The sequence below is a fragment of the Tursiops truncatus genome, chromosome X (assembly GCF_011762595.2).
Source record: "Tursiops truncatus isolate mTurTru1 chromosome X, mTurTru1.mat.Y, whole genome shotgun sequence".
Lineage (NCBI taxonomy): Eukaryota > Metazoa > Chordata > Mammalia > Artiodactyla > Delphinidae > Tursiops > Tursiops truncatus.
The window spans coordinates 64,562,821-64,634,909 of record NC_047055.1 but is presented as its reverse complement, the minus strand read 5'-3'; the positions used below and the strand labels follow the sequence as shown (position 1 = coordinate 64,634,909).

The 72,089-nt window shown below is 37.0% G+C and overlaps 1 protein-coding gene across 7 annotated transcripts; it reads left to right on the top strand.

The window, feature by feature from the left end:
* Positions 1-19,325: 19,325 nt before the first annotated feature.
* Positions 19,326-47,195, top strand: LOC101335889 (putative P2Y purinoceptor 10). Of its 7 annotated transcripts, XM_019932189.3 has the most exons (4): positions 19,375-19,401; positions 20,726-20,895; positions 29,720-29,754; positions 45,838-47,195. In XM_019932189.3, exons 2-4 carry the CDS (start codon positions 20,857-20,859, stop codon positions 46,871-46,873), a joined length of 1,110 nt encoding a protein of 369 aa, XP_019787748.2. In that variant the 5' UTR covers positions 19,375-19,401; positions 20,726-20,856; the 3' UTR covers positions 46,874-47,195. The 7 variants fall into 7 exon arrangements, with proteins under 7 accessions (XP_019787749.2, XP_004325744.3, XP_019787748.2 ...); XM_019932190.3 differs by lacking the exon at positions 20,726-20,895 and having other exon boundaries at positions 19,326-19,401; XM_073798817.1 differs by lacking the exon at positions 29,720-29,754 and having other exon boundaries at positions 19,379-19,401; positions 20,726-20,840.
* Positions 47,196-72,089: the final 24,894 nt, after the last annotated feature.

Below are 72,089 nucleotides of genomic sequence, written 5' to 3'. Positions count from 1 at the left end.
CTCTAACGATTAATGATGTTGAGCATTCTTTCATGTGTTTGTTGGCAATCTATATATCTTCTTTGGAGAAATGTCTATTTAGGGCTTCTGCCCATTTTTGGATTGGGTTGTTTGTTCTTCTGTTATTGAGCTGCATGAGCTGCTTGTAAATTTTGGAGATTAATCCTTTGTCAGTTGCTTCATTTGCAAATATTTTCTCCCATTCTGAGGGCTGTCTTTTGGTCTTGTTTATGGTTTCCTTTGCTGTGCAAAAGTTTTTAAGTTTCATTAGGTCCCATTTGTTTATTTTTGTTTTTATAGCCATTACTCTAGGAGGTGGGTCAGAAAGGATTTTGCTGTGATTTATGTCATAGAGTGTTCTCCCTATGTTTTCCTCTAAGAGTTTGATAGTTCCTGGCCTTACATTTTGTTCTTTAATCCATTTTTAACTTATTTTTGTGTATGGTGTTAGGGAGTGATCTAATCTCATACTTTTACATGTAGCTGTCCAGTTTTCCCAGCACCACTTATTGAAGAGGTTTTCCTTTCTCCACTATACGTTCCTGCCACCTTTATCGAAGATAAGGTGTCCATATGTGTGTGGGTTTATCTCTGGGCTTTCTATCCTGTTCTATTGATCTATCTTTCTGTTTTTGTGCCAGTACCATACTGTCTTGATTACTGTAGCTTTGTTGTATAGTCTGAAGTCAGGGAGCCTGAATACTCCAGGTTCTTTTTTCGTTCTCGTGATTGCTTTGGCTATTCAGGGCCTTTTGTGTTTCCATACAAATTGTGAAATTTTTTGTTCTAGTTCTGTGAAAAATGCCAGTGGTAGTTTGATAGGGATTGCATTGAATCTGTAGATTGCTTTGGGTAGTAGAATCATTTTCACAATGTTGATTCTTCCAATCCAAGAACATGGTATATCTCTCCATCTTTTTGTATCATCTTTAATTTCTTTCATCAGTGTCTTATAATTTTCTGCATACAGGTCTTTTGTCTCCTTAGGTAGGTTTATTCCTAGATATTTTGTTCCTTTTGTTGCAATGGTAAATGGGAGTGTTTTCTTGATTTCACTTTCAGATTTGTCATCATTAGTATATAGGAATGTGGCAGGTGGATTCTTAAGCACTGTGCAACAAGGGAAGTCCCTAATTCTGTACATTTTTAAGTCAAATTCTCTACAATCTTTGCTGTGTCTGGCTACTGAAATCTCTATCATGTTAGCCTCATGATCATTGAATGATAGAACAAAAATTGCCTGGAACCAAAAAGGTCTCACAATTTTTGTTGAGAGCATCTGGATGCATGTTGTGGCAACAGTAGCCTGACAGTTTCAAATCTGCCTTAGACTTCACTTCTTTCCTATCAGCGTTTTTTTTTTTTTAACATCTTTATTGTAGTATAATTGCTTTACAATGGTGTGTTAGTTTCTGCTTTATAACAAAGTGAATCAGTTATACATATACATATGTTCCCATATCTCTTCCCTCTTGCATCTCCTTCCCTCCCATCCTCCCTATCTCAGCCCTCTAGGTGGTCACAAAGCACCAAGCTGATCTCCCACTGCATTGCGGCTGCTTCCCACTAGCTATCTATTTTACATTTGGTAGGGTACATATGTCCATGCCACTCTCTCACTGTGTCAAAGCTTACACTTCCCTCTCCCCATATCCTTGAGTCCATTCTCTAGTAAGTCTGTGTCTTTATTCCCATCTTACCCCTAGGTTCTTCATGAACTTTTTTTTTAAATTTTCTTAGATTCCATATATATGTGTTAGCATACGGTATTTGTTATTCTCTTTCTGACTTACTTCACTCTGTATGACAGACTCTAGGTCCATCCACCTCACTACAAATAACTCAATTTCGCTTCTTTTTACGGCTGAGTAATATTCCATTGTATATATGAGCCACATCTTCTTTATCCATTCATCCGATGATGGACACTTAGGGTGCTTCCATGTCCTGGCTATTGTAAATAGAGCTGCAATGAACATTTTGGTACATGACACTTTTTGAATTATGGTTTTCTCAGGGTATATGCCCAGTAGTGGGATTACTGGGTCATATGGTAGTTCTATTTGTAGTTTTTTAAGGAACCTCCATACTGTTCCCCATAGTGGCTGTATCAATTTACATTCCCAACAACAGTGCAAGAGTGTTCCCTTTTCTCCACACCCTCTCCAGAATTTATTGTTTCTAGTTTTTTTGATGGCCATGATGACCGGTGTGAGATGATATCTCATTGTATTTTTGATTTGCATTTCTCTAATGATTAATGATGCTGAGCATTATTTCATGTGTTTGTTAGCACTCTGTACATATTCTTTGGAGAAATGTCTATTTAGGTCTTGTGCCCATTTCTGGGTTGGGTTGTTTGATTTTTGTTATTGAGCTGCATGAGCTGCTTGTAAATTTTGGAGATTAATGTTTCATCACTTCCTTCATTTACAAATATTTTCTCCCATTCTGAGGGTTGTCTTTTGGTCTTGTTTATGGTTTCCTTTGCTGTGAAAAATATTTGAAGTTTCATTAGGTCCCATTTGTTTATCTTTGTTTTTATTTCCATTACTCTAGGAGGTGGGTCAGAAAGGATCTTGCTGTGATTTATGTCATAGAGTGTTCGGCCTATGTTTTCCTCTAAGAGTTTGATAGTTTCTGGCCTTACATTTCAGTCTTTAATCCATTTTTAGCTTATTTTTGTGTATGGTGTTAGGGAATGTTTTAATCTCATACTTTTACATGTACCTGTCCAGTTTTCCCAGCACCACTTATTGAAGAGGCTCTCTTTTCTCAACTATATATTGTTGCCTCCTTTATCAAAGATAAGGTGACCATGTGCAAGTGGGTTTATCTCTGGGCTTTCTATCCTATTTCATCGAACTATATTTCTGTTTTTGTGCCAGTACAATACAGTCTTGATTACTGTAGCTTTGTAGTATAGCCTGAAGTCAGGGAGTCTGATTCCTCCAGCTTCGTTTTTCGTTCTCAAGTTTGCTATGGCTATTCGGGGTCTTTTGTGTTTCCATACAAATTGTGAAATTTTTTGTTCTAGTTCTGTGAAAAATGTTAATGGTAGTTTGATAGGGATTGCATTGAATCTGTAGATTGTTTTGGGTTGTCGAGTCTTTTTCACAATGTTCACTCTTCCAATCCAAGAACATGGTATATCTCTCCATTTATTTGTATCATCTTTAATTTCTTTCATCAGTGTCTTATAATTTTCTGCATACAGGTCTTTTGTATCCTTAGGTAGGTTTATTCCTAGATATTTTATTCTTTTTGTTGCAATGGTAAATGGGACTGTTTTCTTAATTTCACTTTCAGTTTTTTCATCATTAGTGTATAGGAGTGCCAGAGATTTCTGTGCATTAATTTCGTATCCAGCTACTTTACCAAATTCACTGATTAGCTCTAGTAGTCTTGTGGTAGCATCTTTAGGATTCTCTATGTATACTACCTTTTCATCTGCAAACAGTGACAGGTTTACTTCTTCTTTTCCAATTTGAATTCTGTTTATTTCTTTTTCTTCCCTGATTACTGTGGCTAAAACTTCCAAAACTATGTTGAATAATAGTGGTGAGCGTGGGCAACCTTGTCTTGTTCCTGATCTTAGTGGAAATTGTTTCATTTTGTCACCATTGAGCATGATGTTGGCTGTGGGTTTCTCATATTTGGCCTTTATTATGTTGAGGAAAGTTCCCTCTATGCCTACTTTCTGGAGGGTTATTATCATAAATCAGTGTTGAATTTTGTCAAAACCTTCCTCTGCATCTATTAAGATGGTCATCTTGTTTTTCTCCTTCAATTGGTTAATATCGTGTATCAGGTTGATTGATTTGCGTATATTGAAGAATTCTTGCATTACTGGAATAAAGCCCACTCGATCATGTTGTATGATCCTTTTAATGTGCTGTTGGATTCTGTTTCCTAGTATTTTGTTGAGGATTTTTGCATGTACGTTCATCAATGATATTGGCCTGTAATTTTATTTCTTTGTGATATCTTTGTCTGGTTTTGGTATCAGGGTGTTGCTGGCCTCGCAGAATGAGTTTGGGAGTGTTCCTCCCTCTGGTATATTTTGGAAGAGTTTGAGAAGGATAGGTGTTAGCTCTTCTCTAAATGTTTGGTAGAATTCGCCTGTGAATCCGTCTGGTCCTTGGCTTTTGTTTGTTGGGGTATTTTTAATCACAGTTTCAATTTCAGTGCTTGTGATTGTTGTGTTCACATTTTCTACCTCTTCCTGGTTCAGTCTCGGCAGGTTGTGCAAGTCTAATAATTTGTCCATTTCTTCCAGGTTGTCCATTTTACTGGCATAGTTTTGCTTGTAGTAATCTCTCATGATCTTTTGTATTTCTGCAGTGTCAGTTGTTACTTCTCCTTTTTCATTTCTAATTCTATTGATTTGAGGCTTCTCCCTTTGTTTCTTGATGAGTCTGGCTAATGGTTTATCAATTTTGTTTATCTTCTCAAAAAACCAGATTTTAGTTTTATTCATCTTTGTATCGTTTCCTTCATTTCTTTTTCATTTATTTCTGATCTGATCTTTATGATTTCTTTCGTTCTGCTAACTTTGGTTTTGTTTTTTGTTCTTCTTTCTCTAATTGCTTTAGGTGCAACCTTAGGTTGTATTTGAGATGTTTCCTGTTTCTTAAGGTAGGATGGTATTGCTATAAACTTCTCTCTTAAAGCTGGTTTTGGTGCATCCCAGATATTTTGTGTCGTTGTGTCTCCATTGTCATCTGTTTCTAGGTATTTTTTTAATTTCCTCTTTGATTTCTTCAGTGATATCTTCGTTATTAGTAATATGTTGTTTAGCCTGCATGTTTTTGTATTTTTTACAGATCTTTTCCTGTAATTGATATCTAGTCTCATAGCATTGTGGTCAGAAAAGATATTTGATATGATTTCAATTTTCTTAAATTTACCAAGGCTTGATTTTTGACCCAAGATATGGTCTATCCTGGAGAATGTTCCATGACCACTTGAGAAAATTGTGTATTCTGTTGTTTTTGGATGGAATGTCCTGTAAATATCAGTTAAGTCCATCTCGCTTAATGTATCATTTAAAGCTTGTGTTTCCTTATTTATTTTCACTTTTGATGATCAGTCCATTGATGAAGGTGGGTGTTAAAGTCCCCTACTATGATTGTGTTCCTGTCGATTTCCCCTTTTATGGCTGTTAGTATTTGCCTTATGTATTGAATTCTTCCTATGTTGGGTGCATAAATATTCACAATTGTTATATCTTCTTCTTGGATTGATCCCTTGGTCATTATGTAGTGTCCTTCTTTGTCTTTTGTAATAGTCTTTATTTTGAAGTCTATTTTGTCTGTTATGAGAACTGCTACTCCTGCTTTTCTTTGATTTCTGTTTGCGTGGAATATATTTTTCCATCCCTTCACTTTCAATGTTTTTGTCCCTAGGTCTGAAGTGGGTCTCTTGTAGACAGCATATATATGGGTCTTTTTTCTTTATCCATTCAGCCAGTCTGTGTCTTTTGGTGGAGCATTTAATCCATTTACATTTAAGGTAAGTATCAATATGTATGTTCCTATTCCTATTTTCTTAATTGCTTTGGGATTGTTATTGTAGATCTTTCCCTTCTCTTGTGTTTCTTGCATAGAGAAGTTCCTTTAGCATTTTTTGTAAAGCTGGTTCGGTGGTGCTGAACTCTGATGTTTTGCTTCTCTGTAAAGTTTTTAATTTCTCCATCAAATTTGAATGAGATCCTTGCTGGGTAGAATAATCTTAGTTGTAGGTTTTTCTGCTTCATCACTTTAAATATGTCCTTCCAGTCCCTTCTGGCTTACAGAGTTTCTGCTGAAAGATCAGCTATTAACCTTATGGGGATTCCCTTGTGTGTTATTTGTTGTTTTTCCCTTGCTGCTTTTAATATGCTTTCTTTGTATTTAATTTTTGATAGTTTCATTAATATGTGTCTTGGCATGATTCTCCGTGGATATATCCTGTATGGGACTCTTTGTGCTTCCTGGACTTGATTAGCTATTTCCTTTCCCATATTAGGGAAGTTTTCAACTATAATCTCTTCAAATATTTTCTCAGGTCCTTTCTTTTCCTCTTCTTCTTCTTTGACCCCTATAATTCGAATGTTGGTGAGTTTAATGTTGTCCCAGAAGTCTCTGAGTCTGTCCTCAGTTCTTTTCATTCTTTTTTCTTTATTCTTATCTGCATTAGTTATTTCCACTATTTTATCTTCCAGTTCACTTATCCATTCTTCTGACTCAGTTATTCTGCTATTGATCCCTTCTAGAGTATTTTTAATTTCATTTATTGTGTTCTTCATCATTGCTTGTTTCCTCTTTAGTTCTCATGTTCCTTTTAAATGTTTATTGCATTTTATCTATTCTATTTCCAAGATTTTGGATCATCTTTACTATCATTATTATGAATTATTTTTTGGTATACTGCCTATTTCCTCTTCATTTGTTAGGTCCGGTGGGTTTTTACCTTGCTCCTTCATCTTCTATGTGTTTTCATGTCTTCTCATTTTACTTATCTTACTGTTTCTGGGGTCTCCTTTTTGCAGGCTGCAGGTTCATAGTTCCTGTTGTTTTTGGTGTCTGTCCCCAGTGGCTAAAGTTGGTTCAGTGGGTTTTGTAGGCTTCCTGGTGGAGGAGACTACTGCCTGTGTTCTGGTGGATGAGGCTGGATCTTTGCTTTCTGTTGGGCTGGTCCATGTCTGGTGGTGTGTTTTGGGGTGTCTGTGTCCTTATTATGCTTTTATGCAGTTTCTCTGCTAATGGGTGGTGTTGTGTTCCTGTCTTGCTAGTTGTTTGCCATAGGGTGTCTAGCACTATAGCTTGCTGCTCGTTGAGTGAGGATGGGTGTTGGTGTTGAGTTGGAGATCTCTGGGAGATTTTCGCCATTTGATATTACGTGGAGCTGGGAGGTCTCTGGTGGCCCAATGTCCTGAATTTGGCTCTCCCATCTCAGAGGCACAGCACTGACTCCTGGCTGGATCTCCAAGAGCCATTCATCCACACAACTCAGAATAAAAGGGAGAAAATATAGAAAGAAAGAAAGAGGATAAAATAAAATAAAGTAAAATAAAATAAAGTTATTACAATAAAAAATAATTATTAAGAAAAAAATTTTAAATGTAAAAAATATCGAAAATGGACAAACAGAACCCTAGGTCAAATGGTGAAAGCAAAGCTATACAGACAACATCTCACACAGAAGCATACAGATACACCATCACTAAAAGAGGAAAAGGGAAAAAAATAATATATCCCACTCCCAAAGTCCATCTCCTCAATTGGTGATTATTCATTGTCTATTCAGGTATTCCACAGATGCAGGGTACATCAAGTTGTTTGTGGAGCTTTAATCCGCTGCTTCTGAGGCTGTTGGGAGAAATTTCCCTTTCTCTTCTGTGTTTACACAGCTCCTGGGGTTCAGCTTTGGATTTGGCCCAGCGTCTGCATGTAGATGGACTGAGGGCGTCTGTTCTTCACTCAGACAGGATGGGGTTAAAGGAGCAGCTGATTTGGTGGCTCTGGCTCACTCATGCCTGGGGGAGGAAGGGGTATGGATGTGGCATGAGCCTGCAGCGGCAGAGGCTGGCGTGACATTGCACCAGCCTGATGCATGCCATGTGTTCTCTCGGGGAAGTTGTCCCTCGATCATGAGACCCTGGCAATGGTGGGCTGTACAGGCTTCTGGGAGAGGAGGTGTGGGTAGTGACCTCTGCTTGCACACAGGCTTCTTGGTGGCTGCAGCAGCAGCCTTAGCATCTCATGCCCATCCCTGGTGTCCAGGCTGATTCCTGAGACTTGCGCCCATGTCTGGAGCTCCTTTCAGTGGCACTGTTAATCCCCTCTCATTGCACACCAGGAAACAAAAAGGGAAGAATAAGTGTCTTGCCTCTTCGGAAGCTCCAGACTTTTTCCCGGACTCCCTCCCGGCTAGCCATGGCACACTAGCCCCCTTCAGGCTGTGTTCACGCCTCCAATCCCTGTGATCCGACCTAAGTCTGAGCCTCAGCTCCCAGCCCACTCCCATCCTGGCGGGTGAGCAGACAAGCCTCTGGGTTTGGTGAGTGCTGGTCGGCCCCGATCCTCTGTGCGGGAATCTCTCCATTTTGCCCTCTGCACGCCTGTTGCTGCACTCTCCTCCGTGGCTCCAAAGCTTCCCCTCTCTGCCACCCGCAGTCTCCGCCCACAAAGGGGCTTCCTAGTATGTGGAAACCTTTCTTCCTTCACAGCTCCCTCCTACTGGTGCAGTTCCCGTCCCTATTCTTTTGTCTCTGTTTATTCTTTTTCTTTTTCCCAGGTACGTGGGGAGTTTCTTGCCTTTTGGGAGTTCTGAGGCCTTCTGCCAGCTTTCAGTGGGTGTTCTATAGGAGCAGTTTGACGTGTAGATGTATTTCTGATGTATCTGTGGGGAGGAAGATGATCTCCGCATCTTACTCTTCTGCCATCTTCCTCCCAATCCCCCAGAGTTTTAAGTTTGATCAGAGATGAGAGCTCATTGTCTTCTCAGGTCTTTCTTGAGCTTGTGCACAGCTCTGGGCATGCATATAGACCTACACATGTGTATACTTCTAGATTTTGAGAAATATAGTGCTAGATTTCTAGAACTTTTCAAAGTCCCTTTTGGACTTACCATTCCATAACTTTTCCTTCTAAACATTTTGATTAGGTTATTGTCTCTCCCAGTTGATGTTTCCCCCTTGAGGCACATGTGTTCTTAAATAATTACTGCTAATATTTCTAAAAAACTGTTCCAGGGAAAATGATGTTCACACTGGGAGATCTCTGGGTCAGTTTAAACAAGCCCTGCTGGTGGCATTTTCCAGGGAATGTCCAGACAGATCCAATAATAATAATTCTCTGGGAATGTGGCTTTGGAAGGACCCAAACCTTAACTTGGCCTTTCTAGTAGTGGCCAGGCTGCTGGTTTCCACTGTGGTTCCAGGTTATTTGTTGTCAAGGGTGCTGCAGGTCTCGGGAAAGAGTTACAGAAATAGAGCAAATTAAAACATCAGAAAGCACACTATTCTTCACAAGAGTTAGCCATTTTTCTCTAAGAAATATTCCATGGATTGTGGCAAGTGTTTAGTCAATTTCCAGAGTACTGAAAAAGTTGGTTTTGACACTCTTTCCAATGTTTTTATTGCTTTTATCCAGGAGAGCACTTTAAGAGGTCCTTATTCTGCCATTTTGAATCTATTGTACTTAGAATGAATCAATCTTCTTAAATGTGTAGATTGATATTTTTCATCAAGTTTAGGACATTTTCATTCATTGTTTCTTTGAATAAGCCTTTGCCCCTTTATCTTTCATCTTTGTTTCTTGTATTTAATTATGTGTCATGCACTTAATAATATCCCATATTTCTCTGAGGCTCCATTCATTTATCCTCCTTTTTTCTCTCTGTTCTTCAGATTGCATAATCTCTATCAATCTATCTTCAGTTTTACTTATTCCTTTCTCTGCCAGTTCAGATATATTTTTGAGCTCCTGTAGTGATTTTTTTTCTTTTTGTTATTGCAGTTTTTATCTCCAGAATTTTCATTTTTAATATAATTTCAACAGTTTACTGATATTCTCTATCTTATGATAGAAGGAAAGTCGTAACACTTTCCTTCAATTCTCTCAAAATGTTTTCCTTTAGTTGTTTGAATATATTTATAATAGCTGTTTTGAAATATTTATCTGCTGAGTGCAACATCTTGCTTTCCTCAAAGGAAATTTCCATTGCTTGTTCTTTTTACTATTTATAGGACTCATTTTCTTGTTTCTTTGCATGTATCATAATTTTTTTTAAACTGAACAATTTTAAATAATATGTTGCAGCAATTCCAGATGCTGAAATGGCCTCCTCCTTGGACCTTGTTGTTTGTTTGTTTGATTGCTTAATTTTTTTAGTGACTTGGCTAAGTTAGTTCAGTGAAGTCTATTTCTATTGCAGTGTGAAGCAAAAATTTTTCTTCAGAAGGCACAGCTTTAGGCATACATATTGTCTTCCTTACCAGTAGGACCACTTTAGATTTTTAGCCTAGAAAATTTGGAGGATATCACATTAATCAAGGAGTAGACTCACAGAGGGCATCATATTCACTGCCATTTGGGATGCATTGACTCTCAGAGGGAACTATATTGTAGACAATTTTGATAAATCTATTTTGGAGTTATGTGTTTATCATAAGAGTACAGATTTTAATTTTGATGATATTACCAAGGAGCAGTAAAGAGAAAAGAAGAGAGGTTTAATGATGGTATGTTTTTCGACACTGAGATTTAAGGCTTGAAGGAGGAAAAGGAACAAGCAATAGATTTTTTTTAAGAGCAATGAGAGAGGTAGGGCAGCTTCGATAATGCAGTTATCAAACCACAGAGAGCATTTCATGAAATGTGGAGAATGGTAACTAACATTTACTGCAAGTTTATTGTGTTAAGGCACTTTAAATGAGCAATTGAGCCATTATATTAAATTCTCAGAATCGGCCTAAGGAGTAAATGAATTATCTCTGATTTTATAGATGAAGTCACTGAAGCTCAGATGAGTAATATAAATTATCTATGATAACCCAGCTAATATGTGGCAACAAAGGATTTGAACGTAGATCTATCTGAACCTAGACCTAATTTCTTGTCCATGGTGTCTTCATACTGGTTAACCATGTCAAATGTCAGAGAGTTCAATAAGATATTGAAGAATGATCCATCAGAATGGGTGATTATGATGCATTTGACAACTTTTATTAGACAAATTTTAGAACAGGAGAGGGAGTAGAAGCCAGATTTCGGGGATTTGATTTGTAGAATGAGCACAGAGAATGCTGTTGGCATAAAGAAAGTGGGATTATTCAAGCAAGGAAGAAAAAAGGTTAGCAGTATATAATTGAAATAACTTTGGAGCCAGGCTATACTGAGTTCAAATACTGTCTTTGCCAGTCATTTAATCTTGGGCTCATTAACTAACTTCTTTGAATGTCAGTTTCCTCATGTGTAAAATAGAAATTCCTATCTTGCAATATTGTTGTGAGGATTACAGATAATGGATGTAAAATACTTTATATATTAGGCATTTATTCATTGAAGGAATTGAGATAGAATTTATGATGCAAAAGGGGCTAGTGTTGTAAGAGGAGGTAGTCTAAAGTATTTTACCCAGTAGCTATTATTATATTATTATTCCCAGTAGTGGGCCTTACATTTTTGGGGAGATCCCATACTTCTTTCAGAATTTGATGGAAGCTCTGAATTCTCTTCTAGAAAATTTCATATACACACAAATGTTAAAGATAACTTCCATGGCTTCACTGGTCCAATGAAGGTTAAAAAAATAATAATTTACATGTATTGAATGTTTACTATATGTCAGATACTACTATAAGTTTTTCATATACATTAACTTATGTTCATTTTAAGATGAAGAAATAGGCTCAGAGAGGTTAAGAAACTTGCCTAAGGTCACACAGCTAGTAAGTAGGAGGGCTAGGATTCAAACCCAAACCACTCTACTATGTTGCTTTATAAATTCATATGTTGAAAATGCCACATATAAAATGACATTATTTACAGAAAAAATTTCAAAAGCAAAAAATTATAAACCACCTAAACCACCAGTAGAGAAGAATTAAATTAATTATTAGACAGTCAAAATTGTCAAAAATTATTGGTACCTCCTTATTTTTACAGATAGGCAATTATGTCTAAGATAATTTACTAAGTGGAAAATCAAGGTGCAGATGAATATATATAGTTTACTGCTTTCTTGTATTAAAAGTGAGAGAAAACATATATATGTATGTGCTTGTATGTGCATAGAGTATCTGTGAAAGCATAAATAAGAACCTAAATATGGTAGTTGCCTCTGAAGGAGGGAAGCTGAGTAAATCTGATCTCAGCCTGCATTGTATTCTAGCACTAAGTATATACATCCCTAACTTTCTAAATTAGATTTTAAATTCCTGAAGAGCAAGGACTTGTCTTATTCATCACTGAATCTACCCAAACATAGCCTAGCACAGGGTCTTGCAATTAGTGAATGCTCAATTAACATAGCTACTCTGAATTCAAATGAATAAAGGAAAGTACTCTGAATTCAAATGAATAAAGGATAGTAAAGACAGAGGAGATAGCAAAGAGAATACCGAAGGTACATTTGAAGACAGCCAAAAAGGCTCTACAGAGACCATGTAACTTTCATGTTAATGCTAGAATAATATGATATAGATGGTATCAGTTGATTCCCAGTATGAATGTTTAACTATGTCTATAGTTATTTAGTCATAACATTTTGACTGAATTTTTTAACAATCCCTTATGAATCCCTATGAAATATGATTTGAGACAAAGATTCTTAAGGTGTGGTCTACAGATCCCTGGAGGTGCTGAGATTCTTTCAGTGGGCCCTCAAGGTCAAAACTATTTTTATAACAATACTAAGACATTTTTACTTTTTCACTGTATTGACATTTGCACTGATGGTACAAAACATATGGAGGGTAAGAATGCTGATGGCTTAATATAAATCAAAGCAGTTGTGTCAAAGTATTCTAGTATTCTTCATTGCCATACATTTATGTGTAGAAAAAGCAGTTTCACTTAAGAATGTCCTTGATGTAGCAACAAAAAAATATTAATTTTATTAAATCTTGACCCTTGAGTACAAGTCTTTTAATGTTTTGTGTAAAAAATAGGAAGTATATATAAAGTATTTCTGCTGCACATCGAAGTATAATGGTTTTCTCAAAGAAAAGCACTTGTAAATTTTTTAAGGTTTATGCTGAACTAGACACTTTTTCATGGGACACAATTTTTACTTGAAAGAAATTATAGTTGTTCAGATTTGGGTATTTGGCAGACGTTTCTTAGAAATGATCAAAGTAAACCTGTGGCTTCAAGGAAAAACAACTGACAAGTATTTGTTGCCAATATTAAAACTTGAGTTTTCAAGTAAATTAGAAATTGGACAACTTGCACCCATCATCATGTACTTGACAGCTTCCTATTACTTACAGACTTTTCTGATGAAACCGGTGGTGATTGTAGCAGATGTGGTGCATTTTTGATTCTGTATAGTGAACTGTATCAAGAGTAGCATAACTCCATGAACCAATATGTTCCAAGAGACCAATGCAAGTAGTTACAAGTAATGCATGACTAAAAGACCATTCAAAATACAAGATATATCAATGAATTTTAATAAAATAGAGTAGGAAAAGTTCCTTGATGTGCTTTCAGAATCCACATTGCAATTATCCTGTAAAAGGCTACTTCTAGTTTAGTTTTCGTATTGTAACAAAGAATATGTACACTCAAATGAAAGGATTATTAAAATGCTCACCTTTTTTCATCTCATCCACATGAGACCATATTTTTTTCTCCTAAACTACAACTGAAACAATATATCATAACAGATTGAATGAAAAAATAAATATATGAGAATCCAGCTTTGTTCTGTTAAAGAGGTTTGCAAAAATGTAAAACAATGTCACTATTTTTTAGTAAGTTAGTTATATCTCATAAAATATATGCTATTTATGTTAACATACAATGTATTTATTATTTCAAGTGGATTAATAAATTATAACTTTTATCGAAGTATAGTTGATTTACAATATTGTGTTAGTTTCAAGTGTACAGCAAAGTGATTCAGTTATCATTTTCAGATTATATTCCATTATAGGTTATTAAAATACATTGAATATAGTTTCCTGGGTTATACAGAAAATCCTTGTTGTTTCTTTATTTTATGTATAACTTTATATCTGTTAGTCCAATACTCCTGATTTGTGCCTTCCCCACACTCTCTTCCCTTTGGTAACCATAAGTTTGTTTTCTATGCCATCAATTTTAAATGTCTAATATGGGGAATATTGATAGCGTTGACTTGAAACAAATAGACTGCCAGATATTTCTCCAGCAAAATGAGTTTATCAGGATCAACAGAGAATTGCAATTTGGGGTCTGTAAGCATGATAAGCTAAGTGCAAGTCCCCACACAGAAAGGGAAGGAGAGTGTTTTATAGAGAAGAAAAGAAAGTTTGGAGGGTCATAGTAAACAGCAAGTCCATGGCTTTTCATTCACTGAGTACTTGCCAGGAAAGAAGAGGAGTCTTTCTTCTTCCTGCTGGGCTCAGTTGCAGTTGCAGAGCATGAGAGCTCCACCTTCTGGACTACGAACTCTATTTAATTGAAGTTTTCGTTTATTAGTTATTTACAATAGATACAACCCATATAAGCAAAAGCTTTTTGGGATCCTAAATAAGTTTTAAGAGTGTAAAGCGGTCTGAGACAAAAAGCTTGAGAATTGCTTATTTGAGGATTTTGATTTAATTGCTGATTTGAGGAAGCTTTGTTTCTTTTCAATGCCTGAAATTCCAGACACTTGGAATCCATTCTCATGTGTTTGCAGTGCCCAAATCCTAAAAACCCTTCCTGTTTTAGTATTAAATATATAATCACATCAAATTCTTTTGTGACAACAGGAACCCAGAGGGTCTGGAAAAGCACCCTATCCTAGGAGAGAAAGCTGAACAAAAAGGCCAGAAAAGGAAGGTAGGGCACAAATATAGCCTTCACTTATTCCATCATGTTCTCAATGGTCAGTCCTAGTGATATTTATAAAGTTAGTAAACCTCATAGCAAGGAACCCAAAATAAGAAACCTAGAGAAGAAATACCTTTTCTCATCCCTTGTCCTCTTGCCCATTGTTCATGGCTTTGACTATATAGAAACCAAATAGATGACCAAGAATTTTGGGAAAGTTTATCATTCACGTTAATTCACAATATGTATATACAACCAGCCAGTTAGCTGAAGGAACTCTCTTCTTATGGAAATTTTCTGAAATACATTTCTTTAGAAATTCACATCCTGTGAGACTAACCATTTCCCTTTTCAGGACTGTGGGTGCCTCACAGGGGGGTCTCAAGAAGTTGCTCTGTGCTAATATCTGTCTCCAAAACAAGCCTCTAGGGTTCAGGAAAATTAACTCCTCTTCCAGTTACAAAGTAAGGTTTTCTCATTGAAGAAAGATACTTTAGTGTGTGACTCAAAAACGTTTTAGTGAAAAATATGAAAAAATTAAACCCCTTCAAAGACTAATTTGTTCCTACTTGTGAAGATTTCGTTTCCCCTTTCATTTTACTGATTACAGTTTTAAGTGCTCTTTTAAGAAAACTAATTCTTTTGAAATTACTCTTTATCTTCATTCTTACTGTCACTGCCCTAATCCATGCTCTTATTACCTTAAATTTAAATTATTGGCATTTCCTTCAATAGGTCTCTCCACCTCCTGTTTCATCTCTTCTCCAATGCATTCTGTGCACCTTTGTCTCAGCAATCCTTCATGGAGTGGAAGAAAAGAGGTTGGGCTCTGGAGCCAGACATACTTGGGTCTGAATCTTGCCTCTCTCACTTATTTGTTGTATGATATTAGGGAATTTAATTACCCTCTCTGTGTTTTAATTTGCTTGTAGGTAGGATAGGACATAATATTAGTCCCTACTCCTTAGGATTTTTCTGAGGATTAAGTGAGAGGATGTGTGTAAATTGCCTAGAATGGTGACTAGTACATAGAAAGTACACAATAAATAAGAGTTTTTAATCTCCCTCTCTCAGCTCTGTTTAAAACCCGTCAATGATTTCCTATATCCTATGGCTTCTATACTCTTAAGTTCTTCTTTATATGGTTTCACTCTCTGAGTTTCTTTCCTGCTGTTCCCTAGCATGCCCTATGCTTTAGTCAAGATTTTGTCCTCCCTATCACACAAATAGTATGTTTACTCTTCATTTACATGCTTGGCAATATTTCTTCTCTCTCCTGGAGTCCCTTGACTTCCCCTTTCTCTTTAAGCTGGTATTTGCCAAATTTCAGATATGCATATGTCTCTCCATTGTTTTTGCTATGTCTATTTACCCTCTATACTATTATTTGTATGTGTGTTGTTTAATCACACTTTTAAAAACTTAGCTACCTACTTTAGCCTCATCCTAAGTAGTATTATGAATGAAATCATAGATGTGAAGTGCTAATTTTATTACATTTAAAGCCTAATAACAAATGTGTAACTTGAAAATGTTTAAACAGCAATTCCTTGTACCACCACAAATAACCTTGCATGCCTCCAGTGGGACATGTTTCACCCATTGGGAATACTACCGAAACCAAATTTGTCTGTTGAGCAAAGACCAGCCAACCTTCCCCAACAGGTTTTACCCATACTGAACTCATTTTAACTTCCACACAATTTAATAGCAAATCATACTGTTTGTGCTTTCTATGTTATGTTTTCTAATTATTTTATGGAGTGATTAACCTGTCACTTAAACTGTATACTCTTGGAAGATAGAAGACATATTTTATGCTTCTGAATTCCACTCTTCCCACTCAGCATCCCCAAATTGATTGTTGTTATAGCTTCTTAAGTACTTATTGAAAGATTAGTTTTTAAAAGTGCAAGAATAATCTGTGTTTACAGAATCAGATATGGGAAACTCTTGAAGACAGTTTATCTAAAGCAATTAATACTCACTAATTCTAATGCAAAAGGAATTGAGATCACAACTCACTCTTTCCTCTTTTTTTTCCACTTTTTGTTATACTATTGTTCCAGAAAGAATTGAAGATGGTTTAAAAGGATGCATACTATAGCAAGATAATATAAATACAAAATAGGTGGAAAATAATAAAGAAAAATGGACAAGGATGTAAAATTAGAGCCATGAAAGAAAAGCACACCATAAAAATATCTCCAAACTTGCAGCCAGCCGACTATAAACTAGTTCTAGGGTTTTCAGCAGATTATACTAAAAAAGACACATGACACAATTATCAGTATCTGTTAAGAATCAAATCAAACCAATTGCTTAGGAAAAATCTAGCTCTTCCCAATACTAAGATCAGGTAGTATTATTGGGTCCTCCTAGAAAACACAGTATATTGTAATAAATAATGTCCTCAACAACACCTATCACACCTAATTTACTGTTACTGTTAGAGAAGACCTAAAAGCCTTTGAAGCACAGACTCGTAAACTTTCCTAGGCCTAGGGAAGATATGATGTACCAGTTAAACTTTGAAAGGATACATAAGAGAGAAGGGAAGAGTTCAGAAGTATAGGCAAAGTGGGGCAGCTGTACTGTTTTTTAGACTTTTATGACTGGATATTTATTACTTGGTTTGAGATGATAATGATTCCTAGACTATCAGTCATACTCAATAACTAAAGTCTCTCTTCTAAAAGTTAATTGGAGACGATTGTGAAATTATCTGCTTTTTTGGTTTGTCCACAGATTTACTCCTTTAACTAACACTAAAAACTTTACCTAAGTTGAAATGTTCTTTGCCTAAACTGGGTCACTGTCTTCTGAGCTACTTTTGCTTCCCTTTTTAGAACCAATGAAAGGAGAAGACACTTGCATGCAAGAGAGCAATGAGGTAAGCTGGCAAGCTATTTTCTTAGCAATGTTAAGATGCTGTCTGGGAAATGAAAGTGGGCAGCCGTGACAGTAGCTAATTGTCAAGAAAGGGGTCATTTTATCCTTTTGTCCCAGGGTTTGGCTTTAAAGATCAACAGGTCTGGAACTTTCTTTGGTCAGAGAAGGATCATAGCCTAGGAAAACTGGCTTATACTGCCCAAACTCAGAAGGGATGGATTTGTAACAGAAAGCCAATTTAATAATTTATATTGAAGACCAGAACTGCCAAATGGACTGAAATGTGTGTTGGCCTATCAGTGTATTCTTTCAGTAAGGGTGCCAAGTCAGAAAACTAAATTAACAACAGATTGGAGCTGGATAAATATATGTAATCAGAATTAAGAAGGGGATTGCAAGGTCAGGCACGTTTCATTTGATATACCTCAGCCAGGATGGGTACCCTCTTCCTTTACCAGTTCTCACAAGCCATGGCCTTTTCATCAATCAGTTCAAGTTCTCAGTTCCTAGTGCTGAAAGTATCTCTTTTCCATCTCTTGATGTCCTTGAAATTTATATTAGTGATCTCTGAGTGTTGGGTGTGGCTCTTTCTAGTTCTTGAATGATTCTAGTTTTACAAGAAGAGCATGTTGCAGATCCAGGTTGCCCTTCTACAAAAATGTCATCCACTTTAATCAGTCTTATCCATAAATCCAGATGCTACTGTTTGATCTAACCCACAGTACTTTCTTTTCTCCTTTGTTATGGTTATTACCCAGAAGGCTCTTTGCAGCTCTAGGCCCTGGGTTCTGAATGTAGCTTCCTCACATGCACACAGAGGTTTGTGCTGGTTTGCAAGCCTTGTTTCTCAGAACTACTCTCAGACTTGGCTGATACTATAGTCCCCAAGTGTATGATCTTTCTTTACTTGCAACCTTATAAAGGCTCCACAGACAAAGACTAAACCTTAGTATACTGAAGGGAGACTGAAATATATATGGTTCATTTATTTATTCATTCATTATTTGAATATTTACTTTTTTCATTCATTCCTTCACATTCATTCAACAAACATTCATGAAAGTACCTCATGCTGGACTAGTTGGAAATGCAGGGATAAGTCAGACATGATCTTTGCCCTGAAACAGCTTGCAATACACTAAGAGGATAAGAAATGTATAAAAATAAACAAACTACACATTAAATTATAAGCCTTGAGATAAGAGGTTGTGGAAATGTACTCCAAATGCAGGGAATAGCTTAAGCAAAGGTAGTCTTACTGCTGTTAGTTCTGACATGTACTTTTTATTTTTGGCACTACTTCATAAGTTTATTGAAGGGAAAGGTTATTTTTCTATAGTTTTATAATTAAACTTTCTTAGACCCTCACAATTTAAACATAAGTCAAAATTATAAATAGTACCTTCCTAAATCTACATCATAATTAAAACTCCCAAAGTTCAATAAAATAATAAATCACAAGTTGAACAAACTCAATTTAAGAAAATGTAATAGGAGTTGGAGAATATTCTCTGACAGGTATTCTTGAGGTTTTCTCACTCTTTCTCTCTCAGGATTGAAGGAGTTGCAGTTCTTGTTCTTAGGTAAACTCTCTTCAGATTTTGCCTCAGAATCCCATCCTGCCATAGAGCCTACTGGAATCTAGTGAGATGGATAGGCATGTGAGTTGTAGTTGAAAGAGATAGGGTAAGAAACCGTGAAACCATGAGGAAGGCTGGTATACAGTCATTATTTGGTTTTGAACACCCTGTAGCTCTCTGCTCTTTGAATTTCTTTGCACGAATGAAGTAAAAACTAAATGAAACTTGAGTAATGTCTTCTGTTCAAGGGACTTACCTTTTGTCTGTGTAAATATGGTTTCTGTGGTGAGACACCAAATGCACTCAACTTCCTTTTTCAACAACAAATTTGTCAGTTATCAGTAAGCTCCATGCCACCCAGACTTAGGCTTTTCTGCCCCAAGCTCCCTGCAAAGAAACAAGCCCAGCAAGGCTCCAGGGTAAGTTATAGCTTAATATGTGGGAATTGGTATAATTCCATGTGGGAAGATTGGTGGGGACAAGAAGATCTGGGACAGAGACAGATGTGAAACCAGTGTCCAAATTGAAAATGGTCCCTGGTTTCTTATTTCAGACTTATTACAGCAGGAGCAATCGTGACTTCCCTTGAGTCTGACTAGAGTGCAAAGTTAGGGTTAGTGCCATCAGTCTCCACCATTATTCCAGGAGCATGGGGTCTGTGATGCAGCTCAGTCTTTGCTGAGGGTTCTTTGTTTCTTTATCAACAAGGGAAGATGGCACAAAGTGGTAAGAAAAGAGTATCGTTGGTGAGATTCATTGGGAAAGCTTGACCTATTCAGTCAGAAAAAGAAGATTTGGATTTCTGCTCTGTATAAATTATCTAGTTGCTTAGTGAAGGAACATTTTTATGTATAAGCTCCTTGCTTTGGTAAGTTTAACTTTCACAGATACAGCAACAGATAGTAAATTCTCAGGAGAGAAAGAAAGAAAGTCAGATCATAGACTTTGGAGTTGAAGGAGCTCTTAGAGATCCAAATCCCTCACCATACAGATGGGAAAACTGAGAGACAGTGAAATGAAGACATTTAAGATAACCCAGCTAGTTAGCCGCAGAGCTGGAACTAGAACATGTATCTTCTAAATTACGGTCCCTTTTTCCTACAGAAGCTGGTATCTTCCAGAGAATACTGTAAATATATTTATAACTGTGTTGGATTTTAGGTTAGGAAAGGAGAAAATATCCTAGATGACAAAATCTGTTGAAAAGATTTCAAAGTCTGTTCAGAGGCATTTCTAGATCCTTTGAAAGCTGCTTTTCTGCCCAAGTTCAGACCTAATGGATAGCAGAGCCCAAAAAAGAGGCACCTATCTTTTCAGTAATTATTGTTCTTATTACGTTGAGTGCTAGCAATCTCTCTGGTTCTGAGACAAGATGACTGAGTCAAAAGGAGACTTCCAGTTCGGTAATCCTTCAAGGTGGACTGTACCACAACAGTTGGTACCAGGATCATCTTGGATAGAATGATAACAAGCTTTATTGTGCTTTTTGGGTGGAGTAGTAGTTTCAGTCCCAAGGATCCTGCAAGTGGGAACACTTTTATTTTGGTTTTTCAAATGGACGTGGGAGTCCTTGCCATTTCTATTAATTGAGGAGTTTATCCCTTAGCTGTGACACTGTCAAATTATTCACTGTTGAAAATATGTGATAGGTTGATATATTGAGGCTGAAAATAGCATGAACTATACTGAGAATCAAGTCATGCATTTGGGGTAATTATCTTTGGAATGGTTCCTTTTGAACAGAGGGCCTTCTTTGATCAAAGCAGTTCCTTTTTGGGCTCAACTGGAAAAGTTGTTGAGTGCAAGTTGTGCAGACTGCTCAAATCCTGGCAGTGGTGGAACACAAGGCTTCAAATGAGTAAGCATACTTCTGGATGGTTTTTGGTGGCTTTTCACACCTAGTTGTGTTTGAGGTAAGTGAGTTGATGTCCTAAGAGGCAGGGCGGTCTATGGACCTAATAAAGAGAACAGAGCTGTCTTTGTGAAACCATCTTTTCTACGTGTTCCAACAATCAGAACAATGACTGGCAGGAAGTATATGCTTTATTTAAAAACTTCTGCTCAAGACGTCTCATATTTCAGGTCGGGATATTTTATATTTAAGTGTTCATCTAGTATTGATTCACATGCATCACAGGCAGAGTGATGAAGTATATGAACCAACACACAGAGAGACAGAAAGTTTTGGTTCTAGCTCAAGTTCTGTCAATGATTCAGTTTTGACCTTGGACAAGTTGCTTTATTTTTCTGGGTCTCAGTAGTCTCACCTATAATAAGGGGGGAGGGGCTTGAAATAGATGGTCTTCAATTTCCTTCCTAGTAATACAAATGTTTGACTCTAGGCTCCTGGTGCCTGAGAAGAACTGCATATCATGAAGTGGTAAATAATGGGACCATAGTAGGGAAATCTAACTACAGTGAACCTTCTGGAAATACAGTCTAGATCTCAAAGGGAACTCAGTAATCTTTGCTAAGGGCCATTATACTTATTTCAGAGTAATGTCATCATGAGAGCTTCAACTTTTAGAGCACAGGCAAGTGTTTTGTAAATAATTTCCTTTTTTTTCAAACGATAAGATGCAAACATACAAAGGAGCAAGTTCTGTAATCTGATTTCCACAATGACAGTGTCACTCAATCAGTATTTCTCAATCTTTTAAGTGCAAAGTTCCATTTGAAAAACATAAAAATCTCACTAAAAAGTTATTGTGGACTTGCTTAACTAGGAACCAGACCTTGGACTCCTAGAAAAACCTATCCCATAACATTGACATTTTCCAAATACTGTAAGCCCAACAGCCAAAAAGATTTTTCAGATCTGCGCTTTCAGCAGTTTGTATTATATGGACAATAATTATGATTTCCAAATATATTTACTGTAATAAGGAATTTTCTTTTCAAGTAACACATGTTTTCCACTTTTCTAATTTAAGAATTATTGCATTAGTCTTACTAAATATTTCTCACATCTATCCTTTTGGGGAGATTTTCTAAACTCAGGGAAGTACAGCATCCAACCAAAGGCTCATGGAGATTACTCTCTGTACAAGTAAAGTGGAAATGAACTGCGATTTATTTAACATATACAGTGTACCAGACATGAAAATAGATACATTTTCTACTTAAAGATGTACATTTTCTATTTAATCTTTACAATGATATATGTTGCAGGCACTATGATCCTAATTTTATAAATGAGGAAGCTGAAACCAAGAGATATGGAGTCTTTTCAGGCTAGACAGCTGATAAGTGAGTCAAGATATGAATCCAGGTCTGCCCAAAGAACACGATTCTTTCCATCTCCAAAATCCTGCCCCAAGTACAAAAATAATGAATAATTAGGTCTCCTTCTTACCTTATTAAAAATCCAGTAAAGATGCATGCAGGGAAGTTCAATTCCAACTCTAAGATATTAGTTTGTGAATAGTCTAATTGCTTTAATTTATTTTAAGGGTAAAATAATTTTCACTTCTAATTTTTGGGAAAAATGTCTAGACTTGCAGAATAGATACAAACTTTTGTGTTTCTGACATCAAGCCAGGTTATTTACAGTTGATTTGAACTAATTCAGGAAATGGCAGAGTTCCAGATTCCAGTTGCTCTTCTTTGGCTGTGGTTATGAGTGATTGAATGAAGGACACCATGGTCATGGGTATAGGACTGGCTTGGATAATTCATGTGAGACTTCTGTGGTTTAAATAAGAAGAAAAAGGGGGAAAAAGACAAGTTACATTCCCAAATGGCCTGTAGATATATTCCCCTGGAGAGTGGGAAGGGCCTCCATCAGCAATATTTCTCTATTTAGTTTTCACTTCTCCTCCCAAGATGACAAGCCCACATACTGGCCCTATTATCAAAGAAAATAGGAGACAAAAATTTGACAGACATGTTCATTTAGTGGTATTAGTGACTTAATGATGAGGGGTGAAAAGAGGGAGAGGATTAAGAGGGCAAAACTTTATAGAGTTGTGCTAGGAAAAGAGCAGTTACTTTGATGCCAGAAGCCTATGTTCTACACTCTTCACTCTGCCACTTGCATAGTATTCAGGTAACTGTGATCACTTCTTGAAGTCTCAGTTTCCTGATCTGTAAAATGGGGATGATATCCTCTGACCTAATTTGTTCTATATATGGTGTACGATATGCATATATATATATACATTTAATAATGATTAACAGCAATTATAGATGTAATAATGGTATGTAAAGTGTAAATCAGCAGGTAGGTTGAGATGGTGGCAGCTGTATCAGTGATGGCAGTGGCAGTGCTGACGGTATTAGCTAGGGGTGGGGGTTTAGAGGAGCCAGGCCCATAACATCATGGCAAGTTAGATCAGAAGGTAGTTAACATGATCCAGTTCATATTGTCTTATTTTGATAATGAGGGAATTGAAACCCACATAAGGGAAGGGGATTAGCAGGACAACACAAAGAGACAGAATTTGAATAGTTACTAGAATCCAAGTGTTTTAGCTCCAAATCCAGTGTTCTTTTTAATAAATTCTACTGCTTGAGATTCCCCATCCTATCTGTCTTGTTATATTCAGCTCACCACTCTTATAAATACATTGTTCCAATACTCTATCCATAGATCTATTATGATTTGGGTTCATAGGCAAAACTCGTTAAAGATCCCTGGTTTTGATACTACCATACGCTGACACCTGGTGGGCAATCATTTGCCATATATGTATAGTCATAAAAGTGCTAGAAATAGAACCAAGATTATTAGCTTCTTCATCTTTGAAGAATTGTCTTATCCACAGAAATGTTACTTTAAGGTATTTCTGTGCAACAAATTGTTTGCAGAGAAGAATTTTAGCTGTCTCTGCTCATGAAGAGCCTCATTATGACTGAAATTGTAATAGCTGTGACTTTAAGAAAGAAACTTTATCCTGCTGAGCCTTCATTTTCTGATATGTAAAGGGGTATAATAATAATTAACTCAGAGTTCTCTCAAAGATCAAAGATAATATATTAACAGCGCTTAGCTAAAAACTGACAGGATGCGTGTGGAAACTTCTTGAACTTAGTATTTCACTGAAACTTAGGAGTCTGGTACAAATTCTGATGCTGCCATAAAATAAGTTCAGTTTGGCTGTAACTTTGTGAAAGCACAGCATTAAGCTAGTTGGTTGGGAAGTGAAGCTGCTTTGGGTAGACATTATTGGTACCTATGATGTTCTTGAACTCAGTCATAGTATGAGTCATATTTAGTGACATGACATACGTTTGTGCTCTGAGACAAAATTTAGTTATTTCCATAAAGTCAAGTGTTTAATGACAAAATTCTCACTTAACTTTATGGAATTCCTACTGGCTTTAAAATAAAAGGTTGGGATTACAGGCTTTGGAGTTTTTAGATTTGTTAGACTCCAACCTTATTATCCTTGCCTTGACCATATTTTCCTCAGTAACAAAGGGTGAAAAACTATTGCTGTTGTTCAGGAGAGTAGCTTTTGGGAGAGACATTAGAAATAAAAATGCCTAAGGCTCTGCTAATGTGTGCCTATTCTCCATAGTCTTACCTTTATAAACCAATGTGTATGAACTGAGATCCTACTACATGCCTAACCCTCTGCTAAACAAAATGAGGGATATAAAAGTGTAAGATACAGTCTTCCCTCATTGAGACTACATGCTTATAGTGTAGCCTAAAAGTCCAGTACAAATACAAAAAAGGAAGAAGTCAGAATAGGTTGCCCCATGCAAGGAAAAGATGACAGTTGAGATGGGATCTGGAGAGAGGAGTAAAATATTTACTTCTGAGATGGGATCCAGAAGAGAGGAGTTTGATGAAGTTTTAGTCATAATTTTTTTTTTTTTTTTTTTGCGGTACGCGAGCCTCTCACTGTTGTGGCCTCTCCCGTTGTGGAGCACAGGCTCCGGATGCGCAGGCTCAGCGGCCATGGCTCACGGGCCTAGGCGCTCCGCAGCATGTGGGATCTTCCCTGACCGGGTCACGCACCTGTGTCCCCTGCATCGGCAGGCGGACTCTCAACCACTTGCGCCATCAATGAAGCCCTAGTCATAATTTTATACCAATCTTCATTATCAGGAACATTCTTAAAGCTGCACACTGAAAGTGAATCTTGTTAGCTCGATCATGGTAGCTGATTTTCCTGCTCTGCTTATTAGATTAGAAGTCTGTGCTGGTCATTCCCTTTAGGGTTTAGCTCCCATTACAGACCCCTATTTCAAGAAGAGGCATCTCTATGAAGGTACTGGCCTTTGATGTAGGCAGTGTATACCCTGGATAGAGCATTGAACATTGGATAAACCAAGAGGCATTTACTTCTTTAAGGATGGTATTGGAGGCACTGGGAATTTAGCCCTCATTCTATCTGGGTGGTTCACAGTCATAGAGCTAGGAGCTCAAGTATATACTAAAGATATGGTATTTTCACAGGTTATAATTTTGCCTGGGTTGTATTTTCTGTGTGGTCCTGCTTAGCTGAGTTGGTTATGCAACACCAGTGAGGTTAAGTCTTTAGGATTAATCCCCACATGAGCCAGTTAACATCAATTTTTTTAATAGTGCTATATATTTAGCCTTGTTCTAGGGTGAGAGAGAGAGAGAGAGAGAGAGAGAGAGAGAGAGAGGGAGGGAACAAAATTTAGGGCATAACCCCTGACTTTACAAAGCTCACAGCCCAGTGTAGAGAGATTCATAAACAGATAAACAATAAAAGAGTTGTCATAAGGCAGAATATTTGCCCAGTTAAAATATTTACTAAGTGATTATGTGCTAATTATTCTGCTAGGTTCTAGAGATCTAAAGATGAGTAAGGCATGCTGTTTGGCTTCAAAAATGCTCATAGTTTAGTTAGAAATAAAGAGATATAAACGGAAACATTCTATAGCAGTGAGTGTATCGTTAAAGCAATCCCTATGATGACATGGTAGCCCAGATTTGCCTTTTTGATATATCATTTTGGCAGCAGAGTATAGAATAGATTTTAAGAGGGAAATCCTCAAAACAGGTAGATCAGTTAAAGAGTGTTTTAATAATCCAGAGAGAGAGGAGGGAGAGAGAGTGGGAGAGGGAGAAAACTTGGTTGATTGAATGAGAGTGAAGGGATCTAGGATTATTTTAAGGCTTCTGGCTCTTGTAATTGGATAGATGGTGTGGATAAGTAAAAGATCAGGGAGTATGATGAGTTTAGTTTTGAATATTTTTATTTTGAGACGCCTGGGAGACATTGAAATGGGAAATCTCCACTGAAAGTTAGACATATAGATTTAATATCTGAGAGGAGGCCAACCCTGGACATTGAGACATAAGAGTCATCTGGATATGGGTGGTAACAGAAGCCATGAAACTGGGTGATGTTACTTAGCACGAGGGCACTGAATAAGAAAAGAATATGCAGACCTTAGGAAAACAAACATTTAAAGGATGTGCAGAGATAAAAGAAACCATAAAGGAGACTCGGTATGAATGGATAGATAGTTAAGAGGAGACTCAAGAAAGAGTTGTGGCTTAGAAGCCAACAGAAGAGAGCATTTAAAAAACATGGAAACGATCAGACTGTGTCCAAGCTGGCAGAGAAGCCCTGCCTGATTTGGAAATGTGATGGTCACTTGTCGCCTTTATTAAAGTAGTTTCAGTGATGTTGTAAAGGTATGCATGTCACCTTGGAATGCATTAAAGAATGTATATAAAATGAGGAAAAGAAAACAGTCAGTGTCAAAAACTATTGTGAGACGTTTATTTAAGAAGAGAAGGAAAATGACAAAGAGCTAGAATAAGATGCATTGACAAGAGAATTATTATTTTGGGTGTTGGAGGGACTTGATGACAAATATCTAGCTGAGAGTGAAGGGCAACATGATGATCTAGGAGTGAAAGGGAACAACTAATGAAAGAAGATCCTGAGAAAGATAAAAGGGATTAAGAGCATGGGAATTCATCTTGTGCAATAGGAAAGACAGCTGTGTTGGGAAGGATGCAGTTGTAGATAAGATTGTGTGGGTTGGGAGGGGACAGTGGATGAAACTGAGTTGTTTCTCAACCAATAACCTCAATTTTCTTGTGATTTAAGGGGTAAGTTTCTCTGCTGAGAAAGTTGGGGGATGGGAGAACAGGAGAGAAGAAACTTTAGAAGAGCTGTGAAGGTGCTGCATAGTCAATAGGAGAAGAAACTAATCAGGCATGTGCAAAAAGAGGCTGGAGCAAAAAATCTTAGACTGGAGATCATACACTTCTAGTTTTAGCATTTCAAATATATACTGGTATTTTTAATAGAATCATTCAGCAGTTTGGATAGTAAAAAAGAAAATGGATTGTGGACTTGATCTGGGATTAAGACCTTGCCAGGCTGGTACGGCAGAAAAATCATGAGCAAAGAAGTTGATGGTTCTTGTGTGAGAATAGTTAATTTGACCATTTAATGTAGTCTGCGTAAGGGAGGAAGTAAAATGAGGGCGGGTGCCAGATTGGCCCAGGAGAAATGGCAAGATTTAGAAATTTAAGGTCTCTGGGAGTGTCTGGTGCAAGCTAGCATAGTGCAACTTGCAGTGAAGTTCAGTGATTTTAATGTTAGAGAAAGCAAACCATCTGAAGAGTCAGGAATTTATGAAGCTTGGCAGAGAGCACAAATTTGAAAAGTTCTGGAATAAGGAAGAGTTTACTTTTGACTCAGAGTGTCAGGAATAGTGAATGCTGTGAGCTGCTAATCTGAAAGGGCTTTGGTACAGTACAAAACTGTGATATCCTTGTATAACATTTGACATGTTTTATAAATGAAGTTATCTTTGACTCCTCAAGCAGTCTCCCAAACTGGTCAATTCCATATCTAACTTTTACTTGAAATTCTAATATTCATGCCATACCAGGTCAGAGCTTTTTTTTTTTTTTTTTTTTTTTTACTTCCTTGACTGTTGGAATAGTAGGATGATCAATTATTCTGTTTGTCCTGGACTGTCACCGAAAATATTACATACTGGGAAACCCTCAGTCCTAGGCAAACCTGGACTGTTGGTCACCCTACAAACTCACAACTAATTTGGACTTCCTGTCTCTGGTCTCCCAATCCATCTTCCACACTGTTGCCAGAGTGGTCTTTCTAAAACACAAGTATAGTAATATCACATCTCTTCACAGAATCCTTCAATAATTCCCCATAAAACCCTCCATGATCTAGCTGCATCTAACTTTTAAGTTGCTTTTCCCTTCCACTACCTTCTCCCAATCTAACCTCCTATTCCACCTTCCCCACCATCTCACCCTGTTTTCCAGCTGTTATAGAACACCTATTCTTCCTTTCTATGGGTCATTCATTTTTATACTTTGAGAACTTTGAATGCTCTTCATTCACCTTTGAAACTCTTTTTTCATCCCTTTTTCCTACAGCCTTCCCATTCCAGCTGCTTATTAAAAGTGAACTTATCCTTCAGGATGAGCTCTAAGACTCCTTTTCTGTGCAGGATTCATTTCTACTCTCACAGAAATTTCTTTGTTATCCCTTTCATGGCACATTTAAAAATCCATTATGGTTAGTTATTCTTATGTCTTTTACTCCTTAAATGACTATAAACTTCTTGAGGATGACAATCACGTATTATTCTTCCTTGAAATTTCCCACCCCACTACACTATCTTCATCAATTTACATATCAAATACACATAAAGCAGAATGTCCCTTTGCTGGATAAAATTATGAATTGCTAAATCCCAGATGAATGGTATTGATAATACCAAGTTCAGCCTTTCTTGAAGAGATGGGACTTGACCACAGCTTTGAAGGGCAATTTAGATTTAAATACAATAGTGTATAATTCAGGCAAAGTAAGGTTAACTTTTATCTCCTCCCCAGCCACCATCAGCAGTTTGTTCTCTAACCCTGTCCCTGTAGTGACTAATAAAATAATGCAGATAGCTTGACACAAGTGCCATCTTCTCTGGCTCGAGGTGATCTATCTCTCCTAATTTAATAGAAGCAGCCCAACATGGTTGAAAGAGCGTTAAGTAAGAGGCGTACAAACCTGACTTCTGGTCCTAGTTTCACCATATTTTAACCCTGTGACTTTGGACAGGGTACTGAGTTGTTCTTGAATGCATCTCTTTGTAAGCTAAACAATATGGTAGGGGTATTACTGATATCTGTCCTGCTTACCTCACAGAGATGATGCTGTGCCAACATGAGGATTTCTTATCACCTATGCCATTCACCTCAGTTCTTGTCATGCATTGGTTGTGACGTTGGAAATTAAAAAAAAATATTTTTTCCGCCAGACCAGAAGTTTCTCAGGGACAGAGATTATAGCAGATGATTCTATATTCTCCATAGAACCTAGGACAGAATTCATAGTATGATGCTTATTAAACATATGTTGGTTGAGTGTTGGCCTCCAAGGCAGCCAGAACCCTTAAAAGGCCAAAGAAAAAAGTAAATACACAAGTTGTTTTCCTTTTATGCTTAATTTCCATGTGGAAAATTAAGCTCTGGGGACTACAGATGTTACCTCTCACTCTTGTTCCAAGTCCCACACGTAGGTGGGTAGGAAGCCATTCGCTGATGAGATGAGGCAGGTATATATTTCATTTGCAGAATGACAATCAACAAAAATAAAGGGTTGAGAAGCTTTGGGAAGCAGATCACAAGGACTACCCTCTCCCTGAGGCCTAGATAATAGTGTTGATGGTACTCTGAGATGTTGGGCTGTGCTGGTATCTACCTACAGGATATGTCTGACCACCTCTGATTCTAAATTGAATATTTTGCTCTTTTCTCAGGCTTCTGAAGGCATGTTTTTTCTGAGTTGTAATGGGTAAGTGCAGCAAATATTGATGATAATAGCCCAAATCAGGAGACAACTTTTGAGGGAAATAAAAAACAGTAGAAATATTGGGCTGGCCAAAAAGTTCATTCGGGTGTTTCCATAAGCTCTTACCCAATATATTAGTTGACATATCAGGGCTTGCATTTTTACTTAATGATTCCAAATAAGGACTTTAAACTATTTTGTATGCAATTGAATCCAATTATATCACTTTTCTTTGGGTGCTTACCATATAGCCAAGGCTAAGTCTTGGCTATATGGTCATAAACAGAATAGATCTTTTTATGGCACTAATAGAGCTAACAGCACAGTGAACGAAATAGTCAATAAAAACTGAGCAAACATCTACATTACACGTGTTGATGTTACGAAGAGAAATTGGACGGAGTGTGAGAGTATGTAATGCTATGTAGGATGGCCTAAATAATAGTGGCAGTGAAGATGTCTCTGACCTGCAAATTGAGGTTAAAGGAGACAGATATGTGAAAAAGAAGGAAGATAATTCCAGACAGAGGAAACAACGTGTGCAGATGTTTTTGTCAGGAGAAAAGCTTGGCTTGTTCTAGAAACTGAAAGCTTCTCAGTATAATTGAAACAGTAGTGAATGAGGAAAAGAATGGCATGAAGTGATGTTAAATGACACGGGAATGGCCTTCAAGCCATGGTGAGAAGTTTGGCCTTAATACAATAGAGAACCAACAAAGGATTTTAGACAGGAGAATGACAAGATATTTCAAAGAAAAACCACTTAGGCCACAGTGGGGAAGAGGTTAGAAAGGGTTAAGAGATGACATAGTCCCTGCCATCAAGGAGTGCAAAGTCTAGTTAAACAGAAAGACATGTTAGCAGAATTTCAGTGTGTGTGTAGTAAGTGCCATGACAGAGGTAAGGGAGTATGGAGACAAGCATGGGTTCCAATTCTTATATACCACCTCTACACTATGCAAGTTTTGTGACTTTGGCACAACTTATTTAACCTCTCTGGGTCTCAGTTTTCTCATTTGTAATATGGAAATAATCATTGAGTTGCTATAAGGATTAATGAGATAATATGTGCTTAGCTTGTAAATAGATGGAAGCTCTCAATAAGCAGTAGCCATAATTAATGTTAATGTTAGACACAGTATGGGGTTGAACTGCAGGAGACAAGACTGGGGTGCCGGGAGTCCAGTAAGGCATCTTCTACAATAATCAAGAGGAATGATGACAGTGGCCTGGGTTAAAATGGCAACAGTGTAAGTGGAGATGGATTGGAGATAGATTTGAGAGATTTAAAGGAGACAGAATCACCTGGTTTCTGATTAGATATGGGTGAAATATAGTGATAGGAGTTGAATGAATTCCCAGTTTCTATCTGTAGTGTCTGGGAAGAGAGTCATGGCACAGACAGAGAAGGGGAGCTTAGACTCAAGAGTGAATCACCAATCTTGTACCCTTTCCTGAGAGAGGAACCAAAAATATGTCTAGATTGAAGGGAAGAGAGACTAGTATCACAGGGGGCATGAACCAACCAGAAATAGTCAATAATAGAGCCAGAGCCAAAGAGAGAGACACAGAGACAGGAGCAGGGGCAGAGACTGAGAGAAGGAACATGTTCTGACTTTGGCCCTTCCATTCAGCCTCCTCCTGTTAGTGGCTTCTTTGGTTGTTCTCCATTCTAAAATTTCAGTAGTGTCACAGATTGTTAACAGGAAGCTAAATGTTCCCTGAGAGAGTTTATATTTTCACCCTACCCCAAAAAATTCCCCCAGTCTCCCATTACCATGGGGATTTTACATTTAATTGTCACCAGACATATTTGGGGAAAAACCCTTCCTACCTCCCCTTCAGTCTGGAGAAGAAAAAAGATTTTGGAAAGCAGGTCATGTAAGTCTCTAAACTTGAAATAAACTGAATTGCAGAAGCATAAGAAACCACAGAAACAAAATAAATTGTGAACATAATGCTGTTCTGGCCTAATAGGACTCTTTTATTTAGCACAGAGGTATGAAAACAACCTGCCCATTAGTAAGTGAAATTTTCTGTACCAGTGAAGCAGAAACAAATATCCATGTTTGTAAAGTGCAGAAGTGGAAGTGTGAATTTGGTGGGTGTGAGTTGTTTTTAGTTCTTAGAACTGTAATGCACTTGATATAGCCTCCCTTGTTCTCTCACAAGCTTATGCATAGATAATAGATAATAGTAGAAACAGGATCAATACTGAAGTAATATGGAAATAATCACTGGGCTGCTATGAGGATTAATGAGATAATATGTGCAATAAAATGTGAGATAATATGTGAGATAAAAGTGGGTGGTAAGGAGGGGTGGGTGACATGTGTGGGGACAGATGTTTAGTTATATCCTGATGGCATAGCTAGAGTAATTCTAATGTTACAAGATCATAAGGTCCTACTATGGGGTTAGAAAGGTTCTGCCATAATGTGCCCTCCAGATATCACAATGATCCTCATTCTATTAAAAAGTCCCTCCTGAGCAGGGAGAGGCAAGTGGTATAATGGAAATAGCACAGACTTTGGAGCAAGTCAGGCATGGTAGTAAATCCCATTTTTACCATTTTTTAACTTTGTTACCTAAGACAATTTACTGAATCTCTCTGAACCTCAGTTTCTCATCTGCACTATAAGAGTAATAATAGTAACTTACGATGGTTGTGAGAATTGAATTATGTAATGCATGTGAAAAATTCCATTGCAGATTCTGGGGTACATCATTGATAGACCATTATAATTATTTCCTTTCTTTTCACCTGTGAGTACCCCTCTACCTTTGTTCTAAGTCATACATACACAAGCAAGATGACTGCATGACTCTTTAGGATATATCACAGATAGGTCAAATAGGGAGTATAAGAGGAGGGAAAATGAAAGTACTCTTTAGAGTAATGGTAGCTTATAAAGTTGACTCTCTTTTATCTGTGAATTAATCCTTTGTGGTTCTGTTCTTTTATCACATTTCTATTCCCTGGAGTAGACTTAGAATGATATAGGAAGTCATTCTGCTACTTATGAAGAGAATCTAAAAGAGGCCACTCCTTTGTTTTTGTAAACATACTTAAAACAAAACAATACCAACAACAAAACTGCACCTGAGAAAACCTCAGTACTTTTTTTTCCAATTCTAGCTCTAAAGGCAAAAAACATTCCTGCAGTATGGACAGAAGTTATGTTTGTAAAATTTGTCTTTGAGAGGAAAACAAATGATGGGCAGAAGGGTGTGTGTAAAGATTAACCACCTTTTTCCTCCTTTTTGAAGTCCCAGATCTTTCATTTAGTAGATGTGTGGCCTTAATAAATCCCTCTCTGGGCCTTGCTTCTTCTACCTGTATCATATGGTGGCTGAATTAAATGTTTTTTAAAGGTCCTCTTCAGTCCAAATTTCTACAAATAAAATAACAAGGTTGTTGCTGTCCTGCCATTCTTATTTGCAAACAGCCTGCATAAATCCATGGCCAGAACTTGAGAAGCCCTAAAAATTATTGTATATTCCCCATGTCTTACATATAATACACAATAAAAACTATACTAAAACATAAAATAAATTAAGGAAGTCCAAAAAACTTTCTCATTATGATGAATAATGAAAAAAATATTAAATCTTAAATTGTTTCAGAAAAATGATTTTGGTGGCCTATTTTGCTGGTACCTTAATCAATGTTCACTGTGGCTGTTGGATAATCTGCCAAGACATGATGTCACACCAGTACAGAATTCCCCTTAGACAGAGAATAGGTCTCTTCCCTTCCCAATTACATAAGGGAAAATATCCTGGTTCAGCTTCTAAATCCATATATTACTGAAAATTTTCACGTAAATTTGGAATGAAACCTAAGCTAAGAGAAAGAGAGAAAATGCATGAAAACCACCAGCTATTGTGATAGAATAATAAGGAGGTAATATTCCCAAGCCCTGAAAATCAACCAGGATACTGGTAATGCAGGCTAAAGGAGGCAGATCTGTTTTCCAGGTGCTGTGATGCCAAGTTAGGAAGTCAGGACCCAGTGAGCAAGGTGGCAGACAGAAGAGAGGCAAGAAGACCTGAACAACAAGACTGGATTTCTACCATTGCAATTGGGAAGTAGTGAACAGTGGTCATCCCAACCAGAGCTCGAGGCAAAAGAAGTCTTGATACAGAAGAAACAAACTCAAATATCACATTCTTTTTCTGTGGTTAGAAAAACAGATGGAATATTTCAAGACTTCCTTACCTGCAAGACACATCTTTGACAATCTGGTAGGGCAAGGCAGTTGGATGACAATTCCATGGTTCTCTAACTGATTCACTGGGTGACCTTGGATCAATAGTATATCTTCCTTGAGCATCTTCTTCATCTGTAAACAAATCCCTTCTAATTTTAATACCCTATGACTCTGTAGGTATAAAAACATATCTGGTGACACTTCATCATAGTTTTGATTTGCTTTTCTCTAATAATTAATGATGTTGAGCATCTTTTCATATGCTTGTTGGCCATCTGTATGTCTTCTTGGAGAAATGTTTGTTTAGATATTCTGCCCATTTCTTGATTGTTTTTTTTTTTAATTAAGCTGTACAAGCTGTTTGTGTATTTTGGAAATTAAGCCCTTGTCAATTGCATTGTTTGCAAATAATTTCTCTCATTCAATAGGTTGTCTTTGTGTCTTGTTGATGGTTTCCTTTGCTGTGCAAAAGCTTTTAAATCTAATAAGGTCCACCTTGTTTGCTTCTGTTTCCATTACTCTAGTAGATGGATTTTTTAAAAAAAAACTATTGTGTGATTTATGTCAAAGAGTGTTCTGCCTATGTTTTCCTCTAGGAGTTTTATAGTATCTGCTCTTACATTTATATCTTTAATCAATTTTGAGTTTATTTTTGTGTATGGTGTTAGAGAATGTTCTAATTTCATTCTTTTACCTGTAGCTGTCCAGTTTTCCCAGCACCACTTATTAAAGGGATTGTCTTTCCTCCATTGTATATTCTTGTCTCCTTCATCATCAGATTAATTGACCATAAGTGCGTGGGTTCATTTCTGGGCTTTCTAAAATGTTCCATTGATCTATATGTTTTTTTCGTGCCAGTATCATACTGTTTGATTACTGTAACTTTGCAGCATAGTCTAAAATCAATGAGTATGATTCCTCCAGCACCTTACCTTTTCTATTTTTTTAAACATCTTTACTGGCGTATAATAGCTTTACAAATGTGTGTTAGTTTCTGCTTTATAACAGTGAATCAGTTATACATATCCATATGTTCCCATATCTCTTGCATCTCCCTCCCTCCCACCCTCCCTATCCCACCCATCTAGGTGGTCACAGAGCACCGAGATGATCTCCCTGTGCTATGCAGCTGCTTCCCACTAGCTATCTATTTTACGCTTGGTAGTATATATATGTCCATGCCACTCTCTCACTTTGTCACAGCTTACCCTTCCCCATCCCCATATCCTCAAGTCCATTCTCTAGTAGGTCTCACTCTTTACTCCCATCTTGCCCCTAGGTTCTTCATGAAATTTTTTTTCTTAGATTCCATATATAAGTGTCAGCATATGGTATTTGTTTTTCTCTTTTGGACTTACTTCACTCTGTATGACAGACTCTAGGTCCATCCACCTCACTACAAATAACTCAACTTCATTTCTTTTTATGGCTAATATTCCATTGTATACATGTGCCACATCTTCTTTATCCATTCATCTGTTGATGGACACTTAGGTTGCTTCCATGCCCTGGCTATTGTAAATAGAGCTCCAAAGAACATTCTGGTACATGAGTCTTTTTTTTTGCGGTACGTGGGCCTCTCACTGCTGTGGCTTCTCCCATTGTGGAGCACAGGCTCTGGATGTGCAGGTGCAGCGGGCACGGCTCACGGGCCCAGCCACTCCGTGGCATGTGGGATCCTCCTGGACCAGGGCATGAACCAGTGTCACCTGCATTGGCACGCAGACTGCCAACCACTGCGCCACCAGGGAAGCACAGTATATGACTCTTTTTCAGTTATGGTTTTCTCAGTGTACATGCCCAGTAGTGGGATTGCTGGGTTGTATGGTAGTTCTATTGTTAGCTTTTAAGGAGCCTCCATTCTGTTCTCCATAGTGGCTGTATCAATTTACATTCCCACCAACAGTGCAAGACGGTTCCCTTTTCTCCTCACCCTCTCCAGCATTTATTGTTTCTAGATTTTTTGATGATGGCCATTCTGACTGGTGTGAGATGATATCTCATTGTAGTTTTGATTTGCATTTCTCTAATGATTAATGTTGTTGAGCATTCTTTCATGTGTTTGTTGGCAATCTGTATATTTTCTTTAGAGAAATGTCTATTTAGGTCTTCTGCCCATTTTTGGATTGGGTTGTTTGTTTTTTTGTTATTGAGCTACATGAGCTGCTTGTAAATTTTGGAGATTAATCCATTGTCAGTTGCTTCATTTGCAAATATTTTCTCCCATTCTGAGGGTTGTCTTTTCATCTTGTCTATGGTTTCCTTTGCTGTGCAAAAGCTTTTAAGTTTCATTAGGTCCCATTTGTTTATTTTTGTTTTTATTTCCACTTCTCTAGGAGGTGGGTCAAAAAGGATCTTGCTGTGACTTATGTCATAGAGTGTTCTGCCTATGTTTTCCTCTAAGAGTTTGATAGTGTCTGGCCTTACATTTGGGTCTTTAATCCATTTTGAGTTTACTTTTGTGTATGGTGTTAGAGAGTGTTCTAATTTCATACTTTTACATGTACCTGTCCAGTTTTCCCAGCAACACTTATTGAAGAGGCTGTCTTTTCTACACTGTATATTCTTGCCTCCTTTATCAAAGATAAGGTGACCATATGTGCATGGGTTTATCTCTGAGCTTTCTATCCTGTTCCATTGATATGTGTTTCTGTTTCATAGATAATGAGTCTCATAGATAATGAGTAGGTCTTTATGAAATCCAGCACCTAACCATGGTAGTGCCCCCAAGATCAAGCCCATATCTATTCCCCTACCTCATCTCTTAACTACTCTCTCCTTCATACCTGAACTCCAGATACATTGGTCTTCTTTCCATTATTTAATATGTTAAGCTCATTCTTGTCTTAGGGCCTTTGCCTTTGTTGTTCTCTCTGCTTAGAATGCTTCTCCACTAGGTCTTCACGTGGCTAGCTCCTTCTCATCATTCAGGTTCAAATGTCACCTCCTCAGAGAAGCCTTCCCTGATCATACAATCTACAGTAGATATGCAGTTACTCTTATCAACTTATCATATTATAATTTTCTTCATAGAATTCTCTGATTTTTTCTTTTTCATTGATTTATTCAGTGTCTGTCTATATCACTGTCCAAAAAATATAGGTTCCATGAGGGCAGCAATCATATTGCTCTGTTTCAGTATAATAACTAGTACATAGTAGACACTCAAGTAATATTTTTTGAATGAATCAAAGTGGGAGAACCGGGATGGCAAACCAGGTCTGTATGACTTTAAGGCTCTTGCTCCATACTGCCCCTTTTATTTATTTATTTTTTTACACCTTTATTGGAGTATAATTGCTTTACAATGATGTGTTAGTTTCTGCTTTATAACAAAGTGAATCAGTTATACATATCCATATGTTCCCATAAGTCTTCCCTCTTGCATCTCCCTCCCTCCCACCCTCCTTATCCCACACATTTAGTTGGTCACAGAGCACCGAGCTGATCTCCCTGTGCTATGCAGCTGCTTTCCACTAGCTATCTATTTTACATTTGGTAGTATATATATATGTCCATGCCACTCTCTCACTTTGTCACAGCTTACCCTTCCCTCTCCCCATATCCTCAAGTCCATTGTCTAGTAATCTCACTCTTTATTCCCATCTTGCCCCTAGGTTCTTCATGAAATTTTTTTTCTTAGATTCCATATATAAGTGTCAGCATATGGTATTTGTTTTTCTCTTTCGGACTTACTTCACTCTGTATGACAGACTCTAGGTCCATCCACCTCACTACAAATAACTCAACTTCGTTTCTTTCTATGGCTGAGTAATATTCCATTGTATATATGTGCCACATCTTCTTTATCCATTCATCTGTTGATGGACAATTAGCCTGCTTCCATGTCCTGGCTATTGTAAATAGAGCTCCAAAGAACATTTTGGTACATGACTCTTTTTTTTTTTTTTTTTTGTGGTACGCGGGCCTCTCACTGCTGTGGCCTCTCCCATTGCGGAGCACAGGCTCTGGATGTGCAGGCACAGTGGGCACGGCTCACGGGACCGGCCACTCTGCGGCATGTGGGATTCTCCTGGACTGAGGCATGAACCAGTGTCACCTGCATCGGCACGCAGACTGCCAACCACTGCGCCACCAGGGAAGCCCGGTACATGACTCTTTTTGAAGTATGGGTTTCTCAGGCTACATGCCCAGTAGTGGGATTGCTGGGTTGTATGGTAGTTCTACTGTTAGCTCTTAAGGAACCTCCATGCTGTTCTCCACAGTGGCTGTATCAATTTACATTCCCACCAACAGTGCAAGACGGTTCCCTTTTCTCCACACCCTCTCCAGCATTTATTGTTTCTAGATTTTTTGATGATGGCCATTCTGACTGGTGTGAGATGATATCTCATTGTAGTTTTGATTTGCATTTCTCTAATGATTAATGTTGTTGAGCATTCTTTCATGTGTTTGTTGGCAATCTGTATATCTTCTTTGGAGAAATGTCTATTTAGGTCTTCTGCCCATTTTTGCATCGGGTTGTTTGTTTTTTTGATATTGAGCTTCATGAGCTGCTTGTAAAGTTTGGAGATTAATCCTTTGTCAGTTGCTACATTTGCAAATACTTTCTCCCACTCTGAGGGTTGTCTTTTGGTCTTGTTTATGGTTTCCTTTGCTGTGCAAAAGCTTTTAAGTTTCATTAGGTCCCATTTGTTTATTTTTGTCTTTATTTCCATTTCTCTAGGAGGTGGGTCAAAAAGGATCTTGCTGTGATTTATTTCATAGAGTGTTCTGCCTATGTTTTCCTCTAAGAGTTTGATAGTTTCTGGCCTTACATTTGGGTCTTTAATCCATTTTGAGTTTACTTTTGTGTATGGTGTTAGAGAGTGTTCTAATTTCATACTTTTACATGTACCTGTCCAGTTTTCCCAGCAACACTTATTGAAGAGGCTGTCTTTTCTACACTGTATATTCTTGCCTCCTTTATCAAAGATAAGATGACCATATGTGCGTGGGTTTATCTCTGAGCTTTCTATCCTGTTGCATTGATCTGTGTTTCTGTTTTTGTTCCAGTACCATACTGTCTTGATTACTATGGCTTTGTAGTATAGTCTGAAGTCAGGGAACCTCATTCCTCCAGCTCCATTTTTCTTTATCAAGATTGCTTTGGCTATTTGCGGTTTTTTGTGTTTCCGTACAAATTGTGAAATTTTTTGTTCTAGTTCTGTGAAAAGTGCCAGTGGAATTTTGTTAGGGATTGCATTGAATCTGTATATTGCTTTGGACATTCGAGTCATTTTCACAATGTTGATTCTTCCAATCCAAGAACATGGTTTATCTCTCCATCTATTTGTATCATCTTTAATTTCTTTCATCAGTGTCTTATAATTTTCTGCACACAGGTCTTTTGTCTCCTTAGGTAGGTGTATTCCTAGATATTTTATTCTATTTGTTGCAATGGTAAATGGGAGTGTTTCCTTAACTTCACCTTCAGATTTTCCATCACTCGTGTATAGGAATGCAAGAGATATCTGTGAATAAATATTGTATCCTGCTACTTTACCAAATTCTTGATTAGCTGTAGCACTTTTCTGGTAGCATCTTTTGGAATCTGTATGTATAGTATCATGTCATTCGCAAACACTGCCAGTTTACCTCTTCTTTTCTGATTTGGATTCCTTTTATTTCTTTTTCTTCTCTTATTGCTCTGGCTAAACCCTCCAAAACTATGTTGAATAAGAGTGGTGAGAGTGGCCAACCTTGTCTTATTCCTGATCTTAGTGGAAAAGTTTTCGGTTTTTCACCATTGAGGACAATGTTGGCTGTGGGATTGTCATATATGGCCTTTATTATGTTGAGGAAAGTTCCCCTATGCCTACTTCCTGGAGGGTATTTATCATAAATGGGTGTTGAATTTTTTCTAAAGCTTTTTCTGTATCTATTAATATGATCATATGGTTTTTCTCCCTCAATTTTTTTTTTTTTTTTTTTTTTTTTTTTTTGCGGTACGCGGGCCTCTCACTGTTGTGGCGTCTCCCGTTGCGGAGCACAGGCTCCGGACACGCAGTCTCAGCAGCCATGGCTCACGATTGCAGCTGCTCCGCGGCATGTGGGATCCTACCAGACCGGGGCACGAACCAGCATCCCCTGCATCGGCAGGCGGACTCTCAACCACTGCACCACCAGGGAAGCCCCTCCCTCAATTTTTTAATATGGTGTATCACATTGATTGATTCACGTATATTGAAGAATCCTTCCATTTTTGCAATAAACCCCACTAAATCATGGTGTATGATCCTTTTAATGTGCTGTTGGATTCTGTTTGCTGGCATTTTGTGGAGGATTTTTGCATCTAGGTTCATCAGTGATATTGGCCTGTAGTTTTCTTTCTTTGTGACTTCTTTGTTTTGTTTTGGTATCAGGGTGATGGTGGCCTCTTAGAATGAGTTTGGGAGTGTTCCTCCCTCTGCTATATTTTGGAACATTTGGGAAGGATAGGTGTTAGCTCTTCTCTAAATGTTTGTTAGAATTCGCCTGTGAATCCATCTGGTTCTGGGCTTCTGTTTGTTGGAAGATTTTTAATCACAGTTTTACTTTCACTGTTTGTGATGGAACTCTTCATATTTTCTATTTCTTCTTGATTCAGTCTCGGAACATTGGGCATTTCTAAGAATTTGTCCATTTCTTCCACAGTGTCCATTTTATTGGCATAGAGTTGCTTGTAGTAATCTCTCATGATCCTTTGTACCTCTGTAGTGTAAGTTGTCACTTCTCCTTGTTCATTTCTAATTCTATTGATTTGATTCTTCTCCCTTTTTTCTTTGATGAGTCTGGCTAATGGCTTATCAATTTTGTTTATCTTCTCAGAGAACCAGCTTTTAGTTTTATTGATCTTTGCTATCATTTCCTTCATTTCTTTTTCATTTATTTTTGATCTGATCTTTATGATTTGTTTCCTTCTGCTAACATTGGGGCTTCTTTTTCTTTTTTCTCTAGTTGCTTTCGGTGTAAGGTTAGGTTGTTTATTTGAGATGTTTCTTGTTTCTTAAGGTAGGACTGTATTGCTATAAACTTCCCTCTTAGAATTGCCTTTGTAGCATCCCAAAGGTTTTGGGTCCTCGTGTTTTCATTCTAATTTGTTTCTAGGCATTTTTTGATTTTCTGTTTTATTTCTTTAATGATCTGTTGGTTATTAAGTAGTGTATTGTTTAGCCTCCATGTGTTTGTATTTTTTACAGATGTTTTCCTGTAATTTATATCTAGTCTCATAGCACTGTGGTCGGAAAAGATACTTGATTTGATTTCAATTTCTTAAATTTACCAAGGCTTGGCTTGTGACCCAAGATATGATCTATCCTGGAGAATGTTCAATGAGCACTTGAGGAGAATGTGTATTCTGTTGTGTTTGGATGGAATGTCCTATAAATATCAATCGAGTCCATCTTGTTTAATGTGTCATTTAACGCTTGTGTTTCCTTACTTATTTTCATTTTGAATGATCTGTCCATTGGTGAAAGTGGGGTGTTGAAATCCCCTACTATGAATGTGTTACTGTCGATTTCCCCTTTTATGGCTGTTAGTATTTGCCTTATGTGTTGAGGTGCTCCTATGTTGGGTGCATAAATATTATAATTGTTATATCTTCTTCCTGGGTCAATCCCTTGATCATTATGTAGTGTGCTTCATTGTCTGTTGTGATAGTCTTTATTTTGAAGTCTATTTTGTCTGATATGAGAACTGCTGCTCCAGCTTTCTTTTGATTTCCATTTGCATGGAATAACATTTTCCATCCCCTCAATTTCAGTCTGTATGTTTTCTTAGGTGTGAAGTGGGTCTCTTGTAGACAGCATATATATGGGTCTTGTTTTTGTATCCATTCAGCCAATCTGTGTCTTTTCCTGGGAGCATTTAGTCCATTTACATTTAAGGTAATTATCAATATGTATGTTCCTAATCCCATTTTCTAAATTGTTTTGGGTTCATTATTGTAGGTCTTTTCCTCCTCTTCTGTTTCCTGCCTAGAGAAGTTCCTTTAGCATTTGTTGTAAAGCTAGTTTGGAGGTGCTGAAATCTCTTCCTTTTTGCTTGTCTGTAAAGTTTTTAATTTCTCCATCAAATCTGAATGAGATCGTTGCTGGGTAGAGTAACCTTGGTTGTAGGTTTTTCTCCTTCATCACTTTAAATATGTCCTGCCACTCCCTTCTGGCTTGCAGAGTTCCTGCTGAAAGATCAGCTGTTAACCTTATGGGATTCCTTTGTGTGTTATTTGTTGCTTTTCCCTTGCTGCTTTTAATATGTTTTCTTTGTATTCAATATTTGATTATTTGATTAATGTATGTCTTGGCCTGTTTCCCCTTGTATTTGTCCTGTTGGGACTCTCTGTGCTTCCTGGACTTGATTTACTATTTCCTTTCCCATATTAGGGAAATTTTCAATGATAATCTCTTCAAATATTTTCTCAGTCCCTTTCTTTTTCTCTTCTTCTTCTGGAACCCCTATTATTCTAATGTTGGTGCTTTTAATGTTGTCCCAGAGGTCTCTGAGACTGTCCTCAATTCTTTTCATTATTTTTTCTTTTTTCTGCTCTTCAGTAGTTATTTCCACTATTTTATCTTCCAGATCACTTATCCGTTCTTCTGCCTCAGTTATTCTGCAATTGATCCTTTCTAGAGAATTTTTAATTTCATTTATATTGTTATTCATCACCGTTTTTTTGCTCTTTACTTCTTCTAGGTCCTTGTTAAATGTTTCTTGTATTTTCTCTATTCTATTTTCAAGATTATGGATCATCTTTATTAACATTATATTGAATGCTTTTTCAGGTAGACTGCCTATTTCCTTTTCATTTTTTAGATCTGGTGGGTTTTTACCTTGCTCCTTCATTTGCTGTGTGTTTTTCTGTCTTCTCATTTTGCTTAACTTACTGTGTTTGGGGTCTCCTTTTCTCAGCCTGCAGGCTCGTAGTTCCCGTTGTTTTTGGTGTCTGTCCCCAGTGGCTAAGGTTTGTTCAGTGGGTTGTTTAGGCTTCCTGGTGGAGGGGACTTGTGCCTGTGTTCTGGTGAATGGGGCTGGATCTTGTCTTTCTGGTGGGCAGGTCCACGTCTGGTGGTGTGTTTTGGGGTGTCAGTGGCATTATTATGATTTTACGCAGCCTCTCCGCTAATGGATGTGGTTGTGTTCTTGTCTTGCTAGTTGTTTGGTATAGGGTGTCCAGCACTGTAGTTTTCTGGTTGTTGAGTGAAGCTGGGTCTTTGTGTTTAGATAAAAGTCTCTGGGAGATTTTATTGTTTAATATTACGTGGAACTGGGAGGTCCCTTGTGGACCAGTGTCCTGATCTTGTCTCTCCCTCCTCAGAGGCACAGCCCTCATGCATGTCTGGAACACCAAGAGCCTTTCATCCACATGGCTTTGAATAAAAGGGATAAAATTTAGAGAGAAAGACAGAAACAAGATAAAATAAAATAAAATAATGTAAAATACAATAAAATAAAGTTATTAAAATAAAAAAAAATTAAGAAAAAAATTTTTTAAAGTAATAATAATAAAAAACCATAACGGACAGACAGGACCCTAGGAAAAATGGTAAAAGTAAATCTATAGAGACAATATCACACACAGAAGCATACACATACACATCTACATAAAGAGAAGAAAAAAATTATATATATCTTTGCTCACAAAGTCCACTTCCTCAATTTGGGATCATTCGTTGTCTATTCAGGTATTCTACAGATGCAGGGTACATCAAGTTTATTGTGGAGGTTTAATCCTCTGCTCCTGAGGCTGCTGGGGGAACTTTCTCTTCTTTGTTCACATAACTCCCGGGGTTCATCTTTGGATTTGGCCCCGCCTCTGTGTGTAGGTCGCCTGAGGGCGTCTGTTCTTCACTGAGAAAGGACAGGGTTAAAGGAGCAGCTGATTCGGGGGCTCTGGCTCACTCAGGCCGGGGCTAGAGAAGGGTATGGATGCATGGAGGGCCTGCAGTGGCAGAGGCCAGCGTGACATTGCACCAGCCTGAGGCACACCGTGTGTTCTCCCGGGGAAGTTGTCCCTGGATCACGGGACCCTGGCAGTGGCAGGCTGCACAGGGTCCCATGAGGGGAGGTGTGGATAGTGACCTGTGTTTGCACACAGTCTTCTTGGTGGCTGCAGCAGCAGCCTTAGCATCCCATGCCCGTCTCTGGGATCCGCGCTGATAGCCGCGGCTCATGCCTGTCTCTGGAGCTCTTTTAAGCAGCACTCTTAATCCCCTCTCCTCGCGCACCAGGAAACAAATAGGCAAGAAAAAGTCTCTTGTCTCTTCAGCAGTCCAGACTTTTTCCCAGACTCCCTCCCGGCTAGTCGTGTTGCACTAACCCCTTCAGGCTGTGTTCACGCCACCAACCCCAGTCCTCTCCTGGGATCTGACTGAAGCCCGAGCCTCAGCTCCCAGCCCTCGCCCGCTCCGGCGAGTGAGCAGACAAGCCTCTCAGGCTGGTGAGTGCTGGTCGGCACCTATCCTCTGTGCGGGAATCTGTCTGCTTTGCCCTTCTGACCCCTGTTGCTGTGTGTCCTCCGTGGCTCCAAAGCTCCCCCCCACTGTCACCCACAGTCTCCTCCTGTGAAGGGGCCTCCTAGTGTGTGGAAACCTTTCCTCCTGCACAGCTCCCTCCCACTGATGCAGGTCCCGTCCCTATTCTTTTGTCTCTGTTTTTATCTTTTGTGCTACCCAGGTACGTGGGTGAGTTTCTTGCCTTTTGGGAGGTCTGAGGTCTTCTGCCAGTGTTCAGTACGTGTTCTGTAGGAGCTGTTCCACATGTAGATGTATTTCTGATGTATTTGTGGAGAGGAAGGTGATCTCCGCGTCTTACTCTTCCGCCATCTTGAAGCTCCTCCTCCAGCACATTTCTTTCTCAAGATTGTTTGTCTATTCTGAGTCTTTTGTGTTTCCTTGAGGTCTCACCTCACACTGGTCACAATGGTTATCATCAAAAAGTCTACAAATAATAAATATTGGAGAGGGCATAGAGAAAAGGGAACCCTCCTACACTGTAGGTGGGCATGTAAATTGGTACACCCACTATGGAGAACAGTATGGAGGCTCCTTAAGAAAACCAAAAATGGTTATCATATGATCCAGCAATCCCACTTCTGTGCATATATCCAGAAAAGCCAAAAACTCTAATTCAAAAAGGTACATGCACCCTAATGTTCATAGCAGCACTATTTACAAAAGACAAGACATGGGAGCAACCTAAGTGTCTATTTACAGATGAATGGGTGAAGATGTGGTTGTATATATATATATAATATATATATATATATAATATATATATAATATATATATATTATATATATATAATATATATATATAGTTGTGTGTATGTGTATATATATATGTGTATATATATATATATATATATATATATATATATATATAAATCTTACTCAGCCATAAAAAGAATGAAATAATGCCATTTGTAGCAACATACATGGACCTAGAGATTACCATACTGAGTGACGTAAGTCAGACAGAGAAAACCAAATATGATATGATATCACTTCCATGTAGAATCTAAAACAATGGTACAAATGAACTTATTTACAAAACAGAAATAAACTCACAGACATAGAAAACAAACTTACAGTTACAAGAGGGGAAAGGGAGAGAGGGATAAATTAGGAATTTGAGATTAAGGGGTACACACTACTGTATATAAAATAGATTAAAAAAAAGGACCTACTGTGTAGCACAGGGAACTATATTCAATACCTTGTAATACCCTGTAATGGAAAAGAATCTGATATAACTTAATCACTTTGCTGTACACCTGAAACTTTGTAAATCAACTATATTTCAATTAAAAAAAATTCTGGGTGTCAGCTATAGTACTGGTTAACCATTATACCCTTTTTCTTTCTTTTTTTTTTTTGTTTTGTTTTGGGCAGGGATCATAACTTCACGGCTTACCTTGATGAATATACTGAAATATTCAAGATGGGCAGCAACAGTACCAGCAATGCTGAGAATCACTGCAATGTCACTAATTTGACATTTCAATACTCCCTCTATGCCACCACCTACATCCTCATATTCATCCCTGGTCTACTGGCCAACAGTGCAGCCTTGTGGGTTCTGTGCCGCTTCATCAGCAAGAAAAATAAAGCCATCATTTTCATGATCAACCTCTCTGTGGCTGACCTTGCTCATGTGCTGTCCTTACCCCTCCGGATTTACTATTACATCAGCCACCACTGGCCTTTCCAGAGGGCCCTTTGCCTGCTGTGCTTCTACCTAAAGTATCTCAACATGTATGCCAGCATTTGTTTCCTGACATGCATCAGCCTTCAGAGGTGCTTCTTTCTCCTCAAGCCTTTCAGGGCCAGAGACTGGAAGCGTAGGTATGATGTGGGCATCAGTGCTGCCGTCTGGGTCATCGTGGGGACTGCCTGTTTGCCATTTCCCATCATGAGAAGCACAGACTTAGCCAACAACACTGAGTCCTGCTTTGCTGATCTTGGTTACAGGAAAATGAATGCAATGGCTTTGGTTGGGATGATTACAGCTGCTGAGCTGGCAGGATTTGTGATCCCAGTAGTCATCATTGCATGGTGTACCTGGAAAACCACTATATCCTTGCGACAACCACCAGTGGCTTTCCAGGGAATCAGTGAGAGGCAGAAAGCACTGCGGATGGTTTACATGTGTGCTGCAGTCTTCTTCATCTGTTTCACTCCCTATCATATTAACTTTATTTTTTACACCATGGTAAAGGAAACCATCATTAGCAGTTGTCCCATTGTCCAAAGCTCACTGTATTTCCACCCTTTTTGTCTATGCCTTGCAAGTCTTTGCTGCCTTTTGGATCCAATTCTCTACTACTTCATGGCCTCAGAGTTTCGTGACCAACTATCCCGCCATGGCAGCTCCGTGACTCGTTCCCACCTAATGAGCAGGGAGAGTGGTTCATCAATGATTGGTTAAAAATAAAATAGCTCTTTGATTATGGCTTTGTTTAACTATGTTTCCTGGCTTTTTCCAAAGGTGGAAATGACCAGCCAGACAATTTTGTTAATTGAACTTTGGGAACAACAGAAATAGTTGTGCTCACAGGGTTGTGATGGTGCAGGGAGAGTGTGAAAAATGTGGGAGAGGAAGAGAAGATGGGAGTTGTATGTTTCCTCTTTGAAATTCAAGGCACTTTCTTACTTAAGAGATCTAGATCAAGGCTTTACAGATGTTTTAAACAAATGGAAATTGGATATTTTATCTTAAACCTTTCTTTATTAAATGTGATGTTGTTAATGATACAATAAATGCATGAATCTTTTCCAGAATGTAAAAACAAATCTCTTTCATACGAAGACCATTATTTGTGAATGAGAGCAAAAAAATCTCCAGTCTTTCTAAGGTATAAATGCACAGGCAAGGGGGTGTGAATGTTGAAGCAACATGTGCATCAATTTTAGGGCACAGACCTCTTATTGAATAAAGGGCATGGGAATTTGTTCATTCATTGAAAATATGTTGGATGTCTATTGTATTCTGGGTTACCACTTTCCTGGGTACTTTCACATATAGCATCTCATCTAGCTCTTCTAATAAAGTTGTGGAAGGTTATACAAATGAATAAATGGAACCTCAGACAGATGAAACAACTTCCCTGGAGATAATCAGTGGTGAGCAAAATTTGTCCTGAATACACGACATATGCTTAAATTATTACCTCTATTTGTGTTATTATTCACTAGGTTAATGCTAAACTTGGTTTGAATGGTGAAAACACAGACTAAATTTAAGCCATCCAAGACCAAGATCATTTCTATACAATTTTTTGAAGATTATTTGAAAAGCCTGTGGCTTGTGGGGATGGTGTGTCAGGCTTCAGGTTGCAAGGTATCAAATAATAAATAGGTTTTTCTAATACTGTCCCAAACTACAGAGTCCTGATGATCAGGGGTATAGGACACACAAGTAGTTCATTATTAACACAAAATATACTTAAGTCTTAATGTTGGTAATATAAACCCATAAATGGAAGAAAGAAAAAAAATCTATAAGGCTGGAAAATAAGCATTCTGTAAAATTTAGATTTTTTTGAGTTCACCCAACCTTTCTTCTTAAACATTACTATGCATCGCTCTGAACAGATTTGTGTTTATTAAGAAACTTCTCTATGAGCAGAGCTTACAGAATTGTATTGGAAGCATAATATTATCACATCATAAATGAATGACAGAAAAGTTTATGTCCTCTTTCTGGAAATCTCATCTTCATTTTTTTTTAAAGGTTATGGCTACTGTTTCAGAATTACTATGGAGGTTTTAAATGCAAGCAATCCTCAGATTCTTGGGTTGGCATTTATGAAGCTCAATCCATCACTCTCATTTTTTATTTATTATTATTATTATTATTTTTTTTTGTGGTACATGGGCCTCTCACTGTTGTGGCCTCTCCTGTTGCGGAGCACAGGCTCCGGACGTACAGGCTCAGCGGCCATGGCTCACGGGCCTAGTCGCTCTGCGGCATGTGGGATCTTCCCGGACTGGGGCATGAACCCATGTCCCCTGCATCGGCAGGCGGACTCTCAACCACTGCGCCACCAGGGAAGCCCATCATCACTCTCAGTTTTTTTATTCCTGCAGTTTAAGTAGCATAGACATTTGGTGTGCAGGGAGGAGAAGGGAAGTGGTAGTCCTCAGATATCCATTTGAATACAATGTCTATGGAAGAGGAAGTAGGGACAACTGAAAAAGGAGGAATTAAAAGGAAAAAAAAAACAAAAGTTTTCTAGGGAAGAAGAGAGTTCTGTAATTATAAAGTAATGAAACTTTTTTTGTGTGTGCTTTATTAACCAGAATCTAAAGGCATAGCCTAAAGAGGGTTTCCAGATATTCATAGGCAATCCTACTCTAAGGAGATTATTGTGAAAGAAACCCACTTGGAACTACACATCCTGTTATCTTTGTGAACAAAAGGAACCTCAGTTCCAAATAGTCACACTTCATATTCCCTCCTTTCACGTTGTTGACAAGAGGCTGTGCTTCAAGCACCAGATGTTTGGGTTTGCGAACAAATTAAATTTCATCTGTCCACCATTAAAGAGGAATCTTTGGGCCTTTTCTGACATGTGAATCTCTATTGTAATGAGAGAGAAAAAGATAACTTCAAAACAAGCAATGATTCGTTCTTGGATTGCCTTATATAATGTTAGGGGGAAAGGTAACAGTGCTTGATCTAATGAAATAACAGTTCAAGAAATAGGTGAGGCTACTTTAAGGTATTACAATGACCAATTTGAGCAAGGACATTCTGTGTGACAAAGAGGATAGCAGACATATATCCTTGAATCAGCTTTTCAAGAAGTCAACTAAAAAAGCTGTACATTTCCCCAAAATCTCTGTAAGACGTGTGTCACAATCCAATTATTAACCATTCAGAATCTCATAACCTTAATGAAATACTCTTTAGTTTTGTGATAGTTTTGGTTTAAAAAAAGAAAGGGATTTTGAGGAATATAGTAAAGTTGTACAATAATCTATATGATCTTAAATACAGTTTATGCATGATTGGTTATGCTGTTTACTTTTAGAAAACTTTAATTACTAGTACAGACTATAGATATAGCATTTATCATAGATTAAATTGATAGATAATCTTTATGGAACATGAGGTCATTTTTATAAAAAAAAATTAAGCATCATTCTCTTATTTGAAAATTGAACTCACTTATTATAAAATTGCTTCTATAAGAAAATCAGTTTCTCCTCACATGCTTTTGTGTATTTTCCAGGAATGTAACGCACCATAAAAGTAAGGTACTGCTTAAATAGAAATTTTAAACCACATTCCTCTTTTAACTAGTAAGTAGTTTGGGTGTCATATTAACTCTTTAGACGTAATACTGTGCCTTTAAGTACATTAGGAACACAATATGTAATTACAAGTAAAAGTATGCTATTATTCTCTAAGGCTTTGAAAGAGTTAATTAATCTCACAAAGTTCCAAATTTACCACCAATGAATAATTAAGTTATTTTCAATTCCTGACATTTCAATAATTAACCACAATTTTGTTTTTGGAACAGGAAATAGGTTTCCTTCTTTCTTTCTTTTTTTTTTTTTTTGCGGTACCCGTGCCTCTCGTTGTTGTGGCCTCTCCCGTTGCGGAGCACAGGCTCCGGACGTACAGGCTCAGCAGCCATGGCTCACGGGCCCAGCCGCTCTGTGGCATGTGGGATCCTCCTGGACCGGGGCACAAACCTGTGTCCCCTGCATCGGCAGGCGGACTGTCAACCACTGCACCATCAGGGAAGCCCAAGTTTCCTTTTTTAATATAGATATTACTTTGTCCAAGTAAACTGTGCAGAATTTGTAAAGTAGGGAAGGAAAAATTTGTTTACAGAAGCTGAATTTCAAACTGGTTACTAAGGAGAAAAATGGAGAGTAGCAAACTTTCAGGAGCTGTTATCATAGACTAGCAGATTTCCTGATCTTCTGGAGTTGAGGGGGGGCAGATTTCCTTGACCTGAGAAATTGCATTTGAACTTGGTCTTACATGATAGAAAAGTTTGAAAATTGTTTTTAAATACCAAAGAAGAGTAAGCATTCTTATTGGAAATCCTCCTGAGCCAAGGAAGGAAAGAGAAAAAAACTGGAAGGTGACTAATACTGAATACTATAGTTTGGCTAGAACTATATGAGGGAGCAATAAGTAGTGAGGCTGTAATGAGGCTATGTAGAGGCCTAGTTCTGGTTCAAGTCCCTGAACTCACCTCATCCTAGAGACACACCAAATCTATGCTGAAGAGTTTCCTTTGAAAAAAGCCAAAAAACCCAGTGGAGGAACCACTTCACATTGAAAAGTGAGACAAAAACCACATTGAAGAAGGTAGGAAAAGCTAAGACACAACCTCCTCATAAACCCCACCCCAACTATGGTGACTCACAATCAGGAGGGAATTCAAAACACAAATATTCATCTTGAGGAGCAAAGGGTCTGTATCTGACTTTGGGCACCCCAACGTTTAATACTCACATCTGAGAGATGAGCCCCTGCCAAACATCAGGCTTTCAAGACCAACAGCACTCAAGCCCACAACATCAGTGGGAATATGGTGAACTTAAAAATGACTCTTAAAGGCCTCACATATATCTCACCTGCTCCAGGGCCCAGCACAGAAACAGCCCTTTGAAAAGTGCTTAGACTTTCTGTGAAAGGAACCCAGTTGCAGATTTTAAAGCATCAGTCTGAGGGTCCTGCTGGGATATTCTCTGGAGATGGAGACTGGTAGATATCATCTTCCATGCTCTTCCTCTGCCTTACTAAAGCAGGAGCCATGTGATTTTTTTCTTTTTCTTCTTCCTTTAAAAAAAAAATCTTTTTCTTTCACTTTGCTTTTCTTTATATATTTTTTCTTTTTGGCTTTCATTTTACTTTCTTCTATTTTCTTTTCTTCTCTTTTTTTCTTTTCTTTATCTTTTTTGGCAGATGGCATCTTTTCATTTTTTAACATATATTTTTATTTTTTAACGTTTTTATTGGAGTATAATTGCTTTACAGTGGTGTGTTAGTTTCTGCTTTATAATGAAGTGAATCAGTTATACATATACATATATCCCCATATCTCTTCCCTCTTGCATCTCTCTCCCTGCCACCCTCCTTATCCCACCCTTCTAGCTGGTCACAAAGCACCGAGCTGATCTCCCTGTGCTATGTGGCTGCTTCCCACTAGCTATTTATTTTACATTTGGTAGGGTATATATATCCATGCCACTCTCTCACTTTGTCCCAACTTACCCTTCCCCCTTCACATATCCTCAAGTCCATTCTCCAGTAGGTCTGCGTCTATATTCCCGTCTTGCCCCTAGGTTCTTCATGACCTTTATTTTTTCTTTTTGTTTAGATTCCATATATGTGTGTTAGCATGTGGTATTTGTTTTTCTCTTTCTGACTTACTTCACTCTGTACGACAGACTCTAGGTCCATCCACCTCATTACAAATAACTCAATTTCTTTTCTTTTTATGGCTGAGTAATATTCCACTATATATGTGTCACACCTTCCACATTCCACCCATGTGCCACATGGGTACATTCATCTGTTGATGGACACTTAGCTTACTTCCATGCCCTGGCTATTGTAAATAGAGCTGCAATGAACATTTTGATACATGACTCGTTTTGAATTATGGTTTTCTCAGGGTATAACACCCATTTATGATAAAATCCCTCCAGAACATAGGCATAGAGGGAACTTACCTCAACATAACAAAGGACATATATGACAATCTCACAACCAACATCATCCTCAATGGTGAAAAATTGAAATCATTTCCACTAAGATCAGGAATAAGACTAGGTTGCGCACTCTCACCACTATTATTCAACATACTTTTGGAAGTTTTAGACACAGCAATAAGAGAAGAAAAAGAAACGAAAGGAATCCAAATTGGAAAAGAAGAAGTAAGGTTGTCACTGTTTGCAGATGACATGACACTATACATAGAGAATCCTAAAGATGCTACCAAAAAACTGCTAGAGCTAATCAATTAATTTGGTAAAGTAGCAGGATACAAAATTAAGGCACAGAAATCTCTTGCATTACTATACACTAATGATGAAAAATCTGAAAGATAAATTACAAAAACGCTCTCATTTACCACTGCAACAAAAAGAATAAAATACCTAGGAATAAACCTACCTAAGGAGACAGAAGACCTGTATGCAGAAAATTATAAGACACTGATAAAAAAAATTAAAAATGATACAAATAGATAGAGAGATATACCATGTTCTTGGATTGGAAGCATCAACATTGTGAAAATGATTATATTACCCGAAGAAATCTACAGATTCAATGCAATCCAATGGCATTTTTCACAGAACTAGAACAAAAAATTCCACAATTCATATGGAAACACAAAAGATCCCAAAGAGCCAAAGCAATCTTGAGAAGGAAAAATGGAGATGGAGGAATCAGGCTCCCTGACTTCAGACTATACTACAAAGCTACAGTAATCAAGACAGTATGGTACTGGCACTATAACAGAAATATAGATCAATGGAACAGGATAGAAAGCCCAGAGATAAACCCACGCATATATGGTTACCTTATCTTTGACAAAGGAAACAAGAATATACAGTGTAGAAAGGACAGCCTCTTCAATAAGTGGTGCTGGGAAACCTGGACAGCTACATGTAAAATAATGAAATTAGAATACTCACTAGCACCATACACAAAAATAAACTTAAAATGGATTAAAGACCTAAATGTAAGGCCAGACACTGTCAAATTCTTAGAGGAAAACATAGGCAGAACACTCTATGACATAAATCACAGAAAGATCCTTTTTGACTCACCTCCTAGAGGAATGGAAATAAAAACAAAAATAAACAGATGGGACCTAATGAAACTTAAAACTTTTGCACAGCAAATGAAACCATAAACATTACAGAAAAAAAAGCCCTCAGAATGGGAGAAAATATTTGCAAATGAAGCAACTGACACATGGTTAATCTCCAAAATTTACAAGCAGCTCATGCAGCTCAATATGAAACAAACAAAAAAAACAACCTGATGCAAAAATGGGCAGGAGGCTTAAATAGACATTTCTCCAAAGAAGATATACAGATTGCCAACAAACACATGAAGGAATGCTCAACATCATTAATCATTAGAGAAATGCAAATCAAAACTACAATGATATATCATCTCACACCAGTCAGAATGGCCATCATCAAAAAATCTAGAAACAATAAATGCTGGAGAGGGTGTGGAGAAAAGGGAACCGTCTTGCACTGTTGGTGGGAATGTAAGTTGATACAGCCACTATATTGAACAGTATGGAGAGTCCTTAAAGAACAAAAATAGAACTGCCTTATGACACAGCAATCCCACTACTGGGCATATACCCTGAGAAAACTATAATTCAAAAAGAGTTATGTACCTCACTGTTCATTACAACTCTATTTACAATAGCCAGGACATGGAAGCAACCTAAGTGTCTTATCAGCAGATGAATGGAGAATGAAGATGTGACACATATAGACAATGGAATATTACTCAGCCATAAAAAGAAATGAAATTGAGTTATTTGTAGTGAGGTGGATGGCCCTAGCGTCTGTCATACAGAGTGAAGTAAGTCAGAAAGAGAAAAACAAATACTGTGTGCTAGCACATATATATGGAATCTAAAAAACAACAACAAAAAATGGTCTTGAATTACCTAGGGGCAAGACGGGAATAAAGATGCAGACCTACTAGAGAATGGACTTGAGGATACAGGGAGGGGGAAGGGTAAACTGGGAAAAAGTGAGAGAGTGGCATGGACATATATACACTACCAAATGTAAAATACATAGCTGGTGCGAAGCAGCCACATAACACAGGGAGATCAGCTCGGTGCTTTGTGACCACCTAGAGTGGTGGGATAGGGAGGGTGGGAGGCAGGGAGACCCAAGAGGGAAGAGATATAGGTATATATGTATATGTATAACTGATTCACTTTGTTATAAAGCAGAAACTAACACACCATTGTAAAGAAATTATACTTTAATAAAGATGTTAAGAAAAATAAATCTATGCTGACTATAAGAGATTCACTTCATATGTAAGAACATATGCAGACTGAAAGTGAAGGAGTGGAAAAATACTCCATGCAAATGGAAACCAAAGGATGCTGGGGTAGCTCTACTTATATTGGTCAAAAATAAACATTAAAACAAAGATTTCTGTAAGAGGGAAAGAAGGATATTACATAATGATAAAGGGGTAACTCTAACCAGAGTACATAACATTTGTAAATATTAATTCACCTAACTTAGGATCACCTAAATAAATAAAGCAAATATTAACAGAATTAAAGGGAGAAATGGAAAATAAAACAATAATAATAGGAGACTTTAATACTCCACTTACTTCAATGGGTGGATCATGTAGCCAAAAAATCAGTAAGGAAACATTGTCTTTAAAGGACACTTTAGACCTGTCAGACATAACAGTTATATACAGAACATTTCATCCAAAAGCAACAAAATAAACATTCTTAGTGCACACGGAACATTCTCCAGGCTAGATCATAAGTTAGGCCACAAAACAAGTATTAACATATTTAAGAATACTGAAATCATATCAAACATCTTTTTCCACCTCAAAGGTATGAGACTAGAAATCAACTACAAGAAGAAAACCAGAAACTTAAAAATACGTGGAGATTACACTATGTAATACTGAACAACCTATGAGTCAATGAAGACTTCAAAAAAGGAGTCAAAAAATACCTTGTGACAAATAAAATTGTAAATAAAATATATCAAAATTTATGAGGTATGAATAAGTAGTTCAAACAGGGAAGCTAATAGCAATACATTTTTACCTCAAGAAACAAGAAAAATCTCAAATAAACAATATAAATTTACACCTCAAAGAATTAGAAAAAAAAAAAAAACAAATGAAGTCCAAAGTTTGTACAAGAAAGGAAATAATAAAAAAGGATCATAACATAAATAAAGTAGAAACTAAAAAAGAAAATAAAAAGATAATTAAACCAAAAGCTGGTTCTTTGAAAGATAAGCAAAACTGACACACCAAGAAAAAAAGAAAGAGAACTCAAATAAATAGAATCAGAAATGAAGCAGGAAATGCTACAACTGATACCCCAGAAATACAAAACATCAGAACATACTACTATGGATACTTATACCAACAAACCAGACAACCTAGAAGAAATACATTCCTAGAATTAAAAAATCACCCACAACTAAATCATGAAGAAATAGAAAATATGATAGATAATTACTAGTCAGGAGATTGAAGCAGTAATCAAAAACATCCCAACACATAAAAGTCAAGGAAGATATTGCTTCACTGACGAATTCTACCAAACATTCAAAGAAGAGTTAATGTTTATACTTCTCAAACTCTTCCAAAAAATAGAAGTGAAGGGAACATTTTCAAACCCATTTTACATGGTGAGCTTTATCTTGATACCAAGAACATATAAGGAAGCCACAAGAAAATTACAGGCCAATGTATATAATAAGCATAAATGCAAAAATCCTTAACAAAATACTAACAAACCATGTTTAACAGCACATTCAAAGGATCACACAACATGATCAAGTGGGATTTATGCCAGGGATGCAAGGTTGGTTCAAATTTTGCAAATCAATGAGATACACCACATTAACAAATGAAGGATAAAAATCTTATGATCAACTCAATAGATGCAGAAACAAGTATTTGACAAAATAAGACTCAATTTATAATAAAAACTCTCAACAAAATGGGTATAGAGGGAATGTGCTTCAACATACTAAAGGCCATATATGACAATCCTACAGCTAACATCATACTCAATGATGAAGAGCTAAAATCTTTTCTTCTAAGATCAAGAACTAGACAAGAAAAACCCTAAAGTCTCCACCCTAAACCATTAGAATTAATAAATTCAGTACAGTTGCAACATATAAAATCAATACACAAAAATTGGTTGCATTTCCATGAACTAATAATGAATTATAAGGAAGAGAAATTAAGAGAACAATAACATTTACAATCTCATCAAAAATAATAAGATGTCTAGGAATAAAATTAACCAAGGAAGTGAAAGACCTCTATTCTGAAACCTATAAGATATTGATGAAACAACATTAACAAAAACTTGAAGAAGACACATATAATTGGAAAGATATTCCATGCTAATGGATTAGAAGAATCAATATTGTGTAAATGTCTGTACTACCCAAAGCAATCTACAGATTCAGTACAAGCCCTATCAAAATCCCAATGGCATTTGTGAAACCTAACTCAAAATGAATTATAGACTTGAATGTGAGATTGGGTCTGGATGGCAGAGTAGAAAGACATGAAACTCACCTCTTCCCACAAACACATCAAAAACACATTGACATGTGGAAAAATTCTCATAGAAAACTAACTGGAAACTGGCAGAAAAACTATACAATCAAATCTGCAAGAAGGATTTCCACATAACCAGGCAGAAAGGAAAAAAGGCATAGCATCAGGACCTCTGCCCCTGGAAGGGATATGAAAGGAAGAGAAAGTCTGCACAGGCAGACACTCGTCCTGGGGAGTGAATAGGTTGAGCCACACACTGGGTGTCTCAGTCCCAGGGTCCTACACAGAGGAGGTAAACCTCCTTGAATGCTGGGACAGATGAAAGGGCTGGAGGGGCTTCCCTGGTGGTGCAGTGGTTGAGAGTCTACCTGCCGATGCAGGGGACACGGGTTCGTGCCCCAGTGCCGCAGGATCCCACATGCCATGGAGCGGCTGGGCCTATGAGCCATGGCCGTTGAGCCTGTGCATCTGGAGCCTGTGCTCTGCAACAGGAGAGGCCACAGCAGTGAGAGGCCCGCATACCGCAAAAAAAAAAAGGGGGGGGGGCTGGAGAAAACTAGATTCTATTCATGAAGAGTGCACGGGTGCTGACTTGCCAACAAACAGTGTGGAGAGAGCTCTGCACTGCCAGATGCCACCTTGCCACACTCAATACAAGCCAGGTTAACACCCTGGCCTCACTCATTCCACACCACAGCTTGGTCCTGGATCTAGGGCAGCTGGACCCTGGGAAAAGACTAGCAATGCAGAAATGGTCTGGGGGTCTGGTGTGTGGTCAAGGTGGGGCTGCAGCGGCCATTGTCAGTACTTACTTGGGTGGTGCCTCTAGAATCCCTGCGACCAGCATTGTTTATCTCCCAGCCTATTGAGTGCTCTGGCCCCACCCACTCCACACTACAGCTTGGTGCTGGATCTGAAGCAAACAGTTAGGAGAAGACTTGATCTAGGGACACAAAAGTCCTGGGAGACTTGGATGTGGTCTAGGTAGAGGAGCAGTGGTCATTGTTGGCAGTTACATGGGTAGCAACGTGGGAGCCACCATGACCATCACACTGCAGTCTGTTTCCTAGCTAAGCAAGTGTTCTGGCCTCACCCACTCCACACCACATCTTGGCACTACATCTGGGCAGATGGGTCCTAGGAAAAGACTGCCACAGAGGCAACCCAGATCTATGAGGTCACTTCAATATCTGCAGCTACAATCCCAACTTCCCACTTAGCAAATACCCCAGTCCTGCCCACTCCACACCACAGCCTTGCACTAGATTTGGAACAACTACAACAGGGGAAGATATGTAAACTTTGGCTGCATCTGAGCAGAGCCATGAATACATATAAAGGTGGTAAATCAGTCTTCTCTGAGTGCACTGGCCTCACTTGCTTCAGCACTCTCCTCCTTTGGGGCAGGACACTCAATAAAGGGGAATGATGTCTGATTGAGCCTGAAAATCAGAGCTTCTGATCCAAGGGCAGAAGAGCAGACCCCACCCCTGAAAGGGTGGCAACAGCCATGGAGCAGAGAAGTCCGACCTCATTCACTGCATAGGCTTTAGATCTTCCAACACCAACCACAGCCACTATCAAAATGATAGTGGCCAGAACACTCTGAGGAAAGATGTGGCTGACATCCATATCAAAATCAGCTCTCACACCAAAGACACTGGACACACAGAGCCTACATAGGAATGTTCTCACATAAAAACACCCCTTTGAGACCACAATTGATAACTGTTTCTCTTAAATTCATAGAGACAGAGAAAGTTAACTAAAACGAAAAGGTAGAAGAACCACTCCCAATTAAAATAGTAAGAAAAATCCCCTGAAAGAATAATTAAACAGACATCACTGATTGACCATACACTGAGTTCAAACAGGTGGTATTAAAATTCTAACTGAATTAAGAAAGATTACTGTAACAAAGAACTAGAAACTATAAAGATGAATCAATCAAAAAAAGACAATTCAATCACTGAGATAAAAAACAATTTGGAAGTAATGAATAGAAGACTAAGTGACATGGGAGAATGAATAAGTGATCTGGAAGTTAGAATAATGGAAACCACACAATCAGATTAGCAGACACAAAGAAAAATGAAAAAAGAAAAAGAAAGCAACATACAAAATTGATGGGATAATATGAAATGTGCTAACCTACACATAATAAATGTTCCATAAAGCACAGAGAGAGAGAGAGAGAAGGGAATTGAAAACGTATTTCAAGAAATTATGGATGAAAACACCCCAAGTCTAAAAATCGAAACAGATATCCAGGTACAGGAAACATGGAGAGTCCCAAACAGGATGAACCCAAACAGACCCACACCAAGACATATCATAATTAAAATGGTAAAATTAAAAATAAAGAGAGGTTTCTAAGGACAGCAAGAGAAAAGAAAATAATCAGTTACAAGGGAACCCCATAAGGTTATCAGCTGATTTCTCTGCAGAAACTTTTCATGCCAGAAGGGAGTGGCATGATATATTCAAAGTGCTGAAAGGGGAAAATCTACAACGTAGGATACTCTACCTAGCAAAATTACCATTTAGGATAGAAGGAGAGGTAAACAATTTCTCAAACAAGCAAAAATTCAGCAATACTAAGCCTAACCTAAAAGAAATATTGAAGGATCTTCTCTAAGTAGGAAAGAAACAAGAATTTATAGAAAAGAGAAAATCACAATAGAAAAGGCGAATATATAGTAAGAATTGAAGATCACTTAACTAAGCTACTACATAGATTAAAAAAAACAATCAAAAAATTGTAAAAGCAATTATAACTACAACAAACAGAAAAAGGATAAGCATGAAGATATAAAATAGGACATCAAAATCACAAAATGTAGGGGAGTGGTATATAAAACCATAGATATTTTAGAAAGTATTTAAACTTGAATGACAGTTTAAAGCAAGTAGATATAGTTATGGGTAAACATACTTGAACTCCATGGTAACCACAAATAAAAAACATACAGTAGATACACAAAAACAAAAAAGAAATTAAAGCATAATACAAAAGAAAATCATCAAAATACAAAAGTTAAAACAAAAAAGAGTAAAAATGAACAAAGAAGAATTACAGAAACAACTGGAAAAAAAGGGTTAAAATGGCAATTCATACATACCACTCAATAATTACTTTAAATGCTCAGATTAAAAGATTGAGCATTGGATTAAAAAAAGAGATATAATATGCTGCCTATAAGAGATTCACTTCAGCCTGAAAGACATACACAGACTGAAGGGGAGGGGATAGGAAAAGGTACTTCATGCAAATGGAAATGATAAGAAAATGAGGGTAGCAATACTCATATCAGATGAAATAAACTTTAAAACAAATGCTATAAAGAAAAACAAAGAGAGGCATTATATAATGATAAAGACATCAATACAAGGAAAGGATAATAACACTCATTACCATAAACACACCCAATATAGGAGCACCTAAGTATAGAAAGCAAATACTAACAGACATAAAGGGAGAAATTGACAGGAATACAATAATAGTAAGAGACTTTAATTCTTGCTGACATCAATGGACAGATCATGCAGACAGAAAATCAATTGGCAACAGAGGTCCTAATGACACAATAGACAAATTGGACTTAATTGATATCTAAAGGACACTACATCCAAAAAAAACAGAATACACCTTTTTTAAGTGTGTAAGGAATGTTCTGTAAGATAGACCACATAGCAGATCAGAAAGCAAACCTCAACAAATTTAAGATAAGAGGATAGAAATTATATTAAGCAACTTTTCTTACCACAGTTGTATGAAACTAGAAATCAACTACAGAAAGAAAAAACAGGAAAAGAACAAACATGGAGATTAAGCAAAATGCTACTAAAAAACCTACAAGTCAATGGCAAAATCAAAGAAGAAATAAGACAATACCTTGAGGAAAACAAAAAGGAAACACTTTACAAAATCTGTGGGATGCAGCAAAAGCAGTTCTGAAAGGGAAAGTTCATAGGAATACAAACCTTCCTCAAGAAATAAGAAAAATCTCAAATAAACAACCCAATTTACCACCTAAAAGAATTGAAAAGGAAGAAAAAACAAAGCCCAAAGTCTACATAATAAAGGGAATGATAAAGATCAGAGAGGAAATCAATGAAATAGAAATAAAAAACACAATGGAAAAGAATCAATAAAACCAAGAGTTGGTTTTTTGAAAAGATAAAATTGGCAAACCTTTAGATAGGTGCACTAAGAAGAATAAAGGAGGACTCAAATAAACAAGAAGTGAAAGAGGAGAAATTACCACCAATAACACAGAATACAAAAAATCCTAAGAGAATACTATGAACAATTTTATGCCAACAAATTGGACCACCTAGAAGAAATGCAAAAATTTCTAGAAACATACATCATGCGAAGGAGGTGAAAGACCTATGCTCTGAAAACTAAAAAATATTGATAAGGAAATTGAAGTTCATTCATACAAATGGAAAGATATCCCATGCTCATGAATTGGAAGAATTAATAGTGTTAAAATGACCATACTACCCAAAACAATAAGAGATTTAATGCAAACCCTTCCAAATACCCATGATATTTTTCACAGAAACAGAACAAACAATCCTAAAATTTATATAGAACCACAAAAGACCCATAATTGCCAAATCACTCCTGAGAAAAAAGAACAAAGCTGGAGGTATGGCCTTTGAGACTTCAGTCTATACTACAATGCTATAGTAAAACAGCATGGTACTGGCACAAAAACAGCCACATAGATCAGTGGAACATAGTAGAGAGCCCAGAAATAAACCCATGCATCTATGGTCAATTAATCTACAACAAAGGGGCAAGAATATACAATGGAGAAAACACACTTTCTTTAATATTTGTGCAGGGAAAGCTGAAGAGACAAAAGTAAAGCAATGAAATTAGAACATTCTCTCGCACTGTATACAAAAATAAGCTCAATGCTTTAAAGACCTAAATGTAATACATGACACCATAACACTCCTAGAAGACAATATAGACAGAACACTCTTTGACATAAATCATAGCAATATTTTCATAGATCAGTCTCCCAAGGGAAAATAAATAAAATCACAAATAAACAAATGGGACCTAATCAAACTTAAAAGATTTGCACAGCAAAGGAAACCAGTGACAAAATGAAAAGATGACCTACAGAATGGGAAAAAAAACATTTGAAAATCATGTATTTGATAAGCAGTTAATATCCAAATATATATTTAAAAACTCATACAACTCAGTAGCAAATAAACCCCAAATTATCCAATCTTAAAATGGGCAGAGGATCTGGGTCAACATTTTTTTGAAGAAAACATACAAATGGTCAACAGTTACATGAACAGATGCTGAACATCACTCATCATCAGTGAAATGCAAATCAAAACCACAGTGAGATATCACCTCACACTTATTATAATGGTTATTATCAAAAATACAAGAAATAACAAGTATTGGCAAGGATATGTGGAAAAGGGAATCATAGTACACTATTGGTGAGAATGTAAATTGGTTGAGCTACTACGGTAAACAGTATGGAAGTTCCTCAAAAATTTAAAAATAGAAGTACTGTGGCTTCTGCAATTCTACTTCTGCATACTTATCTGAAGAACATAAAAACAATAACTGGAAAGTATATATGCACCTTCATGGTCACTGCATCATGATTTACAATAGTGAAGGTATGGAAACAACCTAAATGTCCATTGACAGATTAATGAATAAAATGTGAGAAATTTATATTATTAAGACATAATAAAAACAATGAAATCTTGCCATTTGCACCAACATGGATGAAACTCGAGGACATTATGCTTAGTATAAGTGAGATAGAGAAAGACAAATACTATATGATTTCATATTAGGACACCCCTCCAAAAAAAGAAAGCTATAATTATAGAGAACAGAATGGTGTTTGTCAGAGGTGAGGGTGGGGTAAGAATGAAGGGTTGATGAAATGGGTGACAGGAGGCAAAAGGTACAAAATTCCAGTTATAAAATATATAAGTCATGGAGATGTAATGTACAGCACAGTAATTATGGTGCACAATACCATATTGAATATTTTAAAGTTGCTAAGAAAGTAGATATTAAAAGTTCTCATCACAAGAAAAAAATTTTGTAAGTATATATGATTATGAATGTTAACTAGACTTATTATAGTGAAAATTTTGCAATATATACAAATATTGAATTACTATGTTGTACACCTGAAACTAATATAATGTTGTTTTTCAGTTATATGTCAATTTAAAAAATAGAGGCCTATAATATGGAGGAACTTGAATGCACTTTTGTGTGGTGGGTGAGGAGGTGGATCATAAGAATTATGAAAATAAAATACCTTATATCTAACAGGTCTTGAGAAATAATGATAAAATATAAGAATGTGAGGGGCTTTATATGGTTTGTCACAATCCTCACAATTCCATGATAGGTATGATAATTATCCTCATTTGCTAGATTACAAAAAACAAAACAAAAAACACAAGATAGAGAGGTTATGTAATTTGGTCAAGGATATACAGCTTATAATTAGTGATAGGGCTGTGAATTTTATAATCCTGGAAGTCTGAGTCCAGAGATCATGAGTTTAATTACTGTAGCATTAGTCTATAACCTAATTCAGTAAAATATATTTCATGGGAAGCATTTACATTTTAAGGTGTTTTTCCCTTTTAATAAAAAATATGTATCATACACTCAGAATGTTGTGATACATGCATTTGGATTTTGTTCACATTTTCCAACATCCTAAAAACTCATTTTTGTCTCTACCTTCTTTCTAAATGCTTATTTCAATCTCTTGTGTGGGAGCAAACCTTGGAGATGAGTGTAAATAAATATATGATATTATGAATGGTCTCAGCCATAATTGTATACAAATGCATAAAAGAAAAACTTGAAAAACAACACTGAAATATTAAATTTGGTTATCTTTGGTAAACTTGCTTATGAATAGTTACAATTTTCTACTTTAATTTGTCTGATTTGCTAGAATTTCTTTAGTATACATATTGGTTTTAATCAGAAAATAGTACTATAAAGCATGACTCAGCAATTAGGTAAATGAAGAAAAATACAATTGCTTCAGAACAAATAACATTTTGAGATGCACTAAAAAAGACAGTAAGGCATAATGGATAGTTGGTAGACATTACATCACATAGAAAGGGAGTATAGGTTATGAAACATCCGTGGAATGTATTATATACTAGATTATATACTAGATCTTATAGGAAACCTGAGATGAATAAATCAGTAATTATGAATGTGACCTTATGAGACCAAGGTTAGAATTACCAAAAATGTAGATAGTAGAAAATAAAAAGGACACTGAATAACCAACATAAGATAATGTAAGGCAATGGTATGATATCTAATGCAAATCAATTTTAAAATTCATTGAAATGGATGATTTTCTATTAAAAGAATTATCCAGGCTTCCCTGGTGGTGCAGTGGTTGAGAGTCTGCCTGCCAATGCAGGGGACACAGGTTCGTGCCCCGGTCCGGGAAGATCCCACATGCCACGGAGCAGCTAGGTCCGTGAGCTATGGCTGCTGAGCCTGCGTATCTGGAGCCTGTGCTTCACAACAGGAGAGGCCACAACAGTGAGAGGCCCACGTACCACAAGAAAAAAAAAAAGAATTATCCAAATGAAATAAGAATATAAAAATGAAACCATAGAACATTTTCTAACGCCATATACAAAAATAAATTCAAAATGAATTAAAGACCTAAGTGTAAGACCAGAAATCATAAAACTCCTAGAAGAAAACATAGACAGTACAGTCTTTGACATGATTCTTAGCAATATTTTTTGGATCTGTCATCTTGAGCAGGTGAAACAAAATTAAAAAATAAACAAATTAGATGTAACTAAATGCGAAAGCTTTTACACAGTGAAGGAAACCATCAAAAAAACAAAAAGAAAACCTACAGAATGAGAGATGATATTTGCAAATGTTACTTCTGATAAAGGGTTAATATCCAAAATATATAGATATCAATACCCAAAAAGCAAACCAATTAAAAAATGTGCAGAAGATGCAATTAGCCACTTTTCCAAATTGAACATACAGATGTTCAATAATCACATGAAAAGATGCTCAATATCACAAAGCATTAGGGAAATGCAAATCAAAACCACAATGAGATATCACCTTAAATCTGTCGGAATGGCTATCTTCAAAAGACAGCAAATAATAAATGTTGGCAAGGATGTGGAGAAAATAGAACCCTAGTTCACTGTTGGTGTGAATGTAAATTGGTACAACCTGTATGGAAAACAGTATGGAGGTTCCTCAAAAGATTAAAAATAGATTTACCATATGATCCAGCAATTCCACCCCTGAATATTATCCAAAATAAATGAAAACATTAATCTGAAAGGGTATATACACCCCAATGTTCATAGCAACACTATTTACAATAGCCAAGACATGGAAACAACCAAAGTGTCCATTAACAGATGAATGGATAAAGAAGATGTGATATACATATATAAAATGGAATATTCCTCAGCCATAAAAAAACTAAATTTTGTCATTTACAGCAACATGGATGGGTATTATGCTTAGTGAATTAAGTCAGAGAAAGTCAAATACTGCATGTTTTCACTTACATGTGGAATCTAAAAAATAAAACAAATGAAAAAAATAACAAAATATAAATACACTCATAGCTACAGAGAACAGAACAGCTGTTGGAAGAAGTGTGGGGAGGGGGCAAGGTAGCAGAATGGGATGAATAAGTACAAACTACTAGGTATAAAATAAATAAGACATCCCTCACCCCTATTGTCAATTAATCTACGACAAGGAGGCACATATATACAATGGAGAATAGAGAGTCTCGTCAACAAGTGGTGCTGGGAAAATGGGATAGTCACATGTAAAACAATTAGATTAAAATATTCCCTTGCACCTTCTAGAAAAATAAACTAAAAATCATTTAAAGACCTAAATGTAAGAACAGAAATATAAAACTCCTAGAAGAGAATATAGGCAGTACACTCCTTGACATAACCTGCAGCAATATATTTTTTTGGATCAGTCTCTTAAGGCAAAAGAAATAAAATGAAAAGTAAACAAATGGGACCTAATTAAACTTAAGAACTTTTGTACAGCAAAGGAAGCCAATGACAAAACGAAAAGACAACTTATGGAATGAAGAAAATATTTGCAAATTATGTGACCAATAAAGGGTTAATATCTAAAATACATGAGCAGCTCATGCAAATCCATATCAAAAAAAAAATCCAATCAAAAAATGGGCAGAAGACCTGAACAGACATTACTCCAAAGAAGACATACAGATGGCTAACAGACAAATGAAAAGATGTCCAACATCTTTAATTATCAGAGAAATGCCAATGTAAACAATGGTATATCACCTCACACCCGTCAGAATGGCTATCATCAAAACGTTTACAAGTAACAAATATTGGACAAGATGTGAAGAAAAGGGAACCATTTTACACTGCTGGTTGGAACGTAAATTGGGGCAGCCACTATGGAAAATAATTTTAGAGGTTCCTTAAATACCAAAAATAGAGGTACTATATAACTCAGCAATTCCACTCCTGGGCATATATCTAGAAAAAAAGACTAATTCAAAAGATACACGCCCCCCACCCCCCAGTGTCCATAGAAGCCCTATTTACAATAGCCAAGACATGGAAGCATTCCAAGTCCCCAAAAGATGATTGTATTAAGAAAATATGGTATATATATATATATATATATATATATATATATATATATATACACACAATGGAATATTACTCAGCCATAAAAAAGAATGAAATACTGCCTTTTGCAGCAAAGTGAATATCAGTGAATATTATGCTTAGTGAAATAAGTTATATAGAGAAAGACAATTACTGTATGATATCACTTGTGTGTGGAATCTAAAATATAATACAGAGGAATGCATATCTAAAATAGAAACAGATTCACAGATTTAGAAAACAAACTTGTCATTACCAAAGGGTATAGGGAAGGGGGTAGGGACAAATTAGGGGTATGGGATTAACAGATACAAACTACTATATATAAAATAGATAAGATACAAGGATACACAGTATAGCACAGGGAATTATAGCCATTATCTTTAATATTCTCTAACGGAGTATAATCTAAAAATATACTCAATCACTATGCTATATACCTGAAAGTAATGTAATATTGTGAATTAACTATACTTTAAATAAATAAAGGAAGGAATTAAGGGAAGAAAGAGAGAAAGAAAGAAAGAAAGAAAAAGAAAGAATGAAAGAAAGAAAGAATGAAAGAAAGAAAGAAAGAAAGAAAGAAAGAAAGAAAGAAAGAAAGAAAGGAAGGAAGGAAGGAAGGAAGGAAGGAAGAAAGAAAGAAAATACAACAGTGTAATGCACAGCACAGGTAAGGTAAACAATATTTTATAATAAATTTATTTTATTATTTTATTTATTTTTTATTGGAGTATAATTGCTTTGCAGTGTTGTGTTAGTTTCTGCTGTATAACAAAGTTAATCGGCTATATGTATACATATATCCCCTCCCGCTTGAGCCTCCCTCCCACTCCCCATCCCACCCCTCTAGGTCATCACAGAGCACAGAGCTGATCTCCCTGTGCTATACAGCAGCTTCCCACTAGCTATCTATTTTATTTATTTATTTATTTATTTTTGCCCATTTTTATTTTTATTTTTATTTTTTTAACATCTTTATTGGGGTATAATTGCTTTACAATGGTGTGTTAGTTTCTGCTTCATAACAAAGTGAATCAGTTATACATATACATATGTTCCCATATGTCTTCCCTCTTGCATCTCCCTCCCTCCCACCCTCCCTATTCCACCCATCCAGGCTGTCACAAAGCACTGAGCCGATATCCCTGTGCCATGCGGCTGCTTCCCACTAGCTATGCACCTTACGTTTGTTAGTGTGTATATGTCCATGTCTCTCTCTCGCCCTGTCACATCTCACCCTTCCCCCTCCCCATATCCTCTATTTTATACATGGTAGTGTGTATAAGTCAATGCTACTCTCTCAATTCATCCCACCCTCCCTTTCCCCCTGTGTTTCCACAAGTCCATTCTCTACATCTGTGTCTCTATTCCTGCCCTGCAGATAGGTTCATTAGTACCATTTTTTTATATTCCATATAAATGCACTAATATACAGTATTTTTTTTCTCTTTCTGAATTACTACTCTGTATGACAGACTCTAGGTCAATCCACATCACTACAAATAACCTAATTCAAACTTTTTATTGGCGAGTAATATTCCATTGTATATATGTACCACATCTTCTTTACCCATTCATTTGTCGATGGAAATTTAGGTTGTTTCCATGACCTGCCTATTGTAAGTAGTGCTTCAATGAACTTTGGAATACATGTATTTTTTTGAATTACGTTTTTCTCAGGGTATATGCCCAGTAGTGCGATTGCTGGGTCATATGATACATTTATTTTTGTTTTTTTAAGGAACCTCCATACTGTTCTCCATAGTAGCTGTATGAATTTACATTCCCACCAACAGGGCAAGAGGGTTCCCTTTTGGCCACACCCTCTCCAGCATTTATTGTTTGTAGATTTTTTGATGATGGCCATTCTGACCGGTGTGAGGTGATGTCTCATTGTTGTTTTGATGTGCATTTCTCTAATTATTGATGTTGAGCATATTTTCATGTGTATGTTGGTGATCTGTATGTCTACTTTGGAGAAGTGTCAATTTAGATCTTCTGCCCAATTTTTGATTGTTTGTTTTTTGATATTGAGTTGCATAAGCTGCCTGTATATTTTGGAGATTTACCCTTTGTCAGTTGCAAATATTTCATGTGCAAATATTTTCTCCCATTCAGAGGATTGTCTTTTCATCTTGTTTAGGGTTTCCTTTGCTGTGCAAAAGCTTTTAAGTTTAATTGGGTCCCATTTATTTATTTTGGTTTTTATTTTCATTATACCAAGAGGTGGGTCAAAAAGGATCTTGCTGTGATTTATATCAAAGAGTGCTCTGCATAAGTTTTCCTCTAACAATTTTATAGTGTCTGGCCTTATATTTAGGTCTTTAATCCATTTTGAGTCTATTTTTGTGTATGGTGTTAGGAAGTGTTCTAATTTCATTCTTGTATATGTAGCTGTGCAGTTTTCCCAGCACCACTTATTAAAGAGACTGTCTTTTCTCCATTGCATATACGTACCTCTTTTGTCAAAGATAGGGTGACCATAGGTGCATGAGTTTATCTCTGGGTTTTCTATCCTGCTCCATTGATCTATATTACTGTTTTTGTGCTAGTACAATACTGTCTTGATTAATGGAGCTTTGTAGTATAGACTGAAGTCAGGGAGGTGTCAGGCTCCAGCTCCATTTTTCTTTCTCAAGATTCCTTTGGATATTCCAGGTCTTTTGTGTTTCCATACAAACTGAAAAATTTTTTGTTCCAGTTCTTTGAAAACTGCCATTGGTAATTTGATAGGGATTTCATTGAATCTGTAGATTGCTTTGGGTAGTATTGTCATTTTCACAGTGTTGATTCTTCCAATCCAAGAACATGGTATATCTCTCCAACAGTTTGTGTCCTATTTGATTTTATTAATCAGTGTCCTATAGTTTTCTGCATACAGGATTTTTTCTGCCTTAAATAGGTTAATTCTTAGATATTTTACTCTTATTTTTTTCAATAGTAAATTTGATTGTTTCCTTACTTTCTATTTCTGATTTTTCATTGTTAGTGTGTAGGTATTCAAAAGATTTCTGTGTATTAATTTTGTACCTTGTGACGTTACTAAATTCATTGATGAGCTCTAGTCATTTTCTGAGACCATCTTTAGGGTTTTCTATGTATAGGATCATATCATCTGCAAACAGTGACAGCTTTATTTCTTCTCCAATTTGGATTGCTCTATTTCCTTTTCTTCTCTGATTGCTGTGACTAAAACTTCCAAAACTAGACCAGAGGGCAGACAGCAGAAGCAAGAAGAACTACAATCCTGCAGCCTGTGGAACAAAAACCACATTCACAGAAAGGTAGACAAGATGAAAAGGCAGAGGGCTATGTACCAGATGAAGGAACAAGATAAAACTCCTGAAAAACAACTAAATGAAGGGGAGATAGGGAACCTTCTAGAAAAAGAATTTAGAATAATGACAGTGAAGATGATCTAGGACCTCGAGAAAACAATGGAGGCAAAGATCAAGATGATGCAAGAAATGATTAACAAAGACCTAGAAGAATTAAAAAACAAACAAAAAGAGATGAACAATACAATAACTGAAATGAAAACTACACTACAAGGAATCAATAGCAGAATAACTGAGGCAGACAAATGGATAAGTGATCTGGAAGACAGATGGTGGAATTCACTACTGAGGAACAGAATGAAGACAAAAGAATGAAAAGAAATAGAGCCAGCCTAAGAGACCCCTGGGACAATATTATACACAACAACATTCACATTATAGGGGTCCCCGAAGGAGAAGAGAGAGAGAAAGGACAGGGAAAATAATTGAAGAGATCATATGCAAAAACTTCCCTAACATGGGAAAGGAAAGAGCCACCCATGTACAGGAAGCACAGAGAGTCCCATACAGGATAAATCCAAGGAGAAACACACCATGACACATAATAATCAAATTGGAAAAATTAAAGACAAAGACAAATTAATGAAAGCAGTAAGAGAATAATGACAAATAACATACAAGGGAACTCCCATAAGGTTAACAGCTTATTTCTCAGCAGAAACTCTACAAGCCAGAAGGGAGTGGCATGATATACTTAAAGTGATGAAAGGGAAGAACCTAAAACAAAGATTACTCTACCCAGCAAGGATCTCATTCAGATTCAATGGAGAAATCAAAAGCTTTACAGGCAAGCAAAAGCTAAGAGAATTCAGCACCACCAAACCAGCTCTACAACAAATGTAAAGAAACTTCTCTAAGTTGGAAACACAAGAAAAGAAAAGGACCTGTAAAAACAAACCCAAAACCTTAAGAAAATGGTCATAGGAACATACATATCAATAATTACCTTAAACGTGAATGGATTAAATGCTCCAACCAAAAGACACAGACTTGCTGAATGGATACAGAAACAGCCCCATATATATGCTGTCTACAAGAGACCAACTTCAGACCTAGGGACACATGCAGACTGAAAGTGAGAGGATGGAAAAAAAATATTCCATGCAAATGTAAACCAAAAGAAAGCTGGGGTAGCAATACTCATAACAGGTAAAATAGACTTTAAAATAAAGAATGTTACAAGAGACAAGGAAGGACACTACATAATGATCAACGGATCAATCCAAGAAGCAGATATAACGACTATAAATATATATGCACCCAACATAGGAGCACCTCAATACATAAGGCAATTGCTAACAGCCATAATAGAGGACACAGTGACACAATAATAGTGGACAGACCAATGAAAATGGTCACATCAATGGACAGACCAATGAAAATGAAAATAAATAAGGAAACAGAAGCTTTAAGTGACACAATAGACAAGACAGATTTAGTTCATATTTATAGGGTATTCCACATCACATCAATGGACAGACCAATGAAAATGAAAATAAATAAGGAAACAGAAGCTTTAAGTGACACAATAGACAAGACAGATTTAGTTCATATTTATAGGGTATTCCATCCAAGAACAGCAGATTACATTTTCTTCTCAACTATGCACGGAACATTCTCCAGGATAGATCACATCTTGGGTCACAAACCAAGCATCAGTAAATTTTAGAAAACTGAAATCATATCAAGCATCTTTTCTGACCAGAATGCTATGAGATTAGAAATGAATTACAGAGAAAAAAATGTGAAAAACACCAACACAAGGAGGCTAAACAATACGTTACTAAATTACAAAGAGATCACTGAAAAAGTCAAAGAGGAAATCAAAAAATACCTAGAGACAAATGACAAGTAAAACACAACGATCCAACACCTATGGGATGCAGAAAAGGCAGTTCTAAGACGGAAGTTTATAGCTATACAAGCCTTCCTCAAGAAAGCCCTAGAACCCTAGAAACAAGAAAAATCTCAAAAAAACAATCTAACCTTACACGTGAAGGAACTAGAGAAAGAAGAACAAACAAAACCCAAAGTTAGCAAAAGTAAAGAAATCATAAACATCAGAGCAGAAATAAATTAAATAAAAACAAAGAAAACAATAGCAAAGATGAATAAAACTAAAAGCGGGTTCTTTGAAAAGTTACACAAAATTGATAAACCACTAGCCAGACTCATCAAGAAAATGAGAGGGATAACTCAAATCAATAAAATTAGGAATGAAAAAGGAGAAGTTACAACAGACACCACAGAAACACAAAGCATCCTAAGAGACTACTACAAGC

What these genes read in the sequence shown, in the direction of transcription:
- LOC101335889 (XM_019932190.3), top strand. Translation starts at nt 19,333, where the DNA reads ATGCCACCCAGACTTAGGCTTTTCTGCCCCAAGCTCCCTGCAAAGAAA. An exon ending in AAGCCCAGCAAGGCTCCAGG is followed by an intron (nt 19,402 to 29,719) that starts GTAAGTTATAGC and finishes CTCTTTTCTCAG; the next exon opens with GCTTCTGAAGGCATGTTTTT. An exon ending in TTTTTTCTGAGTTGTAATGG is followed by an intron (nt 29,755 to 45,837) that starts GTAAGTGCAGCA and finishes TGTTTTGGGCAG; the next exon opens with GGATCATAACTTCACGGCTT.